At 44.3% G+C, this 72089-nt stretch overlaps 1 protein-coding gene across 1 annotated transcript; it reads right to left on the bottom strand.

The window, feature by feature from the left end:
- Positions 1-17805: 17805 nt before the first annotated feature.
- Positions 17806-68899, bottom strand: LOC126992075 (metalloprotease TIKI2-like; the record flags this gene model as incomplete). The annotated part of the gene is made up of 7 exons (XM_050850750.1): positions 17806-18073; positions 18396-18521; positions 19282-19395; positions 19960-20050; positions 32754-32928; positions 41966-42112; positions 68703-68899. Coding segments are annotated over 7 exons (1118 nt in total), but the record flags the coding sequence as incomplete, so codon positions are not given.
- Between the last annotated feature and the right edge of the window lie 3190 nt (positions 68900-72089).

Genomic DNA, 72089 nt, shown 5'->3' with positions numbered 1-72089 from the left:
GTGTGATATGTTTCAGGTAATGTTGTGTGATATGTTTCCAGGTAATGTTGTGTGATATGTTTCAGGTAATGTTGTGATATGTTTCCAGGTAATGTTGTGTGATATGTTTCCAGGTAATGTCGTGTGATATGTTTCCAGGTAATGTTGTGTGATATGTTTCCAGGTAATGTTGTGTGATATGTTATCAGGTAATGTTGTGTGATATGTTTCCAGGTAATGTTGTGTGATATGTTTCCAGGTAATGTTGTGTGATATGTTTCCAGGTAATGTTGTGTGATATGTTTCCAGGTAATGTTGTGTGATATGTTTCCAGGTAATGTTGTGTGATATGTTTCCAGGTAATGTTGTGTGATATGTTTCCAGGTAATGTTGTGTGATATGTTTCCAGGTAATGTGTTGTGATATGTTTCCAGGTAATGTTGTGTGATATGTTTCCAGGTAATGTTGTGTGATATGTTTCCAGGTAATGTTGTGTGATATGTTTCCAGGTAATGTCGTGTGATATGTTTCCAGGTAATGTTGTGTGATATGTTTCCAGGTAATGTTGTGTGATATGTTTCCAGGTAATGTTGTGTGATATGTTTCCAGGTAATGTCGTGTGATATGTTTCCAGGTAATGTTGTGTGATATGTTATCAGGTAATGTTGTGTGATATGTTTCCAGGTAATGTGGTGTGATATGTTTCCAGGTAATGTCGTGTGATGTGTTTCCAGGTAATGTTGTGTGATATGTTTCCAGGTAATGTTGTGTGATATGTTTCCAGGTAATGTTGTGTGATATGTTTCAAGGTAATTTTGTGTGATATGTTTCCAGGTAATGTTGTGTTATATGTTTTCAGGTAATGTTGTGTGATATGTTTCCAGGTAATGTTGTGTGATATGTTTCCAGGTAATGTTGTGTGATATGTTTCCAGGTAATGTTGTGTGATATGTTTCCAGGTAATGTTGTGAGATATGTTTCCAGGTAATGTTGTGTGATATGTTTTCAGGTAATGTTGTGATATGTTTATATGTAATGTTGAGTGATATGTTTCCAGGTAATGTTGTGTGATATGTTTCCAGGTAATGTTGTGTGATATGCTTCCAGGTTGTGTTGTGATATGTTTCCAGGTAATGTTCTGTGATATGTTTCCAGTTAATGTCATGTGATATGTTTGCAGGTAATGTTGCATGATGTGTTTCCGGGTAATGTTGTGTGGTATGTTTCCAGGTAATGTCGTGTGATATGTTTCAGAGTGTGATATGTTATGTGATATGTTTCAGGTAATGCTGTGATATGTTTCCAGGTAATGTCGTGTGATATGTTTCCAGGTAATGTCGTGTGATATGTTTCCAGGTAATGTAGTGTGATATGTTTCCAGGTAATGTCATGTGATATGTTTCCAGGTAATGTCGTGTGATATGTTTCCAGGTAATGTTGTGTGATATGTTTCCAGGTAATGTCGTGTGATATGTTTCCAGGTAATGTTGTGTGATATGTTTCCAGGTAATGTTGTGTGATATGTTTCCAGGTAATGTCGTGTGATATGTTTCCAGGTAATGTCGTGTGATATGTTTCCAGGTAATGTTGTGTGATATGTTTCCAGGTAATGTTGTGTGATATGTTTCCAGGTAATGTCGTGTGATATGTTTCCAGGTAATGTCGTGTGATATGTTTCCAGGTAATGTCGTGATGTGTTTCCAGGTAATGTTGTGTGATATGTTTCCAGGTAATGTTGTGTGATATGTTTCCAGGTAATGTTGTGTGATATGTTTCCAGGTAATGTCGTGATATGTTTCAGGTAATGTTGTGTGATTTGTTTCCAGGTAATGTTGTGTGATATGTTTCCAGGTAATGTTGTGTGATATGTTTCCAGGTAATGTTGTGTGATATGTTTCCAGGTAATGTTAAGTGATATGTTTCCAGGTAATGTTGTGTGATATGTTTCCAGGTAATGTTGTGTGATATGTTTCGAGGTAATGTTGTGTGATATGTTTCCAGGTAATGTTGTGTGATATGTTTCCAGGTAATGTTGTGTGATATGTTTCCAGGTAATGTTGTGTGATATGTTTCGAGGTAATGTTGTGTGATATGTTTCCAGGTAATGTTGTGTGATATGTTTCGAGGTAATGTTGTGTGATATGTTTCCAGGTATTGTTGCGTGATATGTTTCCAGGTAATGTTGTGTGATATGTTTCCAGTTAATGTTGTGTGATATGTTTCCAGGTAATGTTGTGTGATATGTTTCCAGGTAATATTGTGATATGTTTCCAGGTAATGTTGTGTGATATGTTTCCAGGTAATGTTGTGTGATATGTTTCCAGGTAATGTTGTGTGATATGTTTCCAGGTAATGTTGTGTGATATGTTTCCAGGTAATGTTGTGTGATATGTTTCAAGGTAATGTTGTGTTATATGTTTCCAGGTAATGTTGTGTGATATATTTTTTTCCAGGTAATGTTGTGTGCTATGTTTCCACGTAATGTTGTGTGATATGTTTCCAGGTAATATTTATGTGACATGTTTCCAGGTAATGTTGTGTGATATGTTTCCAGGTAATGTTGTGTGATATGTTTCCACGAACTGTTGTGTGATATGTTTCCAGGTAATGTTGTGTGATATGTTTCCAGGTAATGTTGTGTGATATGTTTCCAGGTAATGTTGTGTGATATGTTTCCAGGTAATGTTGTGTGATATGTTTCCAGGTAATGTTGTGTGATATGTTTCCAGGTAATGTTGTGTGATATGTTTCCAGGTAATGTTGCGTGATATGTTTCCAGGTAATGCTATGTGATATGTTTCCAGGTAATGTCGTGTGATATGTTTCCAGGTAATGTTGTGTGATATGTTTCCAGGTAATGTTGTGTGATATGTTTCCAGGTAATGTTGTGTGATATGTTTCCAGGTAATGTTGTGTGATATGTTTCCAGGTAATGTTGCGTGATATGTTTCCAGGTAATGTTGTGTGATATGTTTCCAGGTAATGTTGTGTGATATGTTTCCAGGTAATGTTGTGTGATATGTTTCCAGGTAATGATGCGTGATATGTTTCCAGGTAATGTTGTGTGATATGTTTCCAGGTAATGTTGTGTGATATGTTTCCAGGTAATTTTGTGTGATATGTTTCCAGGTAATGTCGTGTGATATGTTTCCAGGTAATGTTGCGTGATATGTTTCCAGGTAATGTTGCGTGATATGTTTCCAGGTAATGTCGTGTGATATGTTTCCAGGTAATGTTGTGTGATATGTTTCCAGGTAATGTCGTGTGATATGTTTCCAGGTAATGTCGTGTGATATGTTTCCAGGTAATGTTGTGTGATATGTTTCCAGGTAATGTTGCGTGATATGTTTCCAGGTAATGCTATGTGATATGTTTCCAGGTAATGTCGTGTGATATGTTTCCAGGTAATATTATATGATATGTTTCCAGGTAATGTTTTGTGTTATGTTTCCAGGTAATGTCGTGTGATGTGTTTCCAGGTAATGTTGTGTGATTTGTTTCCAGGTAATGTCGTTTGATATGTTTCTTGGTAATGTTGTGTTGTATGTTTCCAGGCTATGTCATGTGATATGTTTCCAGGTAATGTCGTGTGATATGTTTTCAGGTAATGTCGTCCGATATGTTTCCAGGTAATGTTGTGTGATATGTTTCCAGGTCATGCTGTGTGATATGTTTTCAGGTAATGTTGTGATGTGTTTCCAGGTAATGTGATATGTTTCCAGGTAATGTCGTGTAGTATATTTTCTTTCCAGGAAATGTTGTGTGATATGTTTCCTTTCCAGGTAATGTCGTGTAATATGTTTCCAGGTAATGTCGTATAATATGTTTCCAGGTAATGTTGTGTGATATGTTTGCAGGTAATGTTGTGTGATATGTTTCCTTTCCAGGTAATGTCGTATAATATGTTTCCAGGTAATGTAATGTGATATGTTTGCAGGTAATGTTGTGTGATATGTTTCCATTAATATCGTGTGATATGTTTCCAGGTAATGTCATGTGATATGTTTCCAGGTAAGGTCATGTGATATGCTTCCAGGTAATGTTGTGTGATGTGTTACCAGGTAATGTCGTGTGATATGTTTCAAGGTAATGTTGTGTGATATGTTTCCAGTAATGTTTTGTGATGTGTTTTCAGATAATGTTTGGTGATATATTTCCAGTTAAGCGTTCTGCAGCCTCCAGCCTGGAGTCATGTAATTCCTGTTGAGAGGGTCTTCTGTTGAAAGAAGTTGAATAATGCAGAGTGGAGTCATCAGTGTATGAGTGGAAAGGCCAGTTTGTTATGGAAAGAAGATCATTGATGAATAACAGAAATATAGTGGGTGATAGGACAGAGCCCTGTGGAACACCACTGTTGATAGGCTTAGGGGAAGAACAGTGACCGTCTACCACGGCAGAGATAGAACGGCCGGAAAGGAAACTGGAAATAAAGGAACAGAGAGAGTGATATAATCCGAAAGAGGGCAGTTTAGAATGCAAAGATTTGTGCCAGACTCTATCGAAGGCTTTCGATATACCTAGCTCAACATAGAAAGTTTCACCGAAACGGCTAAGGAGGCACTCCATTAGGTCCATAAGCCTTCTGAGAGTTGAGGCCAGAGAGTGCATAGAGAACAACATTATGAAAATCTTAATAACAGGCATGAAGGAGTCAGAAAGGGGATGAGTAGGAGGAATATGCCCAGAATCGTCCAGACTGGAGTTGTTACAGAAAGTTTGAGTGAAGAGTTCAGCCTTAGAGACAGATGAGACGGCAGTGCTGCCGTCTGGGTTAAGAAGAGGAGGGAAAGAGGAAGAAGTGAAATTGGAGGAGATATTTTTGGCTAAGTGACAGAAGTCTCTGGAAGAATTAGAGAAAACAAGGTGTTTACATTTGCTATGAATAAAGGATTTTTTGGGTAAGTCGAAGAATAGATTTGGCACGATTCCGGGCGGAAATGTAAAAATCATGGTTAGCGGGAGTTCGAAGACTTTGGTACCTTTTGTGAGCTTCCTCTCTATCTTTGATAGCACGATAACAAGCGTGATTAAACCAAGGCTTTTTAGCATGGGGAGGAGAGAAAGTACGTGGAATGTATGCCTCCATTTCAAAGACAATCACCTCTGTGAAGCGATGGGCACACACAGAGGGGTCCCTCTCCTGGATGCAGTAACCATTCCACGAGAAATCGGAAAAGTACATCCTCAGGTCATCCCACCGAGCTGAAGCAAATTGCCCTAAGCATCGCCTCTTTGGTGGGTCCAGAGGATGTACAGGAGTGATAGGACAGGATACATAAATAGGGTTGTGATCGGAGGAGCCCAACGGAAAGAACAGTTTGACAGAGTAAGCAGAAGTGTTAGAGGTAAGGAAGAGATCTAGTATGTTGGGCCTGTCTCCAGGACGGTCGGGAATACGTGTAGGGTGCTGAACCAACTGCTCTAGGTCGTTGAAGAGAGCAAAGCTGTAGGCTTGTTCACCAGGCTGGTCAGTGAAAGAGGATGAAAACCAAGGCTGGTGGTGAACATTAAAATCTCCCAAAATGGAGATTTCAGCGAAGGGAGAGTGGGTCAAGATGTGCTCCACTTAAGAGTTCAAATAGTCAAAGAATTTTACATAGTTAGTAGAGCTAGGTGAGAGATAAACAGGTGTGTGTGTGTGTGTGTGTGTGTGTGTGTGTGTGTGTGTGTGTGTGTGTGTGTGTGTGTGTGTGTGTTCAATAGTGTTGTAACTCATACATATAAGAGTGTACAACAGTGATAAAAGTCATAAATGTAATATAGACTAAAATATGTACGTAAATATTATTAGTGCTGCAATACAGTAAATGTGTCACGGTTTCAATGTAATCTAGGGCACTGTGTCACTCTTTCTTTCATCCTTCCAAACCCTTCCTTCGATCTAACTTCCTTCTCTCAACTCCTCTCCTTCCTTATCTATCTTTACCTCCATACTTTCCATCACTCCCCTCATCCCTCTCCCGTTTTTTTTTAATCTCCCTATGCGTTATGTGCATGGCTCCCCTCGCTTACGTGCGTGAATATAATCAAAACCTCATAATATACCTCATAAGGGAATGCGTTCACCAAGAAACTACATTACTACAACTCACACCGTACCTATCAAAAAATATGTATCAATTGTATCTTCCAAAATGTATCAACTGTGTCTTCCAAAAAAATACGTATCAAATCTTTCAAATGTATATAATCTTCCAAAAAAATGTATCACTTCGTTTAAATGTGTTATCTGTATCTTCCAAAAAGAAGTATCAAATCTTACAAATGTATCAAATCTTTCAAATGTGTTAACTGTATCTTCCAAAAAAAGTATCAAATCTTCCAAATCTATCAAATCTTCCAAAAAAATGTATCAAATCTTTCAAAAGTGTTAACTGTATCTTCCAAAAGAAGTATTAAATCGTCCAAATGTTTCAAATCTTCCCCCAAAAATGTATCAAATCTTTCAAATATGTTAACTGTATCTTCCAAAAAAAGTATCAAGTCTTCCAAATCTATCAAATCTTCCAAAAAAGTGTATCAAATCTTTCAAATGTGTTAACTGTATCTTCCAAAAAAAGTATCAAATCTTCCAAATCTATCAAATCTTCCCCCAAAAATGTATCAAATCTTTCAAATGTGTTAACTGTATCTTCCAAAAAAAGTATCAAATCTTCCAAATGTGTCAAGTCTTCCAAATAAATATAATCTTCCCCCAAAAAGTTGTATCAAATCTTCCAAATGTGTCAACTGTATCATCCCTCCAAATAATGTATAAAGTCTACGGTCCGGGCTTTACTTTACCCCTTTACTTTACGGACTTTACCCCTGACACCGTAACTGCACCAGCCATTCTGTCTCATGGATAACGTCAACTAAAGCACCCAAAATGCACATGTCTATATTCCTTCCCTTTTTTTCATCCTTCAGATCCTTCCTCAGTTCTAAGTTCCTTCTCCCACCTCCCGCTCTTTACTTTTCCTCTTTACTTTCATATCTTCCCTCATCCACGTTTTGACATATTTTATTTCCTACTTTCCTCTCCCCGTTTCTGTATCTTCTAATAATTCCTTCTTTCTTCCTCCGTTTTCTGTGTGTGTGTGTGTGTGTGTGTGTGTGTGTGTGTGTGTGTGTGTGTGTGTGTTAGTAGGGGAAACCTTATCAATGTTTTCTCACGTGTTAATTGTGTTTATATTTGTTTCAGTTTCAGAATATCCGTTTTTTGTCTCTTCCCTTCCCTCTTTCTTCCCTTCCTCCCTCGTTTTTGTTTTATTATTTTTTCCCTCTCTATTCATCATTATTTCTTCCTCACTTCCTTCATTCGCATCTTTATCTTTCTTCCTATTCCTCTGATTCTATATTCCTTTGACTCTTCCCTTTTAGTTCCTATTGGTCTTCTTTACCTCTCCCTTCCTTCTCTATTCATCATTCATTTCTTCCTTATTTCCTTCATTCGTATCTATACTTTTCTTCCTATTCCTCTGATTCTATATTCCTTTGACTCTTCTTCTTTTGTTCCTTTTGGTCTTCTTTACCTCTCCCTTCTTTCCTTCTTTCTTTCCTTTTTTTCTCCTACTACTTTCTTTCCATATCCCCTTCCCTCTCTCCCTTCCTTTATTCCTTCTTTTATTCTCCCTATCACTTTCTCCCGTTTATTTTGCTCCTATATTCCCTTCCCTCTCTCCCTCCATCTATTCCCTCTTTTATCCTCCTTATTTCCTCCCTTTTTTATTCCTATCGTTATCTTTCCTCCCATAATTCTTCCCATCCTTTTCTCCCTTTACTCTTTTTTTTTATACACATTATTTTTTTTTATATATCTCCGCTTTCCCTCCTTTCTGCGCCCTTCTCTTCTTTACTTTCTACGGTGGGTGTTTGAAGCAGGGGTGTGGAGTCGTAAATAAAAAAAATCGACTCCGACTCTAGGAAATTTCGACTGCGACTCCGACTTCGACTCCGACCTCGATTCTGACTCCACCCCCCTCCCCTCTTCTGCAGTACAATGGTAGGCAAATAAATCTTAGCCACAAAATATCACACGTATCGTAAAGTAGTCGGAGTCGGAGATATTTTTACCGACTCCGACTCATACTCCGACTCCGACCAAAAGAAAGCGACTCCGGCGACTTAAACTGCGACTCCGATTCCGACTCCACACCCTTGGTTTGTAGTACGCGTTGAGTCACACAGCTTCGGTTATCTCGTGAATTAACACGGTCAAGAACAGAGGCAAGACCTGTGAGTGATATTTTAGGTTTGTTACACATGCTTGGACCTGAATTTTGCTAGGACTGTTAAAGAATACGAGGGGGACTAACCAACAGGTGCCGAGCCGCTATACAAGCAGAACGCATAAAGAAAGCCAATATTGTCCTGGGTATTACTTACGTACGATTTTTTTTTTTGCGGCAAAAGGGCAAAAAAAAGGGGAAAAAAAGCCAGCAGAGTCACTACGACACTTTCAAGCTGATCTCGAACGTTTAAGTAGCTGGGTACGATCATGGCAAATGAGTTTCAGTATTGAAAAGTGCAAGGTTATGCATATCGGAATCAACAACGATCGTATTCATTATCAACCTAACGGAGTGCGACTTTCTGAAGCCAGCAAAGAAAAAGATCTTGAAGTAATAATTTCGAACGATCTTAAGCCGAGTCAACATTGCTCAGAAGTAGTAAAAACTGCCAACAAATTGATCGGATTTATTGGTCGTACATTTCAAAAAGTAATATTGACACTGTACCAGACATGGGGCGATTACTTACGTTATGTAATCGATTACGATTACGATTACCTAATATTTTCACGATTGCGATTACGATTACAATAAAATTAGGTGTAATCGATTACGATTGCGATTACATGATGTATGAATCGTGATTACAATCGTGATTACAGGAAGGACTGAAAGGTAAACCTGCAAATTTCCTACACGTGTACCGTACTAAATATTTAATTGGTTGAATTACTATAGATATTTAGAGCACATACTTGTGTACGAGAAACTATTAACTAAAACTTTGCGAATGTAATCGTAAAAGTAATCACGATTACGATTACATTTTTAAAGTATTCGATTACGATTATGATTATTAAAAACAAAGAGTGTAATCGATTACGATTACGATTACTTGAAAAACTGTAATTGATTGTAGTCGATTACGATTACAGATTACGATTACCCCATGACTGCACTGTACAAGTCGTTAGTTCGCCCACATCTTGAGTACTGCGTTCAGTTTTGGTCTCCCTATTACAGAAGAGATATTGATAAACTCGAGAGGGTGCAGCGTCGAGCTACTAAAATGATCCCTAGACTACGAAACAAACCGTACGAAGACAAACTTAAGGAACTGAACTTATTCAGCTTATCACAGCGCAGGCTGAGAGGTAACCTTATAGAGGTGTTTAAAATTTTCAAAGGACTCGATAACGTTAATGTTCATGATTTTTTTACAGTCTCTCAATCAAGTGTAACAAGAAACAATGGAGACAGAATAACGAGGAAGCGTTGCAACTCAAATGAATCAAAAACTTCTTTTCAACCGTGTCATCAATGTATGAAATGGTTTGCCTCAAAACGTCGTCGAAAGCGAAGCTATTTGCACGCTCAAAAACCAACTAGACAAATATTTAGAAGCTAACCCGAACATCCGCTATTTTGCTCCGGTCTAACATCAAGTAGTGCTAGCTTAATTGTCGTGTATGATCTTCCTTCTGTCCATTGTAGTTTTTCAATACTACGTGGTATTCTTCCTTTTCGTGCCAGCCTCGGCTGGAGGGACTGGTTGGAGGGGAGGAGCCTTAGCCTTTGCTGTCCTGTGTCTCTGACTCTAGGATTAGAGTAGATGGTAGCAACAACAAACAGCCTAGTTAGGACCAAGAGGTATGTTGCTGTATGCTTTTCCTTTGTGCGCCTTTGTACTCCTCCCCTCCTCCTCCTCCTCCTCCTCCTCCTCCTCTTCCCTCATTCGCGTGTTTCAAGTCACTGCTGATAGTGACTCCAAGATCCTCATCTGCAGGCAATGCAGGAGGAAAATGATCTTGGAGTCACTATCAGCAGTGACCTAAAACACGCGAAACATTGTAAAAATGCATATAACAAAGCCAACACTATGCTCGGGTTCATAGCGAGGAACTTCGAGTGTAAAACGCCAGACGTGATGCTATCCTTGTATAATTCCATGGTAAGACCGCACCTCGAGTATGCAGTACAGTTCTGGTCTCCTAATTACAGAAAGGACAATGATTTACTAGAGAGGACTCAACGATGCGCCACTAAGATAATACCAACCTTAAGGGCTCAGCCGTACGAAGAACGACTCAAGTGACTCAATCTCTTTACACTGGCGAAAAGACGCCTACGAGGGAATATGATTCAAGTCTTCAAGTATCTGAAAAAATCAATAACGTCGATTACTCCAAATTCTTTGAACTGCAAACCAACCTAAGAACTAGAAATAACGGTTTACCCATTCAGTCCAGTCGATGTAACACAGACATCGGAAGGAGTTTATTTTCAAACCGACTCATCCGCCACTGGAACAACCTTCCTTCAGAAGTAGTATATGCGAATACCATCAACTCCTTCAGATATAGAATCGACCGTCACTTCGCTGCGTCGGGAGTAAACTGAATATCGAGGTGCTTTCATCTGCTCCTCAATATCGAGGTGCTTTCATCTGTTCCCCAGGCCCCAAGTGGCTGTCGAGCAGATTAAATCACCAAAGCGGGCTACCTCGTAATGAGCCAATTGGCTTTCTGTTGCCTGCATTTCCATGGTTCCATGTTTCCTCTTCCTTCTTCCTCCTTCTCATCTTGTTCCTTTTCCTCTTCATCTTTTTGTCTTCTTTCTTCTTCTTCTTCCTCGAATTCTAAATTGAAGACAAGGAAGAAAGTAAAATCAACCTTAAAGACAATCTAGGATGATGGCCACTCAAGGAAGAAGACTGTCCTCACCCACTGTTCCGCCTCTCCTTCTTACCTCCTCCTCTTCCATTCCCAGCTTCCGTCCTCTTCCTCTCTCTATTTCTCTTTACACCTCCACACAGTTTTCCTTCATCTCCTCTTTCCTATAGTTTTCGCTCACTTTCTTTCTTGGTCTTCTTTTACCTTTCTATCTTTCTAAACATTACATTTTTTTCTGCCCCTTTTTTTTCCTATACTTGTTTCATTCTCCTCCTTTCCTTTCCTCTTCCTCTTCTCTCTCTCTCTCTCTCTCTCTCTCTCTCTCTCTCTCTCTCTCTCTCTCTCTCTCTCTCTCTCTCTCTCTCTCTCTCTCTCTCTCTCTCTCTCTCTCTCTCTCTCTCTCTCTCTCTCTCTCTCTCTCTCTCTCTCTCTCTCTCTCTCTCTCTCTCTCTCTCTCACAAATATCTTCCTTCTTTCCTTCGTTCCTCCCTTTGTCTAGTATTTCTTTTATTTGCTTCTTTCCGTTCATGATACACTTCAATTCTTTCTCGCTATATAACTTTCTCGCTCTTCACATCTCTATATTTCCTAACTGTATTCTCTCTACCCTACATTTGTTTCTTCTCTTCCTTGTTCTTTCTCACTCTTTTCCACTCTTAACATAGGTTCATTCCGCTGTGCTTCTTCTTTCCATCTCCTAATACCTACGCTCTTTTCCTCCCCTACTCAGCGATGCCCTATACACGAGGTTGGCCCTACAGCTTTCCACAAAACAGTAGTACACGGATTGAAAAGCGGGTGCCAGTCAGGGGTTGTGTCCCGCTAGCTCTAGACTCGGGGGGGTGCAATGTCAACTCCAAGCTGCGACAACCAACGCAAGCTCATGGCGCACAAACCGAGGTCTAGTGCCTCATCGCGCCCCTATAACAGGTATGTTCTGGACAGTTACGTTCAGAAGGACTTGTGTCATTCCGCATGGCCACCAAGACGACCATTGCGTGCTGCGTGCGGGTCCCCGCCTCCAAGCAGGTGACGGCCATGCACCTGGTGGCCGAGATGGCCACCCGCTGCTGCTGCTACAGGCGGCGATCCTCGGCCACCTTCATGACCGTGGAGCTGCTCCCGGAGCGTTGCGTCGCCGTGGACGCCTTGACCAAAGAGTTCGGCGAGTGCCTCGTCGCCGTGAACTGGACGATCGTGGCGGAGCTGGAGACGGAGTGCTTCGTGAGGATCAAGGTGAAGAGGGGACGCAGGACCCTCCGGAAGAAGGCTTTGGATGCAAGATTTCTCATCAAGTGCTTGCAGGAAGGACGGCTTGTGTGCGGTGAAGTCAGACTTGTGTTTGACATCGCGTCATATTCCCCGCTAAGGTTTTGTTTTCACGTGAAAACCACCGCCAGCGAGTGTCCCGCAGCGGAGCGTCGGCCCAGTACTGCCGCGCGAGCAAGTGTCTGCACACAGCAGCCATCGGCGGGGGAGGAAGAGTTCCACGACGCGCAGGAACCCGCCGAGGAGGAACAGACGTGCGCCACAACACCCCCGAAGACCGTGGTCACGCAAACGTCGATCAACAAGGTGCCGCGAAAGTACCGGCGCAGGATCATGGAGGGAGGAGGAGGCATCCTGCAGCACCTCAGCGACAAGTATCTCGTCACCGTAGAATACAACGAGCGCTCCGGCAGACTGAAGCTTGAGGGCCGCCCGACGACATCTGCGGGTGCCAGGACGACGTAGACGCCCTGATACAGGCGTGGCAGCAGGAGCAAGACCAGGAACACACATAGAGGAAGGCGGCAAAGACCGGCGCCGAGGGTGACGTGACGGAGCCCGGCAGGAGCGGATGTCGGTCTTTCTGTTCGTGCCGGATGTGCGTAATGTGTGTACGTGTGCGTGTTTCTTTGCGTGTGTGGCTGCGTAATTGTGAGCGTGTGTCTGTATGTGTACGACCGCGTCGTGGCTCTGAAGAAAGCCCTCACACGTAAAGGGGCGTCCAAGGAAGATCCTAGACAAGCGACGTCAAGGGCCCGACACCTTGCGCCACCACCACCACCACCATCACCTCCGCCGCCTCCTTCGCTGCTTCCCCTGAGACGCCTGAGCAGCGCCGACCGGCAGGACATCCTGGGCCAGCGCTGGCTGTCTGATGACGTCATGGACCTGGCCCAGGAGCTGCTGCAGCGACAGTTCCCGAACACTCGCGGCCTGTACGCCAGCGGCGCCGCCTTCACCCTGCCGCCCCTACAGCCCGGCAGCGGGGCGCTGTTCCTGCAGGTGGTGAACAGGTCTACGCCGCAGCGCCTCGCCTCCATGGCGGAATACGGCCGCACAGGGGGCAGCCACTGGCTGCTGCTGTCCTCGTACGGCGGCGCGCGGCGGCCAGCTGGCGATCTACGACTCGCTGTACGACACATTCTCGCCCTCCACGTCCGCGCTGGTGCGGCAGCTGCAGGCGCTGCACGCCCCGCCGCCGGGCGCCGTGCGGAGGCCCGTCCAACGACAGCAGGACGGCCACAGCTGCGGCCTCTTCGCCCTCGCCTTCGCCTTCAGCATCGCTCACGGGCAGGACCCCTGCTGTGTGCGCTACGTGCGTGCGCGCATGGAGCGCCATCTGCTGTCCTGCCTCGACCGCGGCGTGGCGACGCCCTTCCCCAGCGTGCCCGAAGGGACATTCGGCTAAGATGGTTTCATTTAAGAATACGGACAGGAAGACGTTAACAGGATATAAAGGATCAAAAATGACTGAATTACAGCCAGTTGAGGCAAAAGAAGAGGGGAAAAAACTATTACACACTATTTTCTTTTGCTATCTCTATCACAAACAGTAATCTATAACTAATTATCCCTTATGACATGCGGAAGTGTGTCATGAATACAATAATGACTCTTTCTTGAGGTAAGGAAGAGGTGACTGAATGGTCGGCGTGCGGTTGCGGCGTCCAGGAGGAAGCAAGTTCGCGTCCCGCCAGCCTAAGCCAAATGGTTTCTGAGCCAACTCGACAAAATAATATACTCGACCTTGTTATAACGACCCAAGATAACCTAGTCAGTAGTGTCACGGTAGGAGAACACCTCGGTTCTTGCGATCATAAATTGGTGCGCGTCGACATTAGAGCGCAATCATTAGTGACTGAAAATAAAGTAAAGGTGCCCAATTTCAAAAGAGCTAACTTCGTAGAAATCAGACAAAAACTAACAGAAATACAACTATCAGATGACGGCAACGTAGATGAAGCCTGGTTAAGCCTTAAAAATCACTTACTCACTCAGCAGAACACATTCGTCCCCTTGTGAGAAGCGAATTAACACTAATAAAGCCCACCGTGGTTTAATAGCGAAATTAAGCAATCAGTCAATGAGAGAAAATTGTTTTACAGGTTAAAGAAAGAACAAAGCAGGCCCGAAAACATTAGACTTTATAATGATGCCAGGCGACGAGTAAAAAGACTAGTAGGTCAGGCAAAGCGTAGATATGAAGAAAATACTGCAGCCAACTGTAAAAAAAATCCGAAATCTTTCTTCAGTTACATAAATAACAGAAAGGCGATCAAAAGTGGTATTGGACCTTTAACAAACAGCGACGGTGCACTAGTGACTGACAGCCAACACATTGCAAACCTCTTAAACAATTACTTTTCCTCGGTGTTTAATACTAACAGTCTTCCTCTCGCTACCACCAACACCAGTACTATTGTAAATCTCGAGCATGCATTGCCTAATTTTGAAATAACAACCGATGAAGTCCTTAGCTCTCCATTCACTTAAAACAAATAAAAGTCCCGGACCCGACAAACTATATCCTATACTGCTTAAAGAAACAAAGAGCGAAATACTCTCCTCCCTCACTACCGTATTCTATATGTCCTTGCGACAAGGCATCGTCCTTTCGGATTGGAAAAAGGCTAACGTGACACCGATGTTAGGAAAGGAGACAAAAAAATACCAGAGTAACTACCGACCCATTAGTCTAACTTCAATTGTAGGTAAAGCTACTCGAGAGCAAAATTAGAGACAAAATTGTGAGTTACCTCGAAAGCCACTCATTAATTGGGGACTCACAGCATGGCTTCCGTAACAAAAGATCCTGCCTGTCAAACCTGCTGACCTTTTATAACGATCTCTTCTCAAATTATGACGTAACCAAATCAGTGGACGTAGTCTATCTTGATTTCCAGAAAGCGTTTGATAGAGTCCCACATCATAAACTACTTTATAAATTAAAGCAAATAGGCATTGACGGTCAAGTAAACCAATGGATCGCGAATTGGATGAGCAACAGACAACAAAGAGTTGTGGTGACGGATTTAACTCAGGTGGGCGCCGGTCTAGTGGCGTCCCTCAGGGGCTCAGTTCTTGGCCCAGTGCTCTTCATTATTTACATCAACGACGCGGATGTTGGACTCAATAGTCGCATTAGTAAATTTGCAGACGACACAAGATTGGTTACTTGGTTCTCACTGACGAAGACAGGCAAAGCCTCCAAGAGGATTTGCACAAAATTTCAACGGTCGGATAAATGGGAGATGCCCTTTAACGTAGACAAGTGCCAGGTCCTTCAAGTTGGAACAAAAAATAAGAAGTTCGATTACGAAATACGCGGCGTTAAACTCACAAGCGTTCAATGCCTTAAGGACCTGGGGATTAAAATCGCGTCAAACCTCAAATTCTCACACCAATGCATCGATGCAGCAAATAAAGCGAACAGAATGTTGGGCTTATTTAAAGGAAGCTTTAAAGACAGTGAGTGAAGTGAAGACATTAATTATAATACACTCTGCATATTGAAGACTACAAAAGAAGGAAGAAAAATATGAAAAAAAGTAAGGTGCATAACGTTGAAAGCAATAGATAGATAGATAGATTGATAGATAGATAGATTAACTGATAGAGAGAGCATGGAGAAAAGTTAAGCGAGTGTCTTCCATTACTGTATTACTGCATTTTCCTTTTTTTTAATTCCTTTCTTCTTTACTCTCTCTCTCTCTCTCTCTCTCTCTCTCTCTCTCTCTCTCTTCTCTTCCTCCTCTCCTCCGCTTCCTCCTCCTTCTCCCTCCCCCCTCCTCCGCTCTCCTTCCCCTCCTTCCTCCGTACCCTCTCCCTCCTCCTCCTCCTCCATCTCCTCCTCGCCGGCCCTTGTGTTGGTGCGGAGGTCAGTTTTTACTTTTTACACTCGTGCCTCGGTGTGTCCCTTTGAGGCGCCTCGTGACAAGGGAGGAAGGACACTTACCACGAGACCCGCGGGAGGCGAAGAGTTAAGACGCGAACACTTAAAAGAAGGGAGAAAGAAGAGAAAAGAAAAAAAAAAATGCAGAAAGGAGGTAAAGAGGGGCCAGAAAAAAATGACATCCCGTTTGATGATGGTAATGATGATGATGATGATGATGATGGAGAAGAATGAAAAGAGGGAAAAAAAGAGAAGAGAGCTTGTTATGAAGCAAAGAGGTTTGTGTACTGGGGGACAGTGGAACTGAGAGAGTATTCATTTTATTACTCTCTCTCTCTCTCTCTCTCTCTCTCTCTCTCTCTCTCTCTCTCTCTCTCTCTCTCTCTCTCTCTCTCTCGTTAACAGACTCTCTCTGAGTCACCCGCCTCACCGACGAGCTACCCGCTTAACAGAATATCTCAGCCCACCAACTCACACCTAATCTACTACTGCTAAAGGATAAAAAAAACCTGACCTTAACCTACACTCAGATTCAGCCTCAAGACGAATCTAAACGGTTCCGAAACGTCGCTAGCATTTGGAAAACTTTTAAAGGTCAATGCAGACAACATAAAAAAAGCGACATAATAAAATATGAGCAACATATAAGTAAATAATATAAATCTCACTAATTAACGCATAACATATAAGTAAAACAATACGCATATAAATAAATATATCTACTATAACAAGAGGAAAAAAACGACAAGAATAAAACAAGTCATATACATACAAACAACTGCTAACTCAAAAGAAACTACATTACAAAAAAGGTAACAGGATATGAAAAGGCCACTGACTTGCGATTACCTGGAAGTGAGAGATGAAAAACAAAAACAAAAACGAACAAGTAATTTTACACGATCATTAGCGAAAACTACCGTCCATTCCCGCCCCACTCACTCACCAAACCCTAAGGAATAGAAAACAGAATGGCAGTACGGTTAGGAATTACAGGAACATTAGGAGTCCGTCAAAGAGAGGGGCGGGTACACGACAAACAGGGAGAGGCTATTAGCAACGTGGTTATGGCGCCAGAACATGAGTGAAGTGTTTGGTCGCGTGTCGTGCCCCATCAAATCCAAGGCCTACCTGAGGGCTAAGAGAAAGTCAAAGAGAATGGGTAGTGTGTTGATGAATGTGTGTTTACCTTGCTGTTTAAATAGGGGCAGAGTTTATGCCCTACCGTTCCTATTGTTTTGCGATTCATAACACATACAGCAAGATAAGAGCGGTTAAACGATTCATATACCAGTACGAGAAAGTCAAAGAGAATACGTAATGTGTATTAGTATATGTTTACCTTGCTGTTCAAAGGCGGGCAGAGTTGCTGTCCTATCGTCCCTTTTGTTTTCGCGGTACAACACACACAGCGAGAGAACAGCGTTGGAAAAAAAAAATCGCATACCAGTAACAGAAAGTCAAAGAGAATGGGTTGTGTGTACGTTTATGTATGTGTTTACCTTGCTGTTCAAAAGAGGGCAGAGTTCCTGTCCTACCGTTCCTTTTGTGTTCGCGTTTCATCACACAGCCAGAGAACAGCGATAAAAAGAAAAAAAAAGCATACACCAGTAAGAACACCAGACAGAGGCTATCATGTCAAGGAACATTAATCGTAAGAGCCATACTCCACTGAAAAACACCAGACGGAGCCATTACTCTCAAGATTCATACAAAAATAGAAAAAAAAATATCAAGACTGAATCCGCTGTTTCAAAAGTCAACATTACTGAAACCTTCCTTATTCATCTCGCGAAACCCACCGTGGCTGAGGTAGTGACGGGCTGCTGACGTGTAGGAGGCCCAGCAGGAGCATCATCAGCAGAAGGACGGCGGGGGTGGGCGTGGCGGCTTGGGGCGTGGCGGAACGGGTGGCGGCGGGGAGGCCGTACCACACCCTGAGGGACTCCCGCACCAGCTCCTCGTCTCGGGGGTCCACAGGCTCGTTGGTCGTCGTCGCCTCGTTGGCCGCCGCCTCGTGGTAGCTACACGAGTGCTGGTCATACCACCTGAAGCGAGGGAGGAGAGGTCAGTGTGGAAGGTACTAATGGCAATGTCGTTACGAAAGCTTAGAATGGAAAGGAAACTTATATAAAGTTACTGTAATGATTTGGAATATTTGAGGTTTAGTTTGTAAGCATTAGTCGTGATTCTGAAAGCTAAATAGGTAAGGATATCCATAGAAAGGCATTACTACAAAGAGATAATGAACTACTTGAATCCAACTGATTGTTTACGCGACACACACACACACACACACACACACACACACACACACACACAGAAAAAACGTTTTTTTTTTCTTTTTTAGTCAAGTCGAGGATCACTCACGTGGGCGGGTCGGGATCTATTCTAACCCAAAGATCATTGAACGGGGCGGGTGTACAGAAGGGCTGCGTGGTGGTGGGGGTGCCCGGCCGTCGCCCGCGCCCTCCCGCCGTCTGCTGCGACAAGATCCTGCAGCAGAGGGAGAGAGAAAAGGACGCCGTCAGGTCACTTCATGCTGGCCTGATACGCGAGGGAAGTGACATATCAGTGACGCATCGCCTCCTTACACACACGAAGCCTCACCTGCGCCGCCTACCTGTCTGATCGCCACCTCTGACCCGCTCATTAGGAGCCGAGGGTGAGGCGCGGCAAAGAGACAGACAGACGGAAAGACAGACAGACAGACAGACAGACAGACATATAGACAGACAGAAAGACAAACATACAGAAAAAAGGCAGGAAAATAGACCCATAATAAACAAATATACAAACAAACATAAAAAGATGACCAGGTCACACAGAAAAAGACAGATTGACAGAAAAATAGACCCAGATCAGAGGCAAAAAGATTCAGACTAAACAGAAAGAGACAGAAAATAGAGACCCAGACCGAAGAGAAAGAGACCAACAGACAGACACAGGCAAACAGATCCAGGCCAACAAACAGAGACAAACAGGAAAAAAGACCGCAACTGAACAGACACAAATACAGACAGAAAAGTAAACCTATGCTAAAAAGGGAGACAAACACAGACAAAAAACGAACAAATCCAGACCAGACAGACAAACAAAGATAAAAAAAACAGACCTAGGCCTAACAGAGAGAGAGATTCATACTAAACATGGATAACAAGACAGACAGAGAAACATACCCATACAGGAGGGCAGGCAGACAGATAGTCCCTACACACACACACACACACACACACACACACACACACACACGTACTTGGCGAAGGCGGGGTCGTGCTGGTGGCGGGCGTCGAGGGTGCTGGTGAAGTCCTTGAGCACCGAGGGTTCAGGCACCAGCCCGCCCCTGTGGCCGCCGCGCCGCCGCTTATGCCTGACACGGGGGGAGGAGGGGGTAGGTGGACCGTTCATTAGCTATTCATTAGTTATGGTGTTGCTTTACAATTTGTCATGTTTGCGTATTTGATATTTCTTCTTTCTCGTGTTTTTATCTCTGTTAGTTAGAGAATCAGCCACCCAAACAAAAAATCTATTCCTACATCCATATAATAATCAGTCAGTCCATAAATACAATAATAAAAAAAGAAAATGAATAAATCAGTAAGTTAGCTTCTCAATCAATCATTAACCAATCAATAAATATCAGGACACCTCTCCTTCCGAAATTGACCTCTCTTTCGGCCACCTCTTTTGATTCTTTTTTTGTAGGAGCAGCGAGTAGCGGCTTTTTTTTTTATTATTGTTTCTTTTTTTTTGTGCCCTTGAGCTGTCTCCTTTGTTGTAAAAAAGAAATACATAGATAAAAACAACAAACTATCAAATCAACCAATACAAATTCCGCACCACCTTGCCCTTCGTTTCCTTCCACACACACGTTATCTTCAATCTCTTCCTCCTCCTCCTCCTCCTCCTGCTCTTCACCCACCCTTGCACCCACCTCTTTATCCTGGTTTCTGGGCCCACGTGCTGCACCGCCAGGCCCGCAGCACGCACCACGTCCAGCACGGTGTGGTTACCGAGGAAGTGGCCTGCGGGGACATCAGGTCGATTAGAGTAGGCATTAAAAGTAGGGGTTAGCGAGACACGAGCACAGGGAAGGTAGAGGAGGAGGGAAGGAGAGGTGGGGACTGGGAGGAGAATTGTGGTGGTGCGTAGTGTTGTGGGGTAAAATTTGTTGTAGTTGTGTTAACATTGAGTAATAATGGGAGTGGTGACGGTATGGTTATCATTATCGTTATTATTATTATTCTTATTATTATTATTATTATTATTATTATTAGTAGTAGTAGTAGTAGTAGTAGTCGTAATAATAATAATAATAATAATAATAATAATAATAATAAAAATAATAATAATAATAATAAGAAGAAGAAGAATAACACCAACACCAACATAACAGTAATATAGGTGGCGTGCACGAGAGAGAGAGTGCAAGAGAAGATGGCGCCACTATAAACACTTGCCAGCGCCATGACGGGCTGGGGCCGAATACCATCCAGGCCCCTCAAGCAAGCCTACCGGCGCAATAGGCAGAGACGTAAAAAAAAAAAAAAAAAAAAAAAAAAAAAAAAAAAAAAATTTCACCATCGCAAGTTCGCAACGTGGTTACGATTTGAAGGGCCAGCAAAACAACACGATCTTGACAACAAGTGTTGGCGACGCGGAGGTGAAGGTGGAGATGGCTTCTCTTTCTTCTAGAATCTTGAGTGTTTAGAGGTTACTCTACCTGTTATTACCAGCTATCAGAGGATGCCAATAACAATGATAATAATGATAACAACAACAATAAAAACAACAGTGCTGCAGAAGCTATAGGTATAGGCATTCTTGAGTTCATCTCCTTCCCCTTCCCCAGACAGGCCGTCGGTGCCCGCGTTCCTCACACCATCAAAACTTTTTTCCCGAAGATAAATATGAAAGGGAGTCGAAGAACCGAGCCCTTCGCGGGAGGTTCCTTCCAATTAAAACTTTAAAGTGGGGGGAAAATACGCCGCCAAAAGTCCCCCTCGAAGATATTCCTTATGGAAGAGAGGCGGCAAAGCGACACAGGGAAAGGTTAGGTTGGGTTTCGCAAGCTACGTATGTTTATTTCTTTAGGAGTTCAATAAATATTTGAGTGTCCCTTGATTTAAATGGCAAGTTACCTCAGTTTTCTCTGATATTTTTGATGCCTCACTGTTGTATTAAAATCTCTAGGAGCCATTTGTATTTATTCATTCGTATATTCCTTTACTCATTTCTCATTTTTACCGTAAATCTGTGTGGGTGAGTGTGTGGAGGTCGGGAGGAGGGCGTAGGAGGCACAAAACAACGGTGAGGAGAGTAGAAAGAAAGAAAGAAGGAAAGAAAGAAAGAATGAGAAGAAAATGTAAAAGAGAAGAAAATGTTAGTACAAAATCTAATGGGAGAAAAAAATATAAAGAATACTGAAGTTTGCAAAGTATTGATGACCACTTATCTCGCTATACATTATAACATTGTGATTTAAATATAACTGTGAAAATAAAAGTGTTACAGTTTTCCAATTTTTTGTCTGAGGTCTCCACAGTAAAAGGTAGACAGAAATCAAAGGCGTTTTAGAGGTATTTAGGAGAGAGAGAGAGAGAGAGAGAGAGAGAGAGAGAGAGAGAGAGAGAGAGAGAGACCTAACCTACTCCTTCTGTTCCCTTTTCCTCCATTACCCTCCCCACCCCTCACACACAAAACCTCTTTACCTAACAATCTCACTTCTCCTTATTACCCACTTTTCTTTCTTCTCCATCATCATCATCAAACGGGATACATCATTTTTTGCCTCTCCTCACCTCCTTCTTGCATTTTTATTTTCCTTTTCCTTTCTCCCTCTCTTTTAAGTGTTCGCGTCTTAACTCTTCGCCTCCCGCGGCTCCCGTGTTGAGTGTCCTTCCTCCCTTGTCACGAGGCGCTTCAAAGGGACACACCGAGGCACGAGTGTAAAAACTGACCCCCGCACCGACACAAGGGCCGGCAAGAAGGAGAGAGAGAGAGAGAGAGAGAGAGAGAGAGAGAGAGAGAGAGAGAGAGGAAGGGAGAGCCAGAAGAATGAAAGACTAACGCGCTCATTTAACCTTTTCTTTCTCTCTCTCACCCTTTCATTGTTTTATCTTTACCTCTGAAATGAGCAAAGTATATAATAATTTAAGTCATCACTTCCCTCCCTCTCTCCTCTTCCCCATCTCGTAAGTTTCTCTTCTTCAACTTCGCATTCGTTCACGTTTTTCTCTTCCTTCTTTTCTTCCGACTTCCCTCATTGACTCTCTAATACCTCCTTACGCAACATAACTCTCTCTCTCTCTCTCTCTCTCTCTCTCTCTCTCTCTCTCTCTCTCTCTCTCTCTCTCTCTCTCTCTCTCTCCTGGGACAATTTCTACGGACAAAGTGAGCTCTTCCACAGGGCCCAGTGCTCTTCATTATTTACATCAACGACGTGGATGTTGGACTCAATAATCACATTAGTAAATTTGCAGACGACACAAAGATTGGTAACTCGGTTCTCACTGACGAAGACAGGCAAAGCCTCCAAGAGGATTTGCACAAAATTTCAGCTTGGTCGGATAGATGGGAGATGCCCTTTAACGTAGACAAGTGCCAGGTCCTTCAAGTTGGAACAAGAAATAAGAAGTTCGATTACGAAATGCGCGGCGTTAAACTCACAAGCGTTCAATGCGTTAAGGACCTGGGGGTCAAAATCGCGTCAAACCTCAAATTCTCACATCAATCCATCGATGCAGCAAATAAAGCGAACAGAATGTTGGGCTTCATTAAAAGGAACTTTTTGTTCAAGAATAAAGATGTAATACATCCGCTCTACAATAGTTTAGTCAGACCCCACTTGGAATATGCGGTACAGTTTTGGTCACCTCACCATGCAAAGGACATTGCTAAATTAGAAGGTGTTCAGCGTCGGGCAACAAAAATGATCCCTTCCTTGCGCAACAAATCCTACGAAGAAAGGCTTTCCACCCTTAACATGTTCTCTCTTGAGAAACGTCGCATCCGAGGAAAACTGATCGAATGTTTTAAAATACTTAATGGTTTCATGAATGTAGACAGATCAAAATTGTTTATGATCGATGACACTTTGCGAACGAGGAACAATGGCATAAAACTCAAATGTAGACAAGTAAATTCAGACTGTACCAAATTTTTCTTCACCAACGTTGTAGTGCGAGAATGGAATAAGCTCCCACCGTCAGTGGTCCAGTGTAACACGATTGAGTCCTTTAAAAACAAGCTCGACAGTCACTTCCTTGAACTTAATATTAACTAGAGTAGAAAAGCAACGTTTTGGAGCCATCTGATTAGTGTAGATTCACTTAGGTTTAAGGACAGACTACCTAGTCTGTACCATGGGGTATGTGTGGTCTGATTTTTTATGTAAATCTATGTAAATCTCTCTCTCTCTCTCTCTCTCTCTCTCGCTCTCTCTCTCTCTCTCTCTCCACCTGTCACCTGAGCTCTGAGGGTCAGGACACAGGCGTCACAGTGTGGAGAAAGATGATACGTGTCTAGAGTGAATTTTGATTATAATTTATTCTTCCGTCTCCATTTCCTGTATTCTGTGGTTAGCCTCTTCCTTATATGCATAGTTCACGTGTATGTGGTCTTAGTGTCTCCTTTTATTTACATTTTCTTCTTTCTTGTCCTTCCATATTGCCATTCACAGTGTTTACTATTTTTCCTTCCTCTCTTCATTCCCCTTTATTTTCACGTTTTTCTTTTTACCATTTCACATTTCCCTCCGACACTGTATGCAAGAGTTAACAATAGTATCTACATTCTATCGACTGCTTTGGTTAATTCTGGACTGTTTCCCGCCACAGGCTCAAGGCCAGTGTGATAGAAATAGCACAAAGGCCACGGGCAGTTTTAGCGTATGGCCCCAACTTCACATACCCTCCTCTCTGTATTTCCTCTTCCCAACGAATTAAACTCTTTCACGGGAGGAAGATCAGGACACCTCTCGAACCGAAACTAATCCTTCTTTTGCGTTATTTTTCTGTTCTTCATTTTCTTTCATACTGGCAACATCTGGTAAGGCTTATATTTTTTTGTATAATTTTGCTTTGTCTTTGCTACACTTCCCTACTGCACCGTAAAAAAAAAAAAAAAAAAAAAACTTAATAGAATCTACCTCCTTACTTCCCACACATTTCTTTTAATCTCCTCTTCCTCATCCTTCCGCTTCTTTTACTGATTTCCTTTATTTTTTTCTCCTCCTTGGAGTCTTGGAGTCACTATCAGCAGTGACCTGAAACACGCGAATCACTGTAAAAAAGCATACAACAAGGCCAACATTATGCTCGGGTTCATAGCGAGGAACTTCGAGTGTAAAACACCAGACGTGATGCTATCCTTGTATAATTCCATGGTAAGACCGCACCTCGAGTATGCAGTGCAGTTCTGGTCTCCCAATTACAGAAAGGACATTGCTTTACTGGAAAGGATTCAACGACGCGCCACAAAGATGATTTCAACCTTCAGGGCTCAACCGTACGAGGAACGACTCAAGCGACTCAATCTCTTTACATTGGAGAAAAGACGCCTACGAGGGGATATGATTCAAGTCTTCAAGTATCTAAAAAAGTTCAATAACGTCGATTACTCCAAATTCTTTGAACTGCAAACCAACTAAAGAACTAGAAATAACGGTTTTACCCATTCAGTCGAGTCGATGTAACACAGACATTGGAAGGAGTTTCTTTTCAAACCGAGTCATCCGCCACTGGAACAATCTTCCCTCAGAAGTAGTAAATGCGAATACCATCAACTCCTTCAAATATAGAATCGACCGTCATTTCGCTGCGTCAGGAGTAAACTGAATAACGAGGGGCTTCCATCTGCTCCTCAATATCGAGGTGCTTTCATCTGCTCACCAAGCCCCAAGTGGCGGTCGAGCAGATTAAATTACCCAAGCGGGCGACCTCGTAATGAGCCAATAGGCTTTCTGTTGCCTGCATTTCCATGTTTCCTCCTCCTCCTTCACTCCTCCTTTGTCTCACCTTTCTCCTCTCTTCCTTCTCCTTTCATTTTTCTCCTCTCACTTTTCTTGTTTCACCTCCCCCTTTTCCTTTCTCCCTCCATCTCCATATTATAACCTCCCTTTTTTCACCTTCCCCTTTTCCCTTCATCTGCCAACCATCGCCTCCCTTGTTTTCACCTTCCCCTCTTCCCCTTCTCCCTTCATCTGCCAACCATCACCTCCCTTGTTTCACCTTCCCATCCTTCCCTGCTTCCTTCATCTTCCTCCTTTCACCTTCTTTGTTTCACCTCCCCCCCCCACCCCCGTTTCCTTTCTCCCTTCATCTTCGTCCTATCACCTACCATGTTTCACCTTCTTCCCCCCTTTTCCCTCCTCCTTTACCTTCTTTGTTTCATCTTCCCTCTCCTTTCCCTTCTCCCTTCACCCTCCCTATACCTTCCTTGTTTCACCTTCTCCCCCTCCCCCATTTTCTTCCTCCCTTTCTCTTCCCTCTACCTTTTCCTCCCCTCACGCTCTGGGCCGCCCCCAAATCTTCTATCAAGACATTTATGGGTACTAAACATTTTTTTTCCCCAATTGAACCTCACAGCATGGCAACTCATTACCTCCGAGAAATATTACCCCTCAAAGACCCTGTAGGAAGATGAAGAGGAGGAGGAGGAGGAGGAGGAGGAGGAGGAGGAGGAGGAGGAGGTTAGGGCTACGCTTGTATTACCATTCTGAAGAGGTGGAGGGAGAGCGAGAGAGAGAGAGAGAGAGAGAGAGAGAGAGAGTCATGCATTGCCGTGTTTGTGTTACGTGACTGCTCGTAAATCAGCTGAGTGTTGGGCATGTGCAACCTCTCTCTCTCTCTCTCTCTCTCTTTTCCTTTTCTCCACTTCCCTCCGTTTTCTCTTTTTTCACTTCCCGTTTTCTGTGAATGTATCTTCTTTACTTTTTATGGTTTTCGTTTCTGTTTCCTGCTTGGTTCTTATCTACGTTCTTTTATTTTTTTTCTCTCTTGTTCTTCCTTATTTCATTCCTTCAGATTTCGTTTATCCTCCCGTCCTTTTTTCACTATATTTCCTTTCCCTTTCTTCCTGCCTCCCCTTCATTATTTTCCTTTTCTCTTCTCTCCTCCTTCTGTGGTCTGACTTTCTATGTAATTCTATGTAATTCTTCTTTACTCACTCTTTCTTCTTTCCTTCATTCCCTCATCCTTCTTTTCTCAACTTCTCTCTTCTTTCCTTAAATTCCTCGTTCTTCTTTCCTTCACCCTAAATTTTTTTCACACCCTCTTCTGTTTTCTTCATTCCCTGTTCCTTATCTTCTCCCGTTTAACGTTCTGTCCTTTTTCATTTTCCTATATATTTCTTTCTATTCCATGTTCCTAAATCCTCCCTTTCTCTCAACTTTCCTTTGTTTTCCTCTCGTTAAGCGTCCTGTTTTTTTTGTTTCTTTTCCTTTCTTTCTTTCCGTTTGCCGCTACTCTCCTCAGGTTTAGCGTTGTCTCTTTTCCTTTTCCTATTTTTCTTATTCCATTTTCCTTAACCCATTCCTTCTCCCTTCTCCGACCTTTCTCTCCATTCTTCCTTTCCATCTCAGTTCCTTCAGGCATTTCCTCCCGAACTCTCTCTTGCCGTTCTCCTTTTCTATGTCATCATTTTTCATCTTTATTCCTCTGTTCATTTTATCCTTCCTTTATACCTTCTATTTGTTCCCTCAAGCTCTTTCTCTTACAAGGTCCCTTCTTTCCCACCCTCCTGCACTCCTTCCTTTCAGCTTCGCCATACGCCTTCTCTTTTTTTTCTTATCATCCTTATCTCACGCTCTTTCCTATACATCATCTCTCCATCAAGGTCCACCGTCTCTCTCTCTCTCTCTCTCTCTCTCTCTCTCTGATCTTTTTTTTTTCACTTCCATTTTCTCTTATTCCCTTTCGTTCCTTATTTTTACACTTCACTTATTCCCATTTTCCTTCCCTTCTGTCCTCTACTCCACTCCTTTGAATCGCCTTCTCAATTATTTCTTTCCTTTTTTTTACTATCTTCTTTCCTTCATTCCTTCATTCTTTTCTATATCACTTTTCCTTTTCTCTTCTTCACTCACTCTTTCTTCTTTCCTCCATTCCCTCATCCTTCTTTTCTAAACTTCTTTCTTCTTTCCTTAAATTCCTCGTTCTTCTTTCCTTCACCCTCTCTTTATTTTTTTTCACACTCTCTTCTCTTTTCTTCACTCTCTCTTTCTCATGCCTCCACTCCTTGTTCCTTATCTCCTTCGCCGCCTCTTTCTTTCTTCTTTTCTTTACGTTCGCTTCTCTTCTCCACTTTCTCTTCCTTCTTCCTTTCACTTCACGTTTCTTTTCTTTTTCGCTCCATTTTTCCTCTTTCCGTCACTTCCGCTTTCTTCCATTTTCCATCCATTCTTTCCTCTTTTCTTCAGTTATTTTGACATTTCCTCTACTCCACCTTTCTTCCCTCTTTCAGTTATTTTTCTTCTCTCCTTCACTACCTCGGTTTTCTCCTGTACGTTCCTTCCTTCTTTCCTCCTACACTCTCTGGTTCTTCTCTCCTTTACTCTTTCGTTTTTCTATCCACTCAATCTGCCTTCATTCCTTGACTCCCTCTTTCTTCCCCTTTTCACTCTCCCTTTTTTCTGTCACTCCCCTCTTCTTTAACCTCTTCCTCTTACTCACTCCTTCGTCGTTCTATCCACTCAATCTGCCTTCATTCCTTGACTCCCTCTTTCTTCCCTTCTTCGCTCTCCCTTTTTTTCTGTCACTTCCTTCTTCTTTAACCTCTTTCTCTTACTTACTCCTTCGTCTCTAAACTTTCCGCACCGATGTCATTTTTTATTTCTTCTCCAAAGTGTAACGATGGGAGGATATTTTTTTTTTAGGATCCAACATTATCGTCTCGTGACCCCTTCTTATCTCCCTCGCCTCCCCCTCCCCTCCATCCTCCGCCCCCTGCTGCGTGGTGACCGTCCTGCTGAGCCCTGCTGAGCCCCGTCGCCCCCCGCTGTGGCACTAAAGGGTCGTTATAAGAATGGCCGATACACTGGCTCGTTGGATTCACTTTTCGTTCCCTTGAATATCCACAGTAAGCGCTTCGTCACCCGTTTTCTTTGATCTCCTGGAACAGTTTGGTAGTTTTCTTTCAAGTTTTACTCGTGGTTTCTTTATTAATAGCCATCTTTAAAAAAAATCTAAGGGTTGTTTACACCCCTTTTCAAACTTTACTTCTATGAACAGCACTTGTTCTATTACAGTTTCTACGTATTTCTTGTGCTGATTCTTAAGATTCTTACACTGGTGGTTTCTTGCATGTTAATCTTTTGATGATATTTAAAGTCTGTTAACAACATATTTTAAAAATTTTCTTTAGGCATTACCTATTATGATTTCTACGTATCCCATATAATATACTCAGAATCTGTTTCGATCGTGATTTTTTTTTTATAAATCTTTCCTTTATTTAAATATGAAAGAATAACACCTAAAATTGCCAATATTTTTTTATGAACAACTATTCTATTGCAGTTTCTTAAAACCTCTTACGTTCAAGTTCAAGAAAGATGGCGCCACTATAAACACTTGCTTGCGCCATAACGGGCTGGGGCCGACCACCAAGCCCCACCAAGAAAGCCTACCGACGCCAGAGGCACAAACGTAAAAAAACAACGCCTCAAAGGACTTATTTAGTGTTCAGTTCTGTTATTGATATTATTGGGGCGTTAGGGGGATGAATTTGTTACGTTTCGTTTCGTTGTTGATTTACTTGACAATTCCTCATATACTTTATTACTTTATGAACTATTATTGCTATCCTTGGGGCACCGGGCTATACCATGGGTGAGGTTGTTAGAATGCAACGACTGTAAGAAAGAGTTCGGCGGTGGCAGCGTACAGGCGACAACAAGGGAAGCAAGGGCAGTCGTAGTAGTTTGGAGGGTCGTACTTCAGAGGGTCGTAGTAGAGGGGGTCGTAGTAAAGGAGGTCGTAGTACTCCACATCAGTAAAGGTTTCCAATACGTATTTTCGGTCCGCGCCGCCCCGAGTCCTCCAAACCGATACCCTGAGGGCCGTGCAGCGACTCTTTACGCTATGCTACTTAAGTCCAACACTCCATATGCCTCTTTCGCCCCTTCTTGATGTGCCCGTTTGGTCTGGTTTGGTTTCTCTCTCTCTCTCTCTCTCTCTCTCTCTCTCTCTCTCTCTCTCTCTCTCTGTAATGACTGCCTTATCGAAGAGAGAGAGAGAGAGAGAGAGAGAGAGAGAGTAATCATAACACCGATTTGAGCCACTATCTCCTCCTCCTCCTCCTTTTCCCTCCTCCTTCTCTTTCTCCCTCTTCCTCCTCCTCCCTTCACCTCCTACCCCTCCCTCCTCCTCCTCCTCCTCCTCCTCCTCCTCCTCCTCCTTCTCCTCCTCCACCTCTTTCCTTCCCTCATTCTCCTCGCTTTCACTGGCTCCTAAAACTTGATATACGCTTGACGAAGATTTTCTCCCCAAACTTTTTTTTTCCCTGGTTAATATTTTGGTTCGTAATTAGCTAAGGTCGAGATGGTGAGCGGGGAGAAAGTTACGGCTGACCCCGATGTTAGGCAGGCCACGAGGGGGAAGGAAGGGAAGAGGATAAGGAGGAAGGAAATGAGACGAAGAATGAGTTGAGGGGGAGAGGAAGGGAGATGGGTATAGGCAGAAGTGAAAAGGAAGGAGGGAAAAGAAGAGAGAGAGAGAGAGAGAGAGAGAGAGAGAGAGAGAGAGAGAGAGAGAGAGAGAGAGAGAGAGAGAGACGGGTGGGCAGAAGAAAACAGGAAAAAGGAAGGAGAACGGGTTGGGAGAGCAGGAGATAGGTAAGCGGAAAAGAACGGGAAGGAAGAAGGGGTTAAGAGAGAGGGAGAGAGGGAGATGAATAGGCAAGGGAGAACAGGAAGAGGGAAGAAGATGAAAGGGTTGAAAGAGAGGGAGGTGGGTAAGCAAAGAGGAAGAAGGAAGAGAAAGGATGGGTAGAAAGAGAGGGAGGTGGGTAAGCAGAAGAAAACGGGAAGGAACAAGAAGAATGGGTTGAGGGAGAGCGGGAGATAGGTAAGCAAAGAGAATAGGAAGAAAGAAGAGAAAGGATGGGTTGAGAGAAAGAGGGAGATAGTAGGCAGAAGAGTGTAGGAAGAAGAAAGGAGGAGGAGGAGGAGGAGGAGGAGGAAGAGGAGAGGTTATAATATGCAAAGATAAATAGCAGAATAAAGTACGTATGTTTGAAAAGGGAAGGAGACTAAGTGCATGAGTAGAGAAAGGCAGAGCACGATAATAAAGAGGAGAAAGCAAACTTAGACTGTACGTGGAAGAGAAAGAGAAGAAGAAATTACTGGCAGACGATTTGAGAGACAGACACACGAGAAGGTTGAAATAATGGAAAATAGAATGTAGGAGGAAAGGGGGATGAGGAAAAAAGGATGGGAAGGAAGAGGAAGGAGGGGGCTTGCTAATAAGGAATAAATTTTTAATGTATGTCCATTAAAAGAGTTTCATGGGGAGTGCGTGGATACAGGTAAACAGTCAGACAGAAAGACACAGAGGCAGTCAAATGAATAAACAGGGAAACAAGAAGAAACAAGCCAAGAAAAGAAAAACAAAACAAAAATAAGAGAAAAGAAAGGAAAAGAAAAAAAAAAGGAAAAGAGAAAGAACCAGTCCCAGTCCTTACTCCTTCCTCTCTCGACCCCCTTCCCCCCCTCCCCCCCTTCTCCATAACCCCTTTTTCAGCAACGCCACCACCTCCTCCACAACCACCACAACCACCACCTCCACCACCTCCTCGGCTCCCCAAGCACCTCGAGACATTATTACTGGCGTGTTAACTTTGAGGGTCGTGCCGCGGGCTTATCTGATGTCGTTTTAAGCACACAAAGCGCTATCTCGGCATCAAGGGGCCAGCAGTATGCAGAGAGAGGGGGAGGGGGGAAGGGGGGAAGGAAGGAGGGAGGAATGATGGGTAAGAGAGAGAGAGAGAGAGAGAAGTGGTCTACTACTACTACTACTACTACTACTACGACTATTACTACTGCTCTCCCTACTATGAATACAACAACAACTACTACTATTATTATTCTTGCTGCTTCTACTACCACTATAACAAAACATAAAAAAAAATAATGACAAAAACAACAACAGCAACAACAACAACATTAATAGTAACAACCAATAAAACGTTAACACCATATGCGGCAGCAGTAATAATAATAAAAAAAATGCACAATATCCCTTTTTTTCATAAACAACTATTGCCAACATTTAACGCACGCCACCCTTCAGTAACCTTTACTTTCCCCCTCCCTCCCCTCCCTCCTCTACCTCTTCCACCACCACCCACAACAACAACACCCATCACCACCGCTGCCACAAGCCTTCACTCCTCCCCCTCCAAAAGAAACCTGTCCAGCCACCATTATCACCATGCATTAAAATCATCCCCGTAAACCGTCTGTCTCAAATTCTTCCTACCTTCCTTCCGCCCTTCCGTCCCTCCAGTCTTTACAGGCATACACAAACACACCCACCGTTATTATCATCATTTCTAAAACTATTTCTGTAACTCTATCTTAATCCCTCCATTCCTTTCTTCCTTCTTTCCTTCTCTACATCCATACACACAGTCGATTCCTACCTTCCTTCCTTTCTTCCTTCGTTTTTTCCTCCGTTCCTTCTCTACATGCATACACACAGTCCCTTCCTACCTTCCTTTCTTTCTTTCTTCCTTCCTTCGTTCTTTCCTTCGTTCCTTCCTTCCTTCTCAACATGCATACACACACAGTCCCTTCTTTCCTTCCTTCCTTCCTTTTTTCCTTTCTTTCCTTCCCTCCCATTCTTGCAAGAATACACAAAGACCCACCATTATTATCCTTCTATGTAGCTCTTTTCCTCAATCTCTTCCTTCTTTCTCTCCATCTTACCTTCCTTCCTTCTTCTCAATCCCATCGTTACAGGCATACATGCATAGTAACATAAGAACATAGGGAGACTGCAAGAGGCCTAATGGCCTATACAGGGCAGCTCCAGATTCCCCCCCACTACCACCTGTCATCCTCGTCCATGCAGCTATCCAGTCTACTCTTGAAACAAGCTATCGTCCCTGCACTCACTATGTGATTGCTGAGTCTATTCCATTCCCCCACCACCCTATTACTAAACCAATGCTTGCCTATTTCCCTCCTAAATCTATACTTTTCTAATTCAAATTCATTACTGCGTGTTCTATCCTGCTGGCTAATTCTCAGTACTTTACTTATATCGCCTTTATTGTATCCACAGAGTTATATACATGTATATACATATATATGTATATACATGTATACATATGTATATACATATATATGTATATAATTCTGTGGTTGTATCCCTTGACCCAATTGAATACTTCTATCTACACAGCATCCCTTTTCGTTTCCTTCATCCTCTCTCTCTTTCTTTCCTTCCTGCCTTCCTTCCTGCCCCCTTTATTCCCTTCCTTCCTTCCTCCCTTCATTCAATCCTACCTTCCTTCTTTCCAATTCCATCCTTACAAACATGCACAAACAATCCCAATTTTTCTTTTTTCCTTTATTTTCATTTTCATTTCTTCCTTCTTTCCTACCATCTTTCCCTCTCTTCCTTGCAAACACACACACACACACACACACACACACACACACACACACACACACACACACTCACACACACACACACTTCAACCACCACCACCACCACCACGAACCTGCTCCAAAGGCGAAGAAGAAGCTCTGGTCGGGGTTGTCGCGCAGGATCTCCACGACGCGGCGGCCCATGCGCTGGTTGCGGCGGTAGATGAGCTCCTCGCGGAAGTACTCGTCGATGTGCGTGGCGATGGCGGCGTCCAAGGGCGGTAAGGACGTGTTGCCTAAGTGTGGTACCTGGTGGGAAGAGAAGAAAAGAGGTATGAGGGAAACTGTGGTGGTAAGAACGTGTTGACTTAAGTGTACGATCTGAAGGGAGACGAAGAAGAGGATAAGAGGATAAATTTTGGTGGCAAGTATGAAGGTTTTTAAGAGGACCGTCTGCCAAAAATTGAAAATCGTTAATTTTGGACCGATTTTCATGAATTCCTAATGTTATGTATACCAGTAAGGTGATGTTCCATGCCAGGTTTCATAAGAACTGAACGAAAAATAATTGGAAAATTTGCATTTTTGTTTTAGAAAAAATCGAAAATGTGATATTTTTTTTGTTATACGTGAGACAATGTTGATGAAAAAAATACCAAATACACTTTGTACAATTATAAAAAGATTGTGCAAGGCAAATATGTAAATTTCCTTTATAGTTTAGTGTACTGTTTTTTTTTTTCATTTATATTCTCGTCTAGAATATACTGCTAATTTATGAAGATATGGTGCCTTGATCGTTAAATCTTTGTAAAAAAAAAAATTCGTTCATTTATCTTTCTTAAAAAAAAAAAAAAAAAAAAAAAAAAAGAATCGGTCAAGTGTTTACGCAGAAATATAAAAAAAAGAAGAAAAAGAAACGCGGAACCAATATATTGGCACGATAACGCAAACGGCTACTTTTCCTTCCGCTGCTGCGGGTTTTTTCTTCTCTGCAAACCAACATCAACCATGTATGTCCATATCATTCATGTAGTCATTGTGGAGTAAATATGGTATTCACAAGGCATTTTAGAAAGTTAATTTGTCCCTGTTCCCCAACTTTGCAGGGTATTTTTCGCTCGTAAGGGAATCAGGAGGAACAATCTCCCTCACTGTCGCCTGGATCACTAATGTCCTCTTGGGTCATACACCTTACTGAACTTTATTTTTTTCTTCGCTTTCTTCTTTTTCTAAGCAACTCACTTCGTCTCCTTCTCTAACATCTCCATGGACTGTATGATGTTTGGATCTGTTCCGAGCATGTGCTGACTGCTGTCCGCCTGAGTCACTCAGTAGCTTTATATACACACAAGCAGGGGCACCAGATGTCTCCATATGCCAATGAACCATATGAGGGAATATTTCGGCGTTTTTTCGCGAAAAAAAAAATCAGTGTGTCAGCGCCACCGACGCGTGTTAGCAGCCCCACCGACGCGTGTTAGCAGCGCCACCGACGCGTGTTAGCAGCGTCACCGACGCGTGTTAGCAGCGCCACCGACGCGTGTTAGCAGCGCCACCGACGCGTGTTAGCAGCCCCACCGACGCGTGTTAGCAGCGCCACCGACGCGTGTTAGCAGCGTCACCGACGCGTGTTAGCAGCCCCACCGACGCGTGTTAGCAGCGCCACCGACGCGTGTTAGCAGCGTCACCGACGCGTGTTAGCAGCGCCACCGACGCGTGTTAGCAGCGTCACCGACGCGTGTTAGCAGCCCCACCGACGCGTGTTAGCAGCGCCACCGACGCGTGTTAGCAGCGTCACCGACGCGTGTTAGCAGCGTCACCGACGCGTGTTAGCAGCCCCACCGACGCGTGTTAGCAGCGCCACCGACGCGTGTTAGCAGCGCCACCGACGCGTGTTAGCAGCGCCACCGACGCGTGTTAGCAGCGCCACCGACGCGTGTTAGCAGCGTCACCGACGCGTGTTAGCAGCGCCACCGACGCGTGTTAGCAGCGTCACCGACGCGTGTTAGCAGCGCCACCGACGCGTGTTAGCAGCGTCACCGACGCGTGTTAGCAGCCCCACCGACGCGTGTTAGCAGCGCCACCGACGCGTGTTAGCAGCGCCACCGACGCGTGTTAGCAGCGCCACCGACGCGTGTTAGCAGCGCCACCGACGCGTGTTAGCAGCGTCACCGACGCGTGTTAGCAGCGCCACCGACGCGTGTTAGCAGCGCCACCGACGCGTGTTAGCAGCGTCACCGACGCGTGTTAGCAGCGCCACCGACGCGTGTTAGCAGCGCCACCGACGCGTGTTAGCAGCGCCACCGACGCGTGTTAGCAGCGCCACCGACGCGTGTTAGCAGCGCCACTGACGCTTGTTAGCAGCGCCATCGACGCGTGTTAGCAGCGCCACTGACGCGTGTTAGCAGCGCCATCGACGTGTGTTAGCAGCGCCACCGACGCGTGTTAGCAGCGCCACTGACGCTTGTTAGCAGCGCCACTGACGCTTGTTAGCAGCGCCACCGACGCGTGTTAGCAGCGCCACTGACGCGTGTTAGCAGCGCCATCGACGTGTGTTAGCAGCGCCACCGACGCGTGTTAGCAGCCCCACCGACGCGTGTTAGCAGCGCCACCGACGCGTGTTAGCAGCGCCACCGACGCGTGTTAGCAGCGCCACCGACGCGTGTTAGCAGCGCCACCGACGCGTGTTAGCAGCGCCACCGACGCGTGTTAGCAGCGCCACCGACGCGTGTTAGCAGCGCCACTGACGCTTGTTAGCAGCGCCATCGACGTGTGTTAGCAGCGCCACCGACGCGTGTTAGCAGCGCCACCGACGCGTGTTAGCAGCGCCACCGACGCGCGTGAGTAACAGTGGTGAAGTGCTGTTGAGCAGCGCTGCTAAGTGGCCCCGTCTTAAGGTTGTGCTTGCCAAATGAAGAACCTGAAGAAAGGGATTGAAGAAGAGGAAAGGTGACGGTGATGATGGTGTTGATGGAACGTGAAGGAAGATGAAGTTAAGGGGAGAGGTAAGGAGAGAATGAGGAGAATGGTGAGGGTGAGGGTAATAATTATGGTGGTGCCAAGTAAGGAGGGACAATGTAAGGGTGGAAGAAGTTGAGATGCAGGTTATATCAGGAAGAAGAGAAGGAAAAGGAATTAAGAGGAGGAAAATGAAGACTAGGAACAAGATGAGAGGGAACAATGTTGAGGAAAGGGTTTATATATTTTGTCGGCATGGGGAGGCAGGGATAGCAAAGTGAAAGGCACAGGAAATACGAGAATGAAGAAAAGAAAAAGTAAAAAAAGGTAATGGTAAAGAAGGGGACATACGCTATTGTTGCGCGCGGCCTCGGTGCTCATCTCCGTCGCATTGGCCCTTGAGCCAGTGGTGAGATTAGGTAACCCTTTACTCCGGGACACGGAGCCGGTGTGACATCCGGGTTACCACAGTTTACCTTCCCCATGTTTCCCCAGGTACTCATTTATCGACCAGCCCGCAAGGGAGGATGGACAACTGGATGAGCTGCACGCCGACTGCCCTGGTCGGGATTGCAACTCGGCACCGCGGAATCGTAGCTAGACACGCTAACTAATAATAATAATAATAAACGGTTTATTTCATGAAGTACCAGGCAGCCCTAGAGCTGAAAATATACATCAATGGAAGATGAAATGAAATGAATGAGACAAATGAACAAAGTAGTATGATCGAAAATAAAAAGGAAAATAGAAATAACAATAATAGCAATAATCATAGTAAAGATAATAATAATAATCACGATAATAATCACGATAATAATAATGATAATAATAATAGTAATCATAATAATAATAATAATAATCATAATAACAACAACAATAAGTCCTAATGAAAAATATTTACAAAACATACAAATTGTGCTGCTCTTAATTTGCATTGTTGATATATTTGACCATCACGGGCACTGCGCTGTTCTTATAGCGGTCAGTCCGTGCCCGTATCGGGGCAATAATGTTGTGGTGTCGCACTGATTGCTGAGGGCGGTTCACTGCGGGTGGGAGGATGTGTCTGTGTCTGGGCTGGTTGAGAAGCTTGGTTGCGAACCGGTGTAGTAGGGTCTCGTGACGGTGTTGTAGGCTGGTGAGATGGAGGGAGTCGAGGGCGTCCTGGTAGCTGGTGTAGTGAGGGCCCAGGATGATTTTGCAGGCTCGCTTCTGGACGCGTTCAAGTTGGCGGCGCTGCGTGATGTTGATGGAGGAAGACCACGCTGGGGACGCGTATGTCAGTTGGGGATGATGAACGAGGACACGCTCGCCAGCGCACACTCAGGGGCCCCCAGCGTTTTGAGTCTCCTCAGCAGGTACAGTTTATAGGTGGCAGATCTGGTGAGCTGGGAGACGTGCTCCTTCCATGTGAGTTTGTTGTCCAGGGTGACTCCAAGTAGTTTTGCTGATGTAACTACCCGGAGGGGAGTGTCGTTGATGGACACCACAGGGGGGGCAACAGGGGCAGAGGAGGTGTTGATGTGTAGGAGTGTAGTTTTGGTGCACCACGGAGGCGCAGAAAAGGAAAGGAAAGGAAAAGGCGAAGGAAAACTAAGAGGAGGAGGGAGCAATGTTGGAGGTAGGGTTAATATTGTATAATTGGTTGGAGTGGGGAGGCAGAAGATAACGATTCAACGACATTAGAAGTAGCGTATAAACTTATCTGTCGACCGTTGTTGTTGTTAATATTTACTCCCTAGCGGAAGCACGGGCTATGGGGGAGCCCGTCTGAGAAGGCTTGCTGGATGGATTTCCTTACGGTGGCGGGTATGAATTTACGAGGTTTGCGATCTCCGAGTCAGGAGTGCTGGCAACACGTTCAGCAGCCAGCTGCCGAGCCATGACTTCGTCTAAAGGGGGGATGAAGGAGCTCTGTTACTGAGCATTCAAGAATGTAATGAATCAGCGGTTCCTGTTCCGGGTCGAGGCAGAGAGGGCAGGGGTCAAGTTCTCTATTGCTAATTTCAGCGAGTGTTGGAAATCCGAGGCGAAGGCGGCGCATCCGAGTTACTATGGCGTTCGGAGTGGAAGGTGGGACGTTGAGAGGTTGGTAGTTGGTAGCGGTCCTATACCAGGAGGCTGAGATGGATCCTTGGTTTATGAGGTCTTGGTGATGGCGTCGGGTGAGATTGGCTGCGGCGGTGTCGAGCATTAGCTGAGTTGTGGCCCGGCTCGGCGCCATATTCAGAGTGATGTTAGGCAAGGTCCGTGCAAGATTGGCCACCCAGTCCGCCTTCTCGTTCCCTGCCAGTCCGACATGACTTGGTATCCAGTGCAGTAAAATATGCTTGCCCTTGGATGCAAGTCTCCCGGCTTGTAGGGAGATAGATGTTAGGAGTCGTTTCTTGTCAGTGATACTGCCATTTTGGAGCACCTGGAGGGCAGATAGTGAGTCGGAGTTTATGACAATGTTGCTGTGGGGCTGGTGTGTGGCGTGGAATAGTACCTTGAGTATGACTGCCAATTCGGCTTGTAGGATTGATGTCCCTTGGGAGAGACGTCTGAGCTCGCTATGTTCTTTGTAGGTGAAGGCTGCTCCTACAGAGCCGTCGTCACCAACAGAACCATCTGTATAGTAAAAGGCTGTGGAAGGGGCATCTAAAGAATCAAGTCTGTGTAGTGTAGAGCCTCCTGGCGAAGCAGAGCGGGAAAGGAGGGCCCGCGCGGCACTCCGCCTGGTAGTGCGAATTCCAAGGTCGGGGGTGTCCAAGGTGGTGGAGAAGTGTACTGCGGGTGGGGAAGGTCTTGGCAGTCGAGTACGAGGGCTTGTGATCTTAGGCACTGTATAGTCACAGCAGCGTCGTGCACCCAGTCTCCATCAGCTGCTTCGTTCTGTGGCTGCCGTAAGGCCTGAACCAGCTGGGTGGAAATGGATAGATCGGGGCGAGTTCGTATTAATTTCGCTGCAGTGCACGCCGTCCTGGCCAATATTCGGTGTTGGAGAGAAGGTAGGCCGCTCTCTGCCCGAAGGTTTGCCACCCGACACCAGTCAGGTGCGCCCATTATGACCCGCAAAACATCGTTTTGGGCAACCTCGAGCTTAGTCAGGAGTTGAGGGGAGAGGGAGCACAGGCATGTTGCACTATAGTCGATAACAGATCGTACGGCATGGACGTAGAAGGCCCGCAATACTCGGTATGAAGGCCCAGCACTGGGACTTGATAGCGCCCGTAGAATGTTAGTACGGGCTGCGGCTCTCTCACGCAGGTAGCGCACATGCGTCGCAAAGCTGAGGCTGCTGTCCAGCCATACGCCCAGGTATTGGTAGGTGGTAGTGAAGGCGAGCTGATTGCCACCGAGAGAGAGCGCCCTCTCAGGTTGTCGTCGCCCGAACACCATGACTCTGGTCTTGTTGATGTTGATCTTTAGCCCAAGCTCAGCACACTTCTCCCCTAGGCGTGCGAGGGCTAAAGGTGCCTGTTCGAAGCGATCCCACCTCTGAAACACGAGAGCGAGATCGTCTGCATAGCAGAGCAGCTTGACACCTCGACCGTAATCAACGTCCATTAGGCCCTCCATCAGGACGTTGAAAAGAAAGGGACTCAGAATGCTGCCTTGGGGAGTGCCCTGAGCGTGGTGGTGTACAGTTGACACTTCTCCTTGAAAACGGACGCTCGCTCCTCGACCTTGGAAGAAGTCCCTTACCCACGAGAGCAGCCTCCCCCCGACACCCTTGCGTGCAAGGGCTGTCAGAATGGCTAGGGGGCTCGCAAGTTCGAAGGCTTTTTCCAAGTCGATGAAAACAGCCATGCCGTGTCCTTGCCTCAACTCGCTGAGAAAGGATGTGAGACAATTGGTGGCGCCAGTTTGAGGTAAATAAGCAAATAGGGACTGGTGTAGAGGTCCAGTTCGCCACTTCAAGCGAGCGAGGACAAGTCTTTCAGCAGTTTTCCCAAGGCAGCTGAGTAAAGATATTGGGCGCAAGGAGGTAGGATCCTTGGGCTTAGGGATCGGTTGTATTATGGCCGTTTTCAACGTGTTTGGTAGACGGCCTTGCTACCAAGAGATATTGAGGAGGTCCAGCATATGCCTGTTCCCGGTCTCTCCCGCGTGAGATAGCATGGAGTAGGTGACTCCCGTCCGCCCCTGGAGCTGTGTCGCCACCGTGCTTCACTGACCGGCGGAGCTCACTGATGGTGAAGGGGACGTCCGCTTCATCCTCCCTTAAGCATGCCTCGTTGACAAGGGCTGACCGTTGTGGGACAAGTTGTTCTTGCGTCTCCCTCACATTATCTGGGAGACGGGCAGGAGAGGTGCGGGCAGCAAAGCTTGCACGGAATCGCTTTGCTTCAGCTTAGGGATCAGGGTGAGTGGGTGGTCGGGGAGGACGGGAGCGAGACACAGAACGCAGTCTCCCCAACATCTCTCCTAGGGAAGAATGGGAGTCAAGACTACGGCACCACCGGAGCCAGGCCTCGTCCCGTAACTGTTGCTTGGTGGTGGAGGTGTGCCGCGGAACGGCCTGTAGGTAACGCCGATTTGGGGAGGTGGGGCGGCGGCGGAAGGTTTTGCGGGCAGTGTTGAGACGGTGATTCAGCTTTTTGACGCGGTGACCGTAGATCCAGCGGTCCCTCTAGTGTCGACTGGGTAGCTTGGTGAGAGGGATAGAGGCTCTGGCAGCATTTTGGAAGGCCTCTATGACCTGCCTCTCTAAGTTGTCGAGGTGGTGAGTAGCTGGAAGAGAGTTGGGGGTACTTTCTAAAGTGAGGGTGAAAGCACTCCAGTCAGCCAGTTTTGTATTGAAGCGTGGAGAAGGCAGTGGAGGTGGTGGCAAGGTGTTTAGCGCCAAGTGGATTACCACTCCATAATGATCGCTAGTCACAGTGGGGTGGACTGACCAGGTGGCGGTGTTGACGAGGGGCGTGGACACTATGGTCAGGTCGATGCGTCCTCCTCCAATATGTATTGCCTGTGACACGTTACAAGGAGGGAGACTCCTCCTGTTTCGGCTATCGCTGCAACGACGTGTCGACCAGTGACATTTTGGGGCGATGGGGAGCATAGACGTGGATGGTGGGAATTGAAATCCCCGCCGATTAGTGTGGGTTCCTCACAGGCGCTTGCAAAGAGCTCACCAATGTCCATGCTTCCGTGTTGGGGACGGTATATATTGTAAATTTTCAGGGGCGTCGATGGGAGCTGAATTCGTATTCCCTGTACTTCTACCCCATCACCACAGTAGATTGGAGGGCGCAAGTCTGTGCATTTGATGTGCTCCCTCACAAGGATGGCACAGCCTCTTGTCTGCCCCTTTACTCTAGGCACGAGGAAGGACTGAAAACCTGGTAGGCGAAAGGGGGAGTTTTCTGGAAGCAAAGTTTCTTGGAGTAGGAAGACGTCAATCTTGTCCTTTCTTGCTGTTTCAAGTAGGGTAGCGTACTTCGACCTGGCCCCTAAAACGTTCTATTGTCGACCGTCTCTCTCTCTCTCTCTCTCTCTCTCTCTCTCTCTCTCTCTCTCTCTCTCTCTCTCTCTCTCTCTCTCTCTCTCTCTCTCTCTCTCTCTCTCTCTCTCTCTCTAACTCCCCCTTCCCCCTTCCTTGTTTCCCACTGTAACAGACGAGGGGACGAGGATAGCGCGTGCAATATAACCCGCTATTAAAGTTTGGCCACGGCTCGTTATATGTAAATCAAAACGCCTCCCTAAGCGTGTACGTGAAGAAAATAATAGTGACTCCTCCGCTGACTCGGGCTGAAAAAGAAAACGAGGGGGAACTGATGGCGATACGATATTATGAAGAGAGAGAGAGAGAGAGAGAGAGAGAAATACACGAAGGAAAAGGAAAACGGACAAAGATAACATAGCACAAAAAAAGACCGTGAAAACATAGGGACGAATAATAATAGCTAATAATATATGGACAAAAAGAAAAAAAAGACTACATGGAAGAAAATATAATAAAAACGAGAAAACATGAAAGAAAACAAAAGGAAGGCAAAATTGATGGAAGAAAGGAAAAAAAAGATAGAGTATATGGAAGAAACAAACAAACAAAAAAAAACACTGAAAACATGGAAGAAAAGAGTGAAAATACATGAAAAGAAAAAAGGGAGAATAGAAAATGGATAAAAATGGGAAACAAAAGAAAAAAAGCGAAAAAGAAGGAAAAAAGGAAAAAGGGAAAAGGGAAAAAAGGAAAAAAAATAGATTACATGGAAGAAACTAACAAAAAAAAAAAAACTGAATACATGGCAGAAAAGACTGAAAATGCATGAAAAAGGAAGATAAAGACAAAAATGGAAACGAGAGAGAGAGAGAGAGAGAGACAGAAATGGAGACGAGAGAGAGAGAGAGAGCGAGCATGCACACACACAAACCCTATACATACATTTCTGCCTACCTGCGTCGTGTCCTGCGAGAAGATCACGGCATCCAGGTCACCACAGTTGTAGTGCGTGATGAGGTGGTCCGTGGTGTAGGTGAGCCGCCCTTCGCCCTCCCTCAGGATCTCCTGCTGCGCCAGTGTGTGGTTGAGCGCGAAGACCACCTGCAACACGGGGACCAGTCTGAGCTAACTCGTCATCATCGTCATCGTCAGCATAAGTTATTGGTTAGGAAGGAGAGAGTATGCGATCGTCAATAGTGGGAGACTTTTAGCCCGTTCAACCTCATATATGGGAAAATAAGGACGTTGAATGAGAAGGAGGAGGAGGAGGAGGAGGAGGAGGAGGAGGAGGAGGAGGAGGAGGAGAAGAAGAAGAAGAAGAAGAAGAAGAAGAAGAAGAAGAAGAAGAAGAAGAAGAAGAAGAAGAAGAAGAAGAAGAAGAAGAAGAAGAAGAAGAAGAAGAAGAAGAAGAAGAAGAAGAAGAAGAAGAAGAAGAAGAAGAAGAAAAAGAAGAAGAAGAAGAAGAAAAAGAAGAAAAAATGAAGAAGATGATGATGAAGAAGAAATAGAAGAATATGAAGATAAAGAAGAAGCAGAACAAGGGGGTCATCATCAGTTCATCGGAGGACAATGGTATTTATTCTCCTATGTTTTTCAGTTCCGAATCTCACATGAATATACTTAATTCTGTTCCTGCAAAGGTTTCAATTCCACCCTCCACACCCCCGCTTCTTTGTCTGCCTTGACTTTCGATGCTCCTGATTTGCTATTGTTACGTTGACTGTCCCTTTGTTGTCGCCTCTAAATACAGATTAACGTTCAATATGCGCTGGGCCGGGAAGCCATGCATGCCCACCACGTATACACGCTGCGATACGGTGCTATTTATATATTTTCGCTAAATTGTATTATGATATGCATCCACCCCGGCACATTCGACACACATTATTTACCTCCCCAGCACACAAGGCCGGGTATAAATGGATGCTCGCCACATACACACGCATCAAAATGTCGGTGTCACTTGTACGTTTTTATTACATCAATGGAGGCCGATCAAGGGTAAAAAAATAAAAAAATAAAAAAACATAACAGCCCGCTGAATGCTGCTGCCACAGTCATCGGTATATGAGTGGAGGGAAATCAGCTTTGGAAAGATTATTAATGTTTATTTCAGTTTTATTTTAAAGGATAGAGAGAAAGATACAATAGCTAAAGAAAATGAAATAAAAGATATTGATCGCATATCGCTGTTTCCACGAAGTAAGACTGAAGCTGCTAAAGAAAAATAATAATGTAATTAATTCTTGGTGTCTTATTTTTTTTCCTCCTGAGTCGAAGTTCCAAGAGAAAAGCAAGAATAGAAGGCTGGTCCATGGTGTTATACTGCGCCCAATCATGCACGCACGCCACCTTACGGTACATTTATATGTGTACACCACTTCGAATTGCTTGTATGTATTCACCCATGCATACACGACACATTCACGCCACATTAAGCTTTTGAAGACTAATTTAGCCACACCCCTTGCCACATTTCAGACTCCACCACTACCACACTACATGGCCCCTGACTTCACATCACTATACTCAATACTATACTCTATACATTCATCATTCATCATTCATTCACCATCATATAAATGCACCTTTTCGACTCATCACACACACACACACACACACACTCTCTCTCTCTCTCTCTCTCTCTCTCTCTCTCTCTCTCTCTCTCTCTCTCTCTCTCTCTCTCTCTCTCTCTCTCTCACACACACACACACACACACACACACACACACACACCACACCCACACACTCTCTCTCTCTCTCTCTCTCTCTCTCTCTCTCTCTCTCTCTCTCTCTCTCTCTCTCTCTCTCTCTCTCTCTCACACACACACACACACACACACACACATACATACAATATAAATTCTACACCTCCCAGCCTCAGAGACAGACATATATACAATTCATAAAACAGACCGAAAGCGACAAAGACACAGACCAACACCGTCAATTTATGCCATTGAAAGCTAAATTCTTTCTCCCTTTCTAAGCTATACTCCGAGAAAGTAGCAGTAATAGAAGTAGTGGCAGCAGCAGTAGTTGTAGTAATAGTAGTAGTAGTAGTAGTAGTAGTAGTAGTAGTAGTAGTAGTAGTAGTAGTAGTAGAAGCATTATTATCATTATTATTATTATTATTATTATTATTATTATTATTATTATTATTATTATTATTAGTAGTAGTAGCAGTCTAACATCTCCCCACACACACACAGGACAAAGGACACAACACACCACAAATAATCAATAAAAGTCCTCTCCTTAATAGAGTTTCTCAGTGTGCTATTTCGTCCCCACGCGGGATCCGGCCCACCGCAGCGTATTGAGTAGCCTTCCCCTAATCCTCCCTGTAGCTATCGGGTCACACTTCTCTCCGCAACACGACGAACGAAACTGATACTCAAGGACTGCTACTGTTCCTGTCTATGGTACGGCTCCTGTCGCTGTTACTACCAAAGATCTTATAAATGGTAAGATGCACCACTCGCAGCAGCTCCTGTGGGGAAAATATAATCGGTCGGCGGTGGCGCCTCCAAAAGGCTGTGTGGAATATTATGTCCTAACCTCTAACTGGTGGCGAACCACTACATGTAGTGCAAGAGGAAAGAGACCTCGGGGTCACCATCAGCAGTGACTTGAAACAAACAAAACACTGCAAGTCCGCCAGTAAGAAAGCCAATACAATGCTTGGTTTCATAGCGAGGAACTTCGAATACAAGACGCCGGGAGTTATGTTATCCTTGTATAATTCGCTGGTGAGGCCACACCTGGAATACGCCGTGCAATTCTTGTAGCCGCGGTGCCGCAGGTGGACGCGGCGCCGCGGAAGGGTTAAAGGTCAGTGGTGTATCTTTACGTGTCGACGCGCTTATCAGGACCGTCTTCGCCCATATATTGGACCTACTAGGGTCAAAGGGTAATGCCTCCAAGGGTTAATGTAGGGTAACGTGGGGTTACGGGGTTAATGTGGTGGAGGCGTCGGCCATTCCTCGAGGCTTGAGTGTCAACAGGGAACCGTCATCCCGATAGTGGGCTGAAAGGAGGACGAGGTAGTAGCAGGCTGGCGTTCATACCGTTAACACGGCGTTATTCTGGCTCCGGAAAGGGACTTGGTGGAACTGGAAGGAGTAATCTGACTAACCCCGCAATGCGTACGTATCTCTTCCTCTGTTATCGTTTAGCGTCTAAGTATCTCCTGATGCCACAATATTGTAATACGTTTCCTTAGTGTCTAAGGTTCTTCTGCCTCCCACAAGTGTACCAGTACATTCATGTTAACGACGAGTGGTAAGGGTTGTCCTGCCACGGAATATAAGGATAAGGTTTACATTCATGTTCATATGTCGGACGTAGGGAGTTGCCCTGTCCCGGAAAATGTAGAGATAAGGTGTAGTCTACCTCACATTGTAATGTTTCATGATCGGCTTGCAGGTTTGACCACTGTGCAATAAACGTGACGTGAGTTCGACGCAGCGGTTTCAGTCATCCTTGGCACTCACTCAACAAGCGCTGGTCACCGCGCTTACAATTCTGGTCTCCGAATTACAGGAAAGACATTGAATTACTTGAGAGAGTACAGCGCCGCGCCACAAAGATGATACCATCACTGAGGACGAAGCCCTATGAAGAGCGACTCGAGCGACTCAACCTCTTCACGTTGGAAAAGAGACGACTGCGGGGAGACATGATACAAGTCTTTAAGTACCTGAACAAGCTCAGCAACGTTGATCACTCCAAACTCTTCACGCTACAAGCTAACCTGAGAACAAGAAACAACGGAAAAACAATTCAAGCAAAGCGATGCAATACCGACATCGGCAGGAGTTATTTCTCGAATAGGGTTGTTCGCCACTGGAACAGCCTCCCTGCAGAAGTGGTTAGCGCAGAGAGCATCAACTCATTCAAGAAACGCATTGATCGCCACTTTGCTGCATCGGGAGTGAACTGAACGTATCCAAGAGTAGGTACACAAGTGCTTTAATCCTTCCCTGCAAGCCACTCCTATGGCAAACGGATTGATTGAATCACTGAACGCAGGCAGCCTAGTCATGAGCCAACAGGCTTTCTGCCGCTTGCTAGTCCATGTTTCCATGTTTTCTGGAGAGGGTTGGGGCTATAAGTACACGGTAAGTCGACACGGTAAGTTTGGGGACAGTTTTCCACAAAGCCGTTTAGCGGAGCCACCATCGACCGATTACAATGGGAAGCTTCGAAGTGCTGCGTCTTTGCATTTGTAAGATCTTTGCTGCTGCTACTACAATTACTACTACTACTACTACTACGACGACGACGACGATGACGATGACGTAACTATCTATATCCTCAATTCTGCCACATGTCACAATTATAGTCATCCCCCTAAAAAAATCGACTCCAGGAACGATAAAATAGAGGATGAACGAAAACCGGAGAAGTTGGACACTGGTTACTTCTACTAACGCATGTTTTAGACCCTTTTCATTTAAATTCATGTTCTAGGGTAGGATTTATGCTTTTCTGGCTGACTGTAAGGTAGTACACACACACACACACACACACACACACACACACACACACACACACACACACGAGCGAGCACTCCTTGTATCACTCTCCCTCTGCGAACACCCGATACCCTACGGTGCTCTTGTATAAACATCAAATAAAGTTTACAAGTTTTTATGGGCGTAAGGGGATCCGGCAATAATCTCTCTCTCTCTCTCTCTCTCTCTCTCTCTCTCTCTCTCTCTCTCTCTCTCTCTCTCTCTCTCTCTCTCTCTCTCTCTCTCTCTCTCTCTCTCTCTCTCTCTCTCTCTCTCTCTCTCTCTCTCTCTCTCTCTCTCTCTCTCTCTCTCTCTCTCTCTCTCTCTCTCTCTCTCTCTCTCTCTCTCTCTCTCTCTCATACACATACACATATACGTTCAAAAGGTATCCCAGACAGTAAAGGAGAATGCGGTTGGAACGTTCACAAACCTATGTCATAACTAACGCATCATGTACAGTATATTAACACTCCTTTATATCACATGAGGTCGCTACTGCAGAGGGTTGTGTCTCGTTATGGTAACAACGCTCTGGCCTCTGCTCTCTCCATATCTCCGACCTCCTCGCTCTCTTAGTTCTTGCCAGCGATACAGTGCTGATTTCTTTGATCTCGCAATATATCTTCGTCCCTTTTTTTGCTCTCTTTTTGCTCTCTCGATTCCTTTTGACTTCTTTGCTCTCTTACTTCTTTGGATACGTCGTTGATTTCTTTGCCATCTCGTGATATGTCTTCAACTTTATTACTCTCCTTGCTCTATCGACACCTGTTTGAATTTTTTGCTCTTTTAGCTTTTTTTCTTACATGTTTCTTTCTCTCGATGTCTCTCAATTCTTTGGCCTCTTAGTTTTTAATATTTCTTGCTCTTTCGCGATATATCCGACTTTTTTCCTCTTTTTCTTTCTCTTGATATCTCTTTGAATTCTTTGCCCTCTTAGTTTTTTAATATTTCTTTGCTCTTTCGCGATATATCTCCGACTTTTTTCCTCTTTGTCTTTCTCGATATCTCTGAGTTCTTTGCCCTCTTAGTTTTTTAATATTTCTTTGCTCTTTCGCGATATATCTCCGACTTTTTTCCTCTTTGTCTTTCTCGATATCTCTGAGTTCTTTGCCCTCTTAGTTTTTTAATATTTCTTTGCTCTTTCGCGATATATCTCCAACTTTTTTCCTCTTTGTCTTTCTCGATATCTCTGAGTTCTTTGCCCTCTTAGTTTTTAATATGTCTTTGCTCTTTCGCGATATATCTCCAACTTTTTTCCTCTTTGTCTTTCTCGATATCTCTGAGTTCTTTGCCCTCTTAGTTTTTAATATGTCTTTGCTCTTTCGCGATATATCTCCGACTTTTTTCCTCTTTTTCTTTCTCGATATCTCTGAGTTCTTTGCCCTCTTATAGTTCTTTTGATTCCTCTTTAACTTCTTAGCCCTCTCGCGATGTATCTTCAGTTTTATTTACTCTTCTCTCTCGACACCTTTTTAACTCATTCTGATACATAGTGATTTCTTTTTCTCTCACACGATATATATCTCCGGATTTATCATTGCTTTCTTTGGTCTCTCATGACACCTCTGCAGCCTGTTATAAGCAATGGCAACCTCTGTGTTAATTTACCGGCACGAGTAAGGCAAGGCGGAGCAGAGGGCGATGGATGGCGTGATAAGAGACGAGCTGAATGTGGACCAAAAGTGATATTCGCTAATTGGAGCCGCGGTCAATGATTGTGCGTTCCCATTGTCTAACCGGCTATAAACAACACCTCGTATCGACAAAGAGGTGATTAAGTACTTTGTTATCTAGTTTTCTTATAGCCAAAGTCAGCTCGTTCGTTGTTGCGTCCGTATTTCCTTTTATTTAATTGTGAAGTCCTTTTCTGGATGTTCGCTTTGTTCCTCACGAGTCTGTTATGCATGTTGGGGCGTGGGACTTGTTTTTGGGTATTGCTGTTGTTCTTACGAGTCTGTTATTCATGTTGGGGCGTGGGACTCTTGGGGGTAATCCTTTTGTTCCTCACGAGTCTGTTATGCATGTTGGGGCCTGGGACTTGTTTTTGGGTATTGGTTTTGTTCTTCACGAGTCTGTTATGCATGTTGGGGCCTGGGACTTGTTTTTGGGTATTGGTTTTGTTCATTACGAGTCTGTTATGCATGTTGGGGCCTGGGACTTGTTTTTGGGTATTATTTTTGTTCCTCACGAGTCTGTTATGCATGTTGGGGCCTGGGACTTGTTTTTGGGTATTACTTTTGTTCCTCACGAGTCTGTTATGCATGTTGGGGCCTGGGACTTGTTTTTGGGTATTACTTTTGTTCCTCACGAGTCTGTTATGCATGTTGGGGCCTGGGACTTGTTTTTGGGTATTGCTTTTGTTCCTCACGAGTCTGTTATGCATGTTGGGCGTGGGTCGCTTTGGGGTAATCCTTTTATTCTTCACGAGTCTGTTATGCATGTTGGGGCGTGGAAGTTGTTTTTGTGTATTACTTTTGTTCCTCACGAGTCTGTTATACTTGTTGGGGCGTGGGTCGCCTTGGGGTAATCCTTTTGTTCCTCACGAGTCTGTTATACTTGTTGGGGCGTGGGTCGCCTTGGGGTAATCCTTTTGTTCCTCACGAGTCTGTTATACTTGTTGGGGCGTGGGTCGCCTTGGGGTAATCCTTTTGTTCCTCACTAGTCTGTTATACTTGTTGGGCGTGGGTCGCCTTGGGGTAATCCTTTTGTTCCTCACGAGTCTGTTATACTTGTTGGGGCGTGAGTCGCCTTGGGGTAATCCTTTTGTTCCTCACGAGTCTGTTATACTTGTTGGGGCGTGGGTCGCCTTGGGGTAATCCTTTTGTTCCTCACGAGTCTTCTATGCCTTTGGAAGCCTATCGACAGATCTAACGGCCGTGTACGTAGTTTTCGCCGTCCGGTATTTGGTTGCTCCTTTCCATCCCTTCTTCTCACGTCCTTTTCTTCAGTTTCTCCCTTCTTCCTCTACCAATTCCTCCTGTTCTTAAGTCGCTGTCACTTACTAATATATATTCGTCCCTACCCGGCTCGTTTCTGAAAATGTAGTGACTCAGTACAGTCACGACCCTTATTATTAAGACACCCACAACAGGAAATTACACGCTCGAGGTTACCGGCAAATTGTCAACTCTTGTTATATCGAGGGGAATGATCGTCACTGTTTTCTGGAGTTCTTCTCTTCCTTCTTTTCCTTCCAAATCTTCAGTTCATGTCCCATCCCCTCCCTTTCCTTAGTGGCTATTTTTTTTTTGTCCCCTTTCTTCAATCACCCCATTTCCCTATTTCGATTTTTCCCGTTCTTCAGTCATTGTAACTTATATTTTTGTCCCTTACCCGCTTGTTAGTGAGGTTTCTGCTACCTAATTTAGAGTCGCGACCCATACTCTAGACACCTACTCCAAGAAGCTACAGGGTCATGGCACGGGACGCTATCGACAAATTCACGGATCTTGTTATGTTTAGAGAGGGAAACGGCTGGCACTGTTTTTTTGCATTCTTTTCCTTCTTTTTCTCCCAGTTCTTTAGCTCCTATCGCAGTCCCTCCCTTTCAGTGATTTCTCTTGTTAATTCCATCTTCGTTTGGTTCCTTTCTCCAGTTTCTCATTACTTATTCTGATTTCTCCTGTTCTTCAATCGCTGTCAGTTACTATTATATTTTTTCTCCTTAACGGGTTTATCAAAGAACGAACACATGATTTTAGCGACGATACAATCACGGCCTGATTCACCTGCGCAGTCCTCGTTACGACATCCTTTCCCAGCCACATGAACCACCTGCAATTACTGATCTGGCAGGTAAGAATTAACTGTTTGCCGTAATTAATAACACCTTACAAGCCATTCAAAAACAGAACCTCACACTTCAATGTCAACAGAAAAAAAATATAGAGAGATAGATATAGATAAGAAACATATATAGATTAATACAGGTTACGCCCGCAAGGAGGGAGAGAGTGACGTGGGAGGGAGAGAGAGAGAGAGAAAGAGAAGAGCGGATGAATTAAAGATAGAGAACGAGAACAAGAGAGCAACATTCGAGAGCAGGAGGTATTCAAGAAGACGGAAGAAAATAAACAGAGAATAGGTAAGGAAAAGCCCCTTGACTGCGGATTTCCTACAGTCAGACATCACCAAGCTACAGGAATGGAACAAAAAGTGGCTGATACAATTCAGTGAAGAAAAATATAAAGTCCTGCACACTGGGAGGGGATATCCAGCATACCAATACCACATAGGAAACACTCCACTATCCACCACAGAGGCAGAGAAAGACCTGGGAGTATATGTTTCCAGGCTACCAGTAAAGGCTAAATCCGTGCCAATCGCAGCGGACAGGTTACGAGTAGAATAGGTGAGTGGCAAGAATAGGTAAGGGAGATGAAGCAAAGAAAGACTGAGAAAGGTGGAATAATTGATGAAGGGAGAGAGAAATAGGTAGATAGAGAGAGAGAGAGAGAGTGTGTGTGTGTGTGTGTGTGTTGCCCGCTAATCTCCCACCAAGTCTGCCTCCTCGTAAACCAGGAAGAGAAGCACCACGGATTAAAGGTTTATTGTGTGCGAGCTGCTCCTCCTCCTCCTCCTCCTCCTCCTCCTCCTTCTCTTCTGCTCTTATTCCATTCCTTTATCTATTTTCTTTACTCATTCCTTTTCATGTTCTTCTCCTCCTCCTCCTCTTCCATCACTTCTCATCATTCCTTCCTATACATCTCTTTTTCCTCCTCCTCCTCCTCCTCCTTCTCTTCTGCTCTTATTCCATTCCTTTATCTATTTTCTTTACTCATTCCTTTTCATGTTCTTCTCCTCCTCCTCCTCTTCCATCACTTCTCATCATTCCTTCCTATACATCTCTTTTTTCCTCCTCCTCCTCTTCCTCCTCCTCCTCTTCTGCTCTTATTCCTATTCCTTTACTGTTCTCTTGGTTTCGTTCTCTTCACGTTCTTCTCTTCCTGTTCCTCTTCCATCAGTTCTCATCATTCCTTCCTCTGCATCTCTTTTCCCTTCTCTTCCTCTTCCTCGTTTCGTTTCTTACAATATTTTTCCTCCCCCTCCTCTTCTTTCTCTTTCTGTCCTTTCTATTTCCTCTTCTACTGATGGTAATGTTGCGCCTCCTCCTCCTACTACTACTACTACAATCTCTCTCTCTCTCTCTCTCTCTCTCTCTCTCTCTCTCTCTCTCTCTCTCTCTCTCTCTCTCTCTCTCTCTCTCTCTCTCTCTCTCTCTCTCTCTCTCTCTCTCTCTCTCTCTCTCTCTCTCCTTTCCTCCATGCTGTGCCTCTCTTTGCTCACTCTCGTAAAATTAATATAAATACGAGAGCTTATTTTTTCTTCCTCGACTCCACTGCCGCCTCCATCATCACTACCTCCCCCGTCCTCCTCCTCCTCCTCCTCCTCTCTCCTCCATCCTCCATCCCTCCCTCCTCCTCCTTCTCCTCCTCCTCTTCCTCCTCACTCTAACATGTGCCATAAAACACACACACACACACACACACACACACACACACACACACACACACACACACGTCATCAGCTTGAGCTCTTTTTTTCTTCAATGTGTTATTTATCTCTTTGATCCAGCGGCGCCTGGCTTGCTAACTTTTAATTTGATTTTAATTTTTATTCTCTGCCGCCAATGGCAGTGAACATTTAGAGTTGAGGAAGGGCGTGCTTCATTTTGTGAAGGGCTTCGGGGGACGGGGGAGGCGGAGGAGGAGGAGGAGGAGGAAGAGGAGGAGGAGGAGGAGGAGGAGGAGGAGGAGGAGGAGGAGGAGGAAGAGATGGAAGAGTAAGAGAAGTGTTAATCTTTCTTGCTACCAAATATTCTGAAACGATTGTGCATTACCCTTATTATTATAATTCATTAATACAATAATTATAATTATTATTATATTGTATAATTGCTGTAACACTAGTTGTCAATGTTGCATATTTAGTAGCAGTAGTTGAAATAGTAACATAAGTATTCGTAATTGCAGTAATAGTGTAGTAGATTTTGGTAACAGTGCCGGGATTGGAGAGACCAGCTTGGGGTGCTGGTAACACTGGAAATATGAATGTTTGATTTTGGCGTTAGTGACACTGCAGAGAGAAAAAATAAATGTTCGGTGTATTGGAATTACGCGCACTGCAGATACATGAAGAAAATTGTTTGGGGAGATTGTAACGATGCATAGAATAAAAAAAAAAAAAAGTGTTGGTAACGATGTAGGAACGAAAAAAGCGATTTCTGGTGTTGGCAACACATCATAATTGAAATGGTGTTGTTTTGTTACCTGTTACGCCTCAGTAATAGAAAGAACCTGTTCCGCGTGTTTGGAACTTTGGAAACACGTAAAAGAAGCTGTTTAGGCATAGCTCATACAGCAATGGTGAGGATTAAAAGGAGCTGTTTGGGTGTTGGTCATACAGCAAGGGTGAGAGGTGGACGTTTGATGTTTTGGTGATGCTGTAAGGATTAAAAGGAGCTGTTTGGGTGTTGGTCATACAGGAAGGGTGAGAGGTGGATGTTTGATGTTTTGGTGATGCTGTAAGGATTAAAAGGAGCTGTTTGGGTGTTGGTCATACAGCAAGGGTGAGAGGTGGATGTTTGATGTTTTGGTGATGCTGTAAGGATTAAAAGGAGCTGTTTGGGTGTTGGTCATACAGCAAGGGTGAGAGGTGGATGTTTGATGTTTTGGTGATGCTGTAAGGATTAAAAGGAGCTGTTTGGGTGTTGGTCATACAGGAAGGGTGAGAGGTGGATGTTTGATGTTTTGGTGATGCTGTAAGGATTGAAAGGAGCTGTTTGGGTGTTGGTCATACAGCAAGGGTGAGAGGTAGATGTTTGATGTTTTGGTGATGCTGTAAGGATTGAAAGGAGCTGTTTGGGGGTTCGGTAACAATGTAAAGATAACAAAGAGCTATTTTTTGGGTGTGGGCAACACTGACAACGTAAAGGAGCTGTTTGGTGCTGGCTGACGGTGCATGGCTGGCCGCTGCACCGATGTATGGGTGATAGTGATGGGCTGACGGAAGCTGCCCTGCGTAGGCTGACTGACCTTCTGTTGTTTGCTTGTGTTCTTGTGTATAGCGTTATCCCTACTCACACCATCCTCCCCTACCACACTCCTTCCACTCCAACCCACACACTTACCCATTCAACCCATCATCCACCTGCCCACTGCAATACCTCCGTCAACTCCTCCTTTCCCCTATGTTCCTATCCACTTACCACCTCACTTTACTTTCTTTCTCACCTTTTCTCACCTTTCGAGTCATTTCCATTCACTTCCTCACCCTTACTGTCACCTCTCTTTCAATACCTCTTAATCACTTTTCCTATTCCTTCCACACACATTATTTCCATTCCTCTTTCATTCTTCACAACTATTCACTTATTTCTCTTCAATCCCTCATTATAATACCTTTCCCTCACCTACAACCTCTCTTACCTCCTATATATAGCTATCTCAACTCCTAATTAATCGCCTTTCACTCACTACTTACTCCTTTCACTGGTATTATCTTCATTCCTCTTTCATTCTTCACTAATATTCGTTTATTCTTCTTCTTTCCTCTATAATCTTACCTTTTCTTTCCCTCAACTCTAACCTCTCTTAACACCTTTTAATTTATCACCTTTCACTCACTAACTCCTTCCACGGACATTTTCTTTATTCCTCTTTCAGTCTTCACAACCATTAACACGTTCCTTTTCTTTCCCTTATAACCTCTCTTAACACCTCTTAATTATTCAACTTCCCTTACTACAGAGGTATTATATTTAGTCCTCTTTCATTCTTTTTAACCATTCTATTATTAATTTTCCTCCCCTAACAATCTTACCTTCCCCTTACCTATAGCCTCTCCTAACACCTCTTAATTAATCGCCTATCCGTCACTGATTACTCTTTCCACATGTATCATATTCAGTACTCTTTCATTCTTCTTCACCATTCACTTATTTCTATTCTTTCCTTAACAATCTTACCTTTCCCTTACCTATAGCCTCTCCTAACACCTCTTAATTAATCATCTTTCCGTCACTGATTACTCTTTCCACATGTATCATATTCAGTGCTCTTTCATTCTTCTTAACCATTCACTTATTCCTCTTATTTCCCTAACAATCTTACCTTTCACTCAACTATAACCTCTCCTAACACCTTTTAATTAATCACCTTTCCTTTACTAACTCTTTCCGCAGGTGTAGTCACGGTCAGTCCAATCATTCCCAGTCTACGTCCCCCTTCCTGATCGCCCTTTCTTCCTAACCTACTTTTTTTTAACCTCTCCTAACACCTTTTAATTAATCACCTTTCCTTTACTAACTCTTTCCGCAGGTGTAGTCACGGTCAGTCCAATCATTCCCCAGTCTACGTCCGCCTTCCTGATCGCCCTTTCTTCCTAACCTACTTTCCTCCTCCCACTGGTCCACCCGCCTCTCCACCTGCCACTCACCCACCACCCGCTGGCCTCAACTCCGTCTCTGTCTCCTTGATGGGTATCTTGAGCCCATCAAAATACCCTCCTTATCCTCCCTTATACAGCAACCCTTTCCTCCTCCTCCTCCTCTCTCTTCTCTCTAGCCTTCCCTCCTTCCCTCCCACCTCCCTATCCTTATGCCTCTCCCTCTCTCTTTTTCTTTCTCCCCTCAAGGATCTCTCAATTTTCTTCTCCTCTCTCTACTCCCCGTCCGTTCCTCCCTCCCTCTCTCCTCCCTATTCTTCTCTCTCTGTCCCTCTCTTTCTTATTCCCCTCAAGGATATTTCTCCTTTTCCACCTTTTCCCTCTACTTCCTGTCCTTCCCTCCTTCTCTTCTCCCTCTCTTTCTTTCTGCCCTCAAGGATCTTTCTCCCTTTCCTCCTCCTCATCCCTCTACTGCCGAGCCTTCCCTTCTTCCATCTCTCCTCCCAATCCTTCTATCCCTCATTTCTTCCTACTCTCAAGGATCCTTCTCCCTTTCCTCCTTTCCTTCGTTCTTCCCCTTTTCTCTTTCCTTCCCTATGAACATTCCCTCTTTTCTTTCTCTCTTTTTTCACAAATGTAGAAGCTGTTTGTGGATAAAAGTTTTGATCTCTCTCTCTCTCTCTCTCTCTCTCTCTCTCTCTCTCTCTCTCTCTCTCTCTCTCTCTCTCTCTCTCTCTCTCTCTCTCTCTCTCTCTCTCTCTCTCTCTCTCTCTCTCTCTCTCTCTCTCTCTCTCTTCACGATAATATCACACTCCCATTCCGTTTTCTTTCCGTTTTCTTGGGTTTTCTTTTCCTTTTTTCCCTTCCGTCTAAACACACCTCGTAAACACTCTCTCTCTCTCTCTCTCTCTCTCTCTCTCTCTCTCTCTCTCTCTCTCTCTCTTCACGATAATATCACACCCCCATTCCGTTTTCGCTGGTTTTCTTTTCCTTTTTTTCCCTTCCGTCTAAACACACCTCGTAAACACTGAACCAACACATCCCGTTTTCTATGGCGGTGGCGCGGCCTCGCCCGACTTATGGCGCACTCGGCTCACTAAATCTTCGCCAACGACTTCCTCCACTTCTCCACTTGCTTTGGCTGCCCGCTCTCTCTGTCTCTCTGTCTGTCTGAATGTCTCTCTCTCTCATTCTTCAATCTTCTTTATATTTATTGGGTTTGTATGTCCTTGTGTCTGTCTGTCTGTCTGTCTGTCTGTGTGCGTCTCTCTCACCCTTCTCTTTCCTTCCTATCTGTTTACTTTGTTTCTTTGTCTGTCTGTTATTCTCTCTCACTCCTTGGTTCTCTCTCTCTCTCTCTCTCTCTCTCTCTCTCTCTCTCTCTCTCTCTCTCTCTCTCTCTCTCTCTTACATCTGAATAAAATACGACGGCGATTTATTAAGCAATCTAGTGTTCGAATGAGTCAATTGTGCTTCATCTTCGGAGGGCAAAACAACAGGATGAGAGGGCGTAGACGTCACAGGAGAAAGTCTATGCAGTCTGTTATATTTGTGTAAGTTCTTCTCTCCGTTTCCGTATATTCCGCTCTTCCCGTCTTTATCACTCTCTTCATCCATACTCCTACATTTTTCCCTCCCGCTCTTTATCACTTCTTTTCTCTAATTTCCCTGTATTTTGTCATATCCCTTTCTTTTCATTTCCTTTCTCCGTTCCTTTCTAGTTCTCCTTACTTCCTTTTTTCATTTTCTTTACTCCGTTCTTCCTCTCTCTTTCACTTTTACTCTATTTTCCTTTATTCCGTCCTTCCCTAGATCTTCTTCATTTTCTTTTCTTCCTTTTCCTATATTCCGTCCTTCTTCTTGTTCACTGTATCTCTCTTATTTTCCTTCGTTTACATATTTTTCTTCTTTTTCCTATATTCTATCCTTCCTCTTGTTTACTGTATATCTCTTATTTTCCTTCTTTTTTATTTTTTCTTCGTTTCCCTTTATTCCATCCCTTCTTCCATCTTCTCCACTTCCTTTACTCATTTTCCTATACTTTGTTTCTTTTTTTAACTTCCTTTCTCCATTACCCTATAATTAATTTCTCTCCTCTTTTCATTTCCTTTCTCCATATTCCAGTATTTCGTTCCCTCTGATCTCGTTTTCTCTTCATTTTTCCAGTTTCTCAGTATTCTGCTATTCTCCCTTTTTTATTTCCCTTTTCCATTTCCTTATCCGATCCTTGCTAGTTCTCTTTTTACTTCCCTGCTTCGTTTCCTGTACTCCTCCCTTCATTTTTACTTCCTTTCTTCTAAACCTAATAGTATTTCATCCCTTTCCTAGCTTTTGTTCACTTACTTTCCCTATTTCCTTTTATTCCGTCTTTCACTAGCTTTTTTTTTGTCTTCCTTTCTTCATCTCCTTCTATTCGGTCCCTTCTTAGCTCTTTTCCATTTCCACTTTTCGATTCCCTATATTCCATCCCTTTCCTAGATTTTGTTCACTTACTTTCGCTATTTTCTTTTATTCCGTCTTTCCCTAGCTTTTTTTTTGTCTTCCTTTCTTCATCTCCTTCTATTCGGTCCCTTCTTAGCTCTTTTCCATTTCCTCTCTTCGCTTCCCTATATTCCATCCCTTTCCTAGATTTTGTTCACTTACTTTCGCTATTTTCTTTTATTCCGTCTTTCCCTAGCTCTTTTTTTTGTCTTCCTTTTTTCATCTCCTTCTATTCGGTCCCTTCTTAGCTCTTTTTTTATTTCCTCTCTTCGCTTCCCTATATCCCATTCTTTGTCTCCCTTCCTTCCTTCGTTTCTCTCTATATATTCCGTCCTTCTCATCTTTTTAACTTTCTCTCTTCACATCACTTTAATCTTCTTCTCGATTCTCCTATTCATGTTTTTAATTACTTGTCGTTTATTTAAATGAATACAGAGATAAACTAATATCCCTCGAGGGCAGTGCTTTTTATCTTTCATCTCTCTCTCTCTCTCTCTCTCTCTCTCTCTCTCTCTCTCTCTCTCTCTCTCTCTCTCTCTCTCTCTAACATGCCACCCACGAAGCGTACATTTGAGCTCTCTTTCCTCTTAGCCGTCAAAACAAAGCAAATAACTCTCTCTCTCTCTCTCTCTCTCTCTCTCTCTCTCTCTCTCTCTCTCTCTCTCTCTCTCTCTCTCTCTCTCTCTCTCTCTCTCTCTCTCTCTCTCTCTCTCTCTCCCATATCTTTCCTTAAGAGGGCAGGTAAGGAGTTCGTGAGAGAGGGGGGTGAGGTAGCTGAGGAAGGAGAGGGCGAGGGAGAGGGGAGACAGGATGACTCTGGCACGCCATGCCTCTCCCCTCTCACTTCCCTTTCCTTTCCTTCCCTTTCCTTTGATATACTAAGAAACGCGGCAAAGTAGGAACAAGAAGGGAAGAAAAAAGGAGACGAGAGAGAGAGAGAGAGAGAGAGAGATAGGAGGAGGAGAAGGAGGAAGACGAGGAGAAAATATGATGACAATAAAGATTAGTAAATAGAATAATAATGAGACTAAAAATAACACTAATAATGAGAAAAAAAAAAGAAAACAGTGAAAAATAAGAAAGTGATCGGAAGGAAGGAGAATATATTATGATGATGATGATGATGATGACGATGATAAGGATGATGATGATGATGATAATAATGATGACGATGATGACGATGATATGGATGATGATGATAAGGATGATGATGATGATGAAAAAAAATCAGGAATCAGTATGAAGTAAAGCTAATGTTGTTTTAATTTGTCTTTTTCCTTTATTTTTATTTTCCTTTCTGTTTTTCTTTGCAACGTCTTGTGTGTGTGTGTGTGTGTGTGTGTGTGTGTGTGTGTGTGTGTGCTTCTTTATTTACCTTTTTATTCATCTATTTATTTACTCTTGATCCTGTTGATACATTTGCATATTTGTTTGCATATTTAATTAAGGAAATCCATTTTTTATAGACTCTTCAGACAACCTGAGTCTTTCCTTCATGTATTTTTTTAGTTGTTTTTTTTAACCTCCCCCTTTTCTTTCTTTCCCTCTTTCTTTCATTTCCTTCCCTCCTTATGACTTTTCTTTTTCGTCCTTTATTTTTTACTCTCTCTCTCTCTCTCTCTCTCTCTCTCTCTCTCTCTCTCTCTCTCTCTCTCTCTCTCTCTCTCTCTCTCTCTCTCTCTCTCTCTCTCAACACCCTTTTGCTCACCCTTTCACCCCAACCATTTCATAGCTTCATCTTTTTCTACCTTAAACCATAGCTACTTTTCCCTCCTCCTTCTTTTCCTTCCTCCTTTCTTTTCCCTTTCCTCATCCCACACACCTTTCCTTACATTCCCTTTCCCTCCCATACACTTTTCCATCATCCTTCCCTCTCACTCTCCTTCCCCCTTCTTCAATATCTCTTCTTTCAAACCTTGCGGATCATATCTTCTTTCCCCTTTCTCGCTTAAATTCCTCATTCCACATTCATCAAAATAGCTCCCTCACATTCCCCTTTTCCCTCCTCTCTCCACCATCATCCTTCTCTCTCACTTTTTTCCCCACCTTCAGTATCTCTCTTCTTCTTTCTTTTCTTTCTCCTTTCTCCTTCTTTCTTCCCGTTCCTCTCACTTTTCCTCCTTCCTTCTCCCTCTCCTCCCTTCCTTCATTGTCTCTCCTCCTCTCTAACTTCTCGTTCCTCCTCAGATTCGAAGCCTCGCGTGATCGACCGGGCTTCACTACCACGAGTCAGGCTTCGGACCATTAACTCTGAACCACCTGACACGAAGCTTCGGATTGGGCCAGGTCAGAGCAGGAGGAGGAAGAGGAAGGAGTTGGAGGAGGAGGAGGAGGAGGGAGAGGGGAGAAGTATAACAGGGAAGGATGTTATAGGGGAATGTGAAGAAAGGAAGTGGAGAAAAAGGAATATGCTGATGTGAGGATATTAAAAAAAGAGGAGGAAGACAAGAAGAAGAGGAATTAGTAGAACGAAAAAGAGGAGAAAGAAATGAAAGGAGGAATAGGAGGAAGATGAAAAGAAGAAGAGTAAGAGAAAGGAGGAAGGAAGTGAAAGATGGAAAAAAGAAAAGGAAGAGGAAATAATCAAGACTGAAAAACGGCCGATACGAGAACGAGATGGAGATATAAAATGAGAGAGAGAGAGAGAGAGGAATAAAAGAAAAGAACGAATGAATAGAGGAAGGACATTTAGCGAGAAGTCGTAAAAGAAACAATAGACTGTCTGCCATATTGGAGAAGGAGGAGGAAGAGGAGGAGGAGGAGAAAGAGAGAGAACCGCTTTCATCTGGATATAACTTTTTTACCTTTAAATATCAAATCTTATAAAAAAAAACGTTAGAGAATTAAGGAGGGAAGAGAAGGAGATTGAAAGGAAGAGATGTCAAGGTAAAGTTGGGAGGCATACGTTATAACTACGCGTGGCCTCGGTGCTCATCTCCGTCACACTGTCCCTTGAGCACAAATAGAGAGAGGGATGGAACAGAAGAAAAAAAATAAGGGGAGAAAGAAGAAAGAGAGCGTAAGGGAGATAAAAGAAGGGAAGGGAGTGATGAATGGACAGTGAGGAAATAGAAGGAAGTGAGGGAGGAGGAGGAAGAGGAGGAGGAGGATGGGGAGAAAGGATTGAGGGAAAACGGAAGAGGGGAAAAAGGAAGGAGAGAGAGAAGAGGAGAATGAACATCTCTCCTCCTCCTCCTCCTCATTCTCCTTTGTATACCTCCTGATGAACGAGTGACCTCCTCCTCCTCCTCCTCCTCCTCCTCCTCCATAACCAGCTTCCATCATCTAATTTCCGCCCTGCACAACCACCTCTTCCACATTACGGCTCACCTCCTCCTCCTCCTCCTCCTTATCCTCCTCCTCCTCCTCCTCCTCCTCCTCCTCCTCCTTTTCCTCCTCCTCCTTTTTAGCTTCCTCTTCCATTTTCTTTTTTTTCAAATAGTTCTGCATTCTTCTTTTCTTTCACCTTTTTTTCATTCAGTGCTCCTCCTCCTCCTTCCTTCCTTTCTTTATGAGTTTTCCCTTTATTCATTTTTCATCCTATATTCTTCATTTCCCCGTTCTCTATCTCCTCATCCTTATCTTCGTCCTTCTATTCTCTTCTTTCTTTCGTTCCTTTCTGCACCCATATCACTTACTCCTTTTCCATACTTCTCTCCCCTTGTACCTTTCTTTTTATGTCCTTTCCATGTCTTTTCTCTCTATTCCTTCTACTGCGCCATTCTTCCCCTTTCCATATCTTTTCGGCCTCCCTCTTCCTCCTCCTATTCTTCCTCTTTTCTTGGTACTTCTTCGATTCCTTTTACTTCACCATTCTGCCCTTTTTTCCCTCTTCTCTTCAGCTCCTCTTCTTCTCTTCCTTCAACCTCCTTCGCCTTCACTTCCATCACGCAGTAAAACAAACTTCCATCATCTTTTTTTTTCCCCTTTTAACGTTACTTCCTCCTCTTGATAACCTGCATGCAAGCCACTCTTTCCCTCCCTTCCTTTCCCTCTCCCTCCTCTCCTTTCCTTTGCCTCTCTCTCCTCTCCTTTCCCTTGCCTCTCCCTCCTCTCCCGTCCCTTCCCTCTCCCTCCTCTCCCTTCCCTTGCCTCTCCCTCCTCTCCCTTCCCTTGCCTCTCCCTCCTCTCCCTTCCCTTGCCTCTCCCTCCTCTTCCTTCCCTTGCCTCTCCCTCCTCTCCCTTCCCTTGCCTCTCCCTCCTCTCCCTCCTCTCTCTTCCCTTGCCTCTCCCTTCTCTCCCTCCTCTCTCTTCCCTTGCCTCTCCCTCCTCTTCCTTCCCTTCCCTCTCCCTCCCTCTCCCTCCTCGCCCGTCCCTTCACCCTTTTATCTCATTTCCTTCTTCCCTTCCTACTCTCCTCCCCGTGCATCACTCCCGTATACCACAATTCTTTCCTTTATTCCTTTTCTATTTTTATCTCTTCTCACCTGAGGCTATATATAAGATGTGCTATAAGAGGAATGATAAGTAAGTCTCCCATTCAATTTTCCTTCCTTTTTTTTATCTATTCCTCTTTTTCTACCCTTCTTCCTCCTCCTTCTTTTGTTCCTCCTCCTCGTTATCTTCTTCCTGTCCATGTTCAAGCTTCCTCAGTCTTTCCTTTCATCCTTCTCTGCGCTCTTCTCATCCTTCTCGGTTTTCTTTCTTTTCATCTTTCCTTCTCTTGATTTTTCCCGTCTCTATTTCCTTCTTCTTTTCCTTTGCCATTTTTTTTCTTCCTTTCCTTAATTTTTTTCCTTTTCTCTTTTTTTTCTTATCTTCTGCTGCTGCTTATTTTTTCTCATCCATTTCCTTCTATTCCTCCTCCTCCTCCTCCTCCTCCTCCTCCTCCTCCTCCTCCTCCTCCTCTTTCCAATGGGCGTAAAATCCTGCAAGAGTGATGTTAGTTTATTGTTGCGTGTGTTGGCTAGGTCGAGAGAGAGAGAGAGAGAGAGAGAGAGAGAGAGAGAGAGAGAGAGAGAGAGAGAGAGAGAGAATAGCATAAAGCATAAAGAATTGTCAATGCCATACAATGATACACTATAAGTTTACTGGGACTAAGATATGGGCCATCCTTGCAGCTGTGTGTTGAAACCGCTTCCGGGTGCAGGGGGGACAGGGCGGGGGCAGGGCGGGGGCTGGCTCGATGCTAAAAGATTTTGTGGGTGGCGAGTGGCTGTGGGTTCGGGGCAGAGTTATGTGCCTCTGAATTATCCCCCCACACACACACACTCCCCTGTCCTTCACGCAAACAAACAAAGTAACACAAGACAACAAATATATAATACCAACCTTTGCACCTATTCAACCCCCCCCTCACAACTCCACATTCCCCCCACACCGATATCCCCCCACCCCATCCTACCCACACCAACTCACTCACCCACCAACACTCTCCCCCATTCCTACCCTCCCACCTAAACCCACTCAACCACACACACACACACTAAAAGATTTCACAATACTACGTCGTGCTGAGAACCTGTCCCTTCCATCTGAGTAGAGAAAGAAATAAAAGGTTAGGTTTATCGATCTCCAGTAAGTCAAAGTGTAATAAACGGAAAGTATCGGAGCCACTGAGCATTTTGAGCTTTAGTACTGCAATTATACGTCATTTCAGGGAAGGTGAGTTTGTTGTTGATTGGATGGCGGCGGTGGCGGTGGTAGAGGTGGTGGTATTAGTCAAGGGTATTAGAAGTAGTATTGGTGGTGATGCTGGTTGAGAGTATATGCTCGGGATGGTGGTGGTTGTGGTAGTGAAGGTGGTGATGGTGATGGTAGGGTGGTAGCTGTGGTAGTGGTGTTGGTGGGCATGATAGTTGTAGTATTAGTGGTGCTAGTGGTTAAGAGGACATGCTAGGAGATAGTGGTAGTGGTGTGATGGTGGTTGTAATGACGGTGGTAGCGGTTGCAGGGCGGTGGTGGTAGTGATAGTTGTCGTGGTGGTGGTGTTAGTCGTAGTATTAGTGGTCGTGGTAGTTAAGAGAGAAGACAATGCGAGAGGAGGGAATAATATAGAAAAGGAGAAAGCACTGTAGCAGAGGAAGGGACACTGTAACCTTATATAATTTCTCATCCCTCATCTCATCCTTACTTCCAAGAATCTAATCCCATTCTGAAAGTGTCTCTTGATCTTCCTGCGCAACGACTGGAAGGAAAGAGTCGTTCAGTATTTTACCGATGCCCTCTGTGTTGTCAATAAGCTAACCTGTGTCTGATTTTAAAGGTCCTATTCTCTCCACGACTTTCTTTTCTCATCCTCAAAAAAATCCCTTGGGGTCACTTATATAAAAGAAAAGGAAAAGGAGAATGGGGAAGAAAAAGAAGAAAAGGGAGAACAAGCAGTTAAAAAAAAGATTAAGTTTATGAAGCAAGGGAAAGAAAAGGAAAATAAGAGGAAGATAGGACTAAACTAAGAGGAGGAAGGTAAGTTTCCTGCGTAGAAACAAGAGAAGTAGGAGAAAGAGGAGGAAGATGAGCTGATTTCGAAGAGGAGAGGTATAGTAGTGGGAGGAGCAGGAGGACTTGGATGCGTAGTAGGAAGAGGAAAAGCAGGAGGGGGAAGAGGAAGTGAAGTTGGCAGCGAAGTAGAAAGAACAGAAGGAGCAGAAGAAGAGGAGGAGGATTAGCTGGCTGAATAGTAAGAAGAGAAGCAGGAAGAGGAGGAGGAGTTGGCTGCATAGTAGGAATGGAAGCGGTAGGAAGAGGAGGAGGAGTTGGGTGCGTAGTTGGAAGAGGAGGAGCAGAAGGAGGAAGAAGAGGAAGAGGGTAAGGCAGCGTCGGACCCTTCCCTCCTGGCGCCGGCCCCCGCGACGTGGGGCTGATGGCCGGCCTTCCGATGCACATATCCGCTGTACGCATCATTACCCAGGAGGAGGAGGAGGAGGAGGAGGAGGAGGAGGAGGAGGAGAAGGAGGAGCAGACAAGAAAAGAAGCAGTAATAGAAGTGGGAGAAAGAAAGGAGCAGTAGCAGGTGGAGGAGGAGGAGGAGGAGGAAAAGGGGGGGAGGTAGAGGAGGAGGCAAGAAAAGGAGCAGAAGAAAATGGAAACAAGAGAAACATGGAAATGCAGACAACAGAGAGCTTACTGGCTCGATACGATAACAAGGCTGCTCTCTCTGGTGATTTAATCTACCCGACAGTCACTTTAAGCCTGCAGAATAGATGTCAGCGCTTCAGTGCGTACGTTCAATTTACTCCTGATGTAACAAATAAGCGTTTGATTCGATTTTAAAGTTGATGTTTTTCACACCTACTACGTCTGAAGGAAGATATTTTCAGTGGCGGATGACTCGGTTAAAAAAAAAAAAACTCCTGCCAATGTCTTTATTACATCGCCTTGCTTGAAAGGGACGAAGAGGATGAGAAGAATGAGGACGAGGAAATGTAAAAGGAGGAGGAAGAGGAGGAAGAAAATGAAGAAGGATAAGAGAGGGAACACTGAGCAAAGAGAAATATATGAGGAAGAAAAAGAACAGGAAAAAGCCAGTTAAGTAAAATCAAGGCATTAACTCACATTTAAGTATTAAGAAAAAATAAGAGGAAGAAGAAGGGAATGAAAAGAATTATTTAAAGAGTAAAGTTTAAAAAGGCAATGAGAAGGCGAAAGGTTGAAGGAGGAAGAGATCGAGGAGTAACAGGAGGAGGAGGAGGAGGAGGAGGCGCTGTGGGTGGCAAGATGAGGGAGGGAACTCTCTGGGAAGACAAATAAACCAACAGAGGTAAACCAGTGAGAGAGAGAGAGAGAGAGAGAGAGAGAGAGAGAGAGAGAGAGAGAGAGTAATTTTGTTTCACTTACATTAATAAAACGTAGTTAAATGACATAAAAATACACACACACACACACACACACACACACACACACCTAAGAGCAGCGCCACATAAACACTCACACAATCGGCAACTCTTCGCGCCAAAAAAACAAAAACAAAAACAAGAAAAACAACAAAAAAAATAATATCAAGGACGAGTTGGTTGCTGCAAGACGTCTTCTGGTGACCCCTCCGCAGCCTCCCTCTCGGTCTGACTCTCGCCCCCCCCCGCCCTCTGCTCTCCCCTCCTCCTCCCTTACCTCCCCTTCCCTCCGCCTACTCCTTTCTCCCCGGTTCCTTCTTGTTCATGTCACTTTCCCTACGACTACTCCTTCCTCCTGGTCTCTATACTTGTTCATGTCACTTTCCTACGACTACTCCTTCCTCCCCGGTCTCTATACTTGTTCATGTCACTTTCCCTCCGCCTACTCCTTCCTCCCCGGTCTCTATACTTGTTCATGTCACTTTCCCTACGACTACTCCTTCCTCCCCGGTCTCTATACTTGTTCATGTCACTTTCCCTACGACTACTCCTTCATCCCCGGTCTCTATACTTGTTCATGTCACTTTCCCTACGACTACTCCTTTCTCCCCGGTCTCTATACTTGTTCATGTCACTTTCCCTACGACTACTCCTTCATCCCCGGTCTCTATACTTGTTCATGTCACTTTCCCTACGACTACTCCTTCCTCCCCGGTCTCTATACTTGTTCATGTCACTTTCCCTACGACTACTCCTTCCTCCCCGGTCTCTATACTTGTTCATGTCACTTTCCCTCCGCCTACTCCTTCCTCCCCAGTCTCTATACTTGTTCATGTCACTTTCCCTACGCCTACTCCTTCATCCCCGGTCTCTATACTTGTTCATGTCACTTTCCCTACGACTACTCCTTCCTCCTCGGTCTCTATACTTGTTCATGTCACTTTCCCTACGACTACTCCTTCCTCCCGGTCTCTATACTTGTTCATGTCACTTTCCCTACGACTACTCCTTCCTCCCCGGTCTCTACTTGTTCATGTCACTTTCCCTACGACTACTCCTTCCTCCCAGTCTCTATACTTGTTCATGTCACTTTCCTACTACCTCCTTCTCCCCAGTCTCTATACTTGTTCATGTCACTTTCCCTACTCTCCTTCCTCCCCGGTCTCTATACTTGTTCATGTCACTTTCCCTACGACTACTCCTTCCTCCCCGGTCTCTATACTTGTTCATGTCACTTTCCTGACTACTCCTTCCTCCCCGGTCTCTATACTTGTTCATGTCACTTTCCCTACGACTACTCCTTCCTCCTCATCCTTTATTCTTGTTCACTCAATCCTCATCTCCCCCCCACCCCCCGCCCACTCCTTTCTCCCCATCCTCAATCCTTGCTCAACCATTCCTCCCACCGCCTCTTCGCCAACTTGGTTTCCCCGTTGTCTATCCCCGCTCACTTAGTCCCACATCAAAGCTATCTTCTCACTCTTTTCTTCCCTTCTCATTTTCCCTGCTCAGTCCGATATCTGAACTCTCCTTCCTCTACTTCCCTTTCTACATCCCTGGTCTATATTCCTTCCGTATCTTTTTCCCTCTCTACGCCTGCTCAATAATATAGTCTCAGATTAGAGCTCTCCGTCCTTCATTTTTCTTTCCCTCTCTCTCTATATCCGTGGTCACTTTGTCCTAAGTTACACCTCTCCTTCCTTCGCTTACTCTTTCTTATTCATGGTCACTTATTCCTTCATCTGAGCTATTCATCCCCCACCTACTCTTTCCCCTCTTTCTCCTCCCTTTTCCACTTCTCTCTCTTTTCTTCGCCCTCTCCGTCCTTCCTCTGATTTGGACTTGACTGCCTAGAATCACAGCTCCTCACAGTGTAAAAGCGGAAAAACGAAGCAGTATAAAAGAAAGTAAAGAAAATGTCTCGTTAGTTTTTGGTCCAAGAAAAACGGCGGTGGTTGAAGTTTGTATTTATGATCAAAGTTTTTTTATTCTTTATATGTTGAGCTGCCGTTCCCAGGCGTGAAATATGCGTGCGTCGTTTAGCTTTGATGTGACGGCGGTGTTAGCGTTAGACAGCCGCTACACACACACACACACAGACACACACACACACACACACACACACACACACACACACATTCACACACATAAAATATCCTTTCTGGCAACCGATTTCTTTGTAGTAGGAACATGCTGCGAGCCTTTTTTTTGGCGGGGTCCTTGGTTTGCCTCTTAACATAACACACACACACACACACACACACACACACACACACGGGCACAGGTTCTTCGGCCGGGCGTGCAGCAAGGCGCATCTCTCCGTGCTCTTGACATGAGGGCGGGGCGGGGTTTGGCTTGGCTTCTTGCAGGATACTCGCATAGTTTACTGGCCTATTCCGACAGTCGAAGGTGTGTTATATTTTAGTCTTTTCTATTAACATCCGCATATGGCTTGCTTACACATACCTGCTACAGTCGAAGGTATGTTTTGCTCTTTACTATTACATTCCTATTCGCATAAGGCTTCCTCCTAGATAACTACTTCACTTTTTAAGACCCTCCGAACATAATGCAGCTTTGATCATTGAAACGCCCAAGGATTGATCTAAACAGACCCCAAAATATATACGGCAGGTTTTCACCGTGCCAACCAGCTCCTGATGCTTACACTTGCAAACTACAAATGTTTAACGATGACTCAAGTCGTACAGCAATCGGTGCTATCTAAGGTTCCAAAGCCAACCACTTATATTAAAAGATTACAACTTATTAACAATACACTTAACTGCAAGAAAAAAAAAAAACCCCTCGATATTGCGAGTCTGCAAAAATCTAACGTTCTAAGTGACTGACGATGGTTATTTGTGTTAGCTGTAACCTTACATAACAAGAAAAAAAAAAAAAAAGAGTAAGAAAAAGGACACTTGCAAATCTTGACAGTTGGACAATAACTGACTCTGCGCCTCGCCCCACACTAAACACAATATGAACAAGTAAAAAAAAAAAAAAATACACCGCCACAACTAAAATGGTTCTGCTTCACTGAGACTGGATTAACATCACACACGGAAAAGATGAACATAAACCAGACACAACAATACTGGAACCCCATAAATGTAGTTGTATGATGACGATACTACCACTACTACTACTACTACTACTACTACTACTACTACTACTACTACTAATAATAATAATAAGAGAAAAAAAGACGAAGAAAAAGAAGAAAAAGAAGAAAACAAGAAAAAGAAAAAAAAGGAGGAGAAGGATAAGAACAAAAAGAACAGGAAGAAGAAAAAGACGAATAAAAACAAAAAACAAGAACAAGAACAAACATAATAACAAGAAGAAAAAACAAGAAGAAAAAGAACGACAACAACAGCAACAAAAATAACTACAACAAACAACAAATAAAACAAACAAACCAAACAATACCCAACCCCCTAGAGTCACCGTCCTTGGCTGGCCTAATACATACACCCTACAACGCTCCCCTCCCGCCCCCCCTTACCCTCACCACCCTCGCCAACCCACCTGCGAGAAGTTGAGGCCGTTGAGGGGGACGCACTGCTCCTCCACATGCTCCACGGCGCCGGTCTGCTTGGTGAGCCGCTCCGCCTCCTGCGCCAAGTACAGATCAAGCACCGGTACCCCGCGGCTCCGGATGTCGCTCTCCGTCAGGCTGTTCACCATCAGCATCACCCACACCGGCCGCTTCCTCTCCCAGTTACCTGTTGGGGGAGACGAAGGGTTGGTTAGCTGGATGGGTTGTGTGGTTGGACAGGTGGTGAGTGTTGATGAAAGGGTTGAATAGCAGTAGTAGTAGTATTAGTATTAGTAGTAGTGGTAGTAGCAGTAGTGGTGGTGGTAATTATATTGATACTGAGGAGATAAATAATAATAATGATAAAAATAGTGATAATAGTTACATAATAATAATAATAATAATAATAATAATAATAATAATAATAATAATAATAATAATGAAATAGAGAGGCAGGTAGGGAACGATAGCCATACAGACAGTAAGAAATAAAGGCAGCAATCAGATAGCCAAATATGCAAACGGAAATATATAATCCTTCTAAACACGAATCCATCACAACACCAAAAACAGAGCAACAAACAAAATCCTTTCACACACACACACACACACACACACACACACACACACACACACACACACACACACACACACACACACACACACACACACACATACACACACACACAAACTCGCACACACCCATAAAAGAAAACAAGGTATGCAGGTGGCCCTATTAATGCATGTAGACAGGAGTAGCGGAGGGGAGCACGTAAACCACCCGACGACGACTACCTGTGAACGAGGCGGGGACAAAGGTGAGGACACGGATCACCTGCCCAGTACAGGTAGCCGCGCATAATGGCCTGATTAGTGGGGCTTAACACGCGAGGAGAATCCATTTATACATCGAGGCGCGCACATACTGACTCCTTAACAAGGGTCTTCACAAGTAATTGGCGCGGCAGGTAACATACAGCAGTAACGAGGAACCGCAAGGTCGAAACGCTAATTAATTTATGCAACACCTGAAGAATGCAAACAAACTAATCTTAATGTGGAGGGTGACGTAACCTAAGCACATGTTTTCTCTCTCTATATGTCATGTCAAGGGAAAACTATACACATAACGAACGAACACACACGAACACAAATACAATAAACAAACACAAACGCCGTATAGGAGGAAGGTTAAGGGATATAAAAAAAAAAAAACGATAAAAAGTTGGGGTAACCTAAGAACAAATATTATCTTTTTTATATGTCATGTCAAGGGAAACCTACATGGGTAACAAACACAAGCACAACAAACAAACAAACAGAATCTCAGCTCAGGGGACAAATAAACGAACAAATAAATAAAAATAAAGAAGATAAAATAGCCACTTATAATAAACGCTGCACCTACGTAGATGATACTTGAAATATTGTCATAACTTATTTTTTTTAGTATCCAGCAACAACAGCTCATGCATGCTAAAAAACACATTATAATATAGAGACAGAGATAAGAGTGGTAAAATATCTCCACCGTAAACATACATCAAGCCAAGCCCAAGCTGCATATCACTAAAATAAGCAATCTACCTTCATTATAACTATTTTGTTATAGTCTTTCGAGAGAGAGCGGTAAATCATGTGTGAGAGGGCATACATCACAGGTGTTAAGATATGCATATAATCCGCTGCGATGTACAGTGGCCCTAAAAAGTCGTGTCACAGAACAAGCCTCACTGCTCTTAGGGAGGATAGCTATTCTTTTTATTCTTTTTTTTACATCTAATTATTATTCCATCTGTAAGTACATCGAACTCTTGCTATTTGATTCATCTGTCTAGTGCTCTTCTTCTGTACACGCCCATATATATTTCATTATCATATCTAGGTTAATTCTTTTCTTTGTTACTTTCAATATATGTTACAGCTTAAAGAATGAGAAGTTATGTAGATATTCTCTCTCTCTCTCTCTCTCTCTCTCTCTCTCTCTCTCTCTCTCTCTCTCTCACACACACACACACACACACACACGTCAATCACCCCGCTGTCAGACGTTGCCCAACCCTTGCATTCCTCGCCTTACATGTTTGCTTGTTTTCTTCCTTGCTTGTTTTTTCTTGCCCAAGTGTTATCTTTCTTTGCTTTTTTTCCGCTATCCTAAATATTTTTCTTCTTTTGCTGTTATCCTTCATTTTACTTGTATCATCCGATGTCCTGTTTTAAACCTCCTTTCTTATTTGGTTTTATCTAGTATTAAATTCTTTCTTTATACGTATACGAATGAATTTTGATACATATTTCCACCCATTTCTTCGCTTTTCGTTGATTATTTAATCCCACTAAATTTTTCTTTTCTTTTTCCCAGTTATCCGGTTCGTCCATTCTGTGTGTGTGTGTGTGTGTGTGTGTGTGTGTGTGTGTGTGTGTGTGTGTGTGTGTGTGTGTGTGTGTGTGTGTGTGTGTGTGTGTGTGTGTGAGAGTGTGAGTGTGTGTGTGTGTGTGTGTGTGTGTGTGTGTGTGTGTGTGTGTGTGTGTGTGTGTGTGTGTGTGTGTGTGTGTGTGTGTGTGTGTGTGTGTGTGTGTGTGTCTCTCTCTCTCTCTCTCTCTCTCTCTCTCTCTCTCTCTCTCTCTCTCTCTCTCCACGGCAGTTTATTTCTTTTATGTTTTATTTATTCATTCATGGTTTCGTCACTAGTTGTCTTCTTTCCATTTGTTTATTTATGTGAGGGTCCTCGGCTCAGTTTTACACACCCACCCACCCACACCCACACCCACCCACACCCATCCACCCACACCATCACCCACCCACACCCATCCACCCATCCACCCCCACACACATACCCACCCACACACACACACACACCAACACCCACCCCCACCCCCACACCCACCCACACCAACACCATCACCCACACCCATACACCCACACACCAACACACCCACACCCATACACACAACCACACTCACACACCCACCCCCACCCCCACAGCCACCCCACTCCCACACCCATACACACAGCCACACCCACACCTCCACACCCACACACACGGGCAGAGAGAGAGAGAGAGAGAGAGAGAGAGAGTCATCAATAACACCGGCGAGTCATTGTTCTCTCACACTCGATTCGCGAATTTCAATTAAACGCTTATTGTTCACATACCTGGCCCGCTTCACCTGAGACACTCCCCCTCCCCTCCCCCCGCCTCTCTCTCTCTCTCTCTCTCTCTCTCTCTCTCTCTCTCTCTCTCTCTCTCTCTCTCTCTCTCTCTCTCTCTCTCTCTCTGCAATACTTTATCTGTTGCACCCTTTGTCAGTCTGTCTGTATGTCTGTCTGTCTGTTTCTCTTTGGCTGTCTGTCTCTGTCTCTCTTGTCGTCTGTC

The sequence above is a fragment of the Eriocheir sinensis genome, unplaced genomic scaffold, assembly GCF_024679095.1.
Source record: "Eriocheir sinensis breed Jianghai 21 unplaced genomic scaffold, ASM2467909v1 Scaffold396, whole genome shotgun sequence".
Lineage (NCBI taxonomy): Eukaryota > Metazoa > Arthropoda > Malacostraca > Decapoda > Varunidae > Eriocheir > Eriocheir sinensis.
This window is presented reverse-complemented; position numbering and strand designations above follow the sequence as displayed.